The 71743-nt window shown below is 38.7% G+C and overlaps 2 protein-coding genes and 2 long non-coding RNA genes across 12 annotated transcripts; 2 read left to right on the forward strand and 2 right to left on the reverse strand.

Moving 5' to 3' along the window:
• Window positions 1-4070: 4070 nt before the first annotated feature.
• On the reverse strand, window positions 4071-10148 carry THAP5 (THAP domain containing 5). Of its 2 annotated transcripts, XM_064655958.1 has the most exons (4): window positions 9997-10148; window positions 7588-7777; window positions 6489-6533; window positions 4071-5038 (listed from the first exon to the last, which is right to left on the reverse strand). In XM_064655958.1, the coding sequence occupies exons 1-4, from the start codon at window positions 10077-10079 to the stop codon at window positions 4097-4099; spliced, it is 1260 nt and encodes a 419-aa protein (XP_064512028.1). In that variant the 5' UTR covers window positions 10080-10148; the 3' UTR covers window positions 4071-4096. The 2 variants fall into 2 exon arrangements, with proteins under 2 accessions (XP_064512028.1, XP_064512029.1); XM_064655959.1 differs by lacking the exon at window positions 6489-6533.
• Window positions 10149-10219: 71 nt separating this feature from the next.
• DNAJB9 (DnaJ heat shock protein family (Hsp40) member B9) lies at window positions 10220-19584 on the forward strand. 8 transcript variants are annotated; one of them, XM_064655961.1, is made up of 4 exons: window positions 10719-11026; window positions 13409-13542; window positions 13861-14088; window positions 15962-19584. In XM_064655961.1, the coding sequence occupies exons 3-4, from the start codon at window positions 13872-13874 to the stop codon at window positions 16390-16392; spliced, it is 648 nt and encodes a 215-aa protein (XP_064512031.1). In that variant the 5' UTR covers window positions 10719-11026; window positions 13409-13542; window positions 13861-13871; the 3' UTR covers window positions 16393-19584. The 8 variants fall into 8 exon arrangements, with proteins under 8 accessions (XP_064512036.1, XP_064512038.1, XP_064512034.1 ...); XM_064655966.1 differs by lacking the exons at window positions 10719-11026; window positions 13409-13542 and adding an exon at window positions 10220-10327; XM_064655968.1 differs by lacking the exons at window positions 10719-11026; window positions 13409-13542 and adding an exon at window positions 10388-10432.
• A 9240-nt stretch (window positions 19585-28824) lies between these two features.
• LOC135414771 (uncharacterized) lies at window positions 28825-31422 on the forward strand. Its single transcript, XR_010430824.1, has 3 exons — window positions 28825-29553; window positions 30574-30764; window positions 31358-31422. It is a non-coding gene; the product is annotated as an uncharacterized LOC135414771 (long non-coding RNA).
• LOC135414772 (uncharacterized) lies at window positions 30515-33660 on the reverse strand. Its single transcript, XR_010430825.1, has 2 exons — window positions 33178-33660; window positions 30515-30716 (listed from the first exon to the last, which is right to left on the reverse strand). It is a non-coding gene; the product is annotated as an uncharacterized LOC135414772 (long non-coding RNA).
• Window positions 33661-71743: the final 38083 nt, after the last annotated feature.

Consider the following 71743-nt stretch of genomic DNA (forward strand, 5'->3'; position numbering starts at 1 on the left):
GAGAAAGGATTTACAAATGAAAGCATTGTCCAAATCTACGTTAATGTTTAAGTTGTTGATGAGCATATAATTTGTCCTTTTCCCTTTCTGTTTCTCTTCCCTCTTGCCTTGGTGCTGGTGATCCATGCCTTCCAGTGCATTACTTGGTTTTCCCTGTATCTCTGAGCTGTGCCTAGCGTGTGGAAATCCATAGAAGGGACAGCACCTGCAACTGGTGCTGCATTTACATTGCAGAGATGTCCCACAGGAAAGCACTTTTGCCAGTGCAAATGCCTAAGCCCGCTCCTTACTCCCTGTCCCCCGAGCATCTCCCACGCCTTGAGCATCTCTCCTAAGGCCCATGTGTGCAGGTGCCATTTCCCCTCCACCCTTACAACACAGCATGAGGCTTCCTGCTTGTGGACTTTATGGAAAAGGACCAAGTCACTTGCCACTAACCCATGTCAGACTTTTCCTCAAGGCAGGGTGTAGAATTTGTCTAGTTCTTCCTAGGTGGTTAAAATACTGTCTGCTGCTCACAGTGTCTGCTGGGTTTGCCCATCTCTCACAAAAGCAGGCTCTAGGTTTCGTTGCCCTACTGTCATTATGAAGTTTAAAATCTCTAAAGAGAAAAGGAATTTGAGCATTTACCTCAGTCTCTACCACTGTAGTCTCTAACAGAGTCTACCACTGCCATTGACATAATTAACTAATTACGGCTGTAGGGGTCCAGAGCCTGCAGGCAGCCCCTGCCAGCATGAGCTCTCACCTGGCAACATAATGGGGTCCCTGGGTGTTAGACCATCTCACTGCGATATGGAAAGGCTGGAATAGGCTGTGCCTAGCACTTTGCTGAGGCAGTACTGGATACAGGCTGAACTGCAGGAGTGCGGATTTGCACGTATGACTTTAACCTGCAGTGAAGTGGCATTATCCAGTAAAAGCAGGATCGAGTTGTACACAGGGCAGTGGGGACCAAAGTGTGCATTGTGGTTTAACCCCAGTTGGCAACCATAGCTACTTTCTCACTCTGCCATTGTGGGATAAGGGAGAGAATCAGAAAAGTAGAGAGAATTTGTGGGTTGAGATAAAGACAGTTTAATAGGGAAAGAAAAAGCTGTACATGTAAACAAAGCAAAACAAGGAATTCATTCACCACTTCCTATGGGCAGGCAGGTGTTTAGCCATCCCAAGGAAAGCAGGGCTCCATCATGGGTAATGGTGACTGGAGAAGACAAATGCCATCACTCAAAACACACCCCTTTTCCTTCTTCTTTCCCCAGCTTTATATGCTGAGTATGACACCATATGGTCTGGGGTCCCTTTGGTCAGTTGGCGTCAGCTGTTCTGGCTGTGTCCCCTCACAACTCCTTGTGTACCCTCCTTGCTGGTGGGGTGGGATGAGAGGTAGAAAAGGCCTTGTAACCTCTGCTCAGCAGTAGCTAAAACATTCCTGTGTTATCAACACTGTTTCCAGCACAAATCCAAAACACAGCCCCATATCAGCTACTGTGAAGAAAATTAACTGTACCAGCCAAAAGCAGCAGTGTGGTTATGTATGAAGGAAATGTAACCATTACAGAAGATGTTAGGAGATGGAGGGAACTGCAATTTTTAAAATGTGGCATATAGCTTAACTGAAGAGAAGGCAGCCTCTAGCACGAGTCGAACTGTGCCATTAGAGCCCAGCAGCACTGCAGTCCCAGGGGGTCCCTTCACTGGAGGCACAGCAGGTGACTGCCCTGTGGTCGACATGGGCACAGCTGGACCCCACAGCACCCATCCAGAGCACCTATCATGGACTAGCTTGGGCAAAACAGAAAAGAGATAACAATTACCAACCAATAGGGCATTTTGAGTGAGCCCAGGTCTGCTGCTAGCTTTTCTAATGTAGGAGCCAAGACTCAAGAGTAGGAGAGGGTTTAAGTGGAATAATTACAACTTCACTGTGGTAAAAAGACTGAAAAAGGATCGAAGACATCTAATGAGAGATCTAGACAGACTTGTAATGAATGCTTGTGATGCATGCAAGAGTGCAGTCAATATTTGCACCACTGATGAAAGAAAGCACAGAAGTCCTGGATACTTATCAGTCTGACAGAAAGAAAAAATCCCCTGTACCTGTCCCTGCATTCAGAATGAAAGAAATAAAACTTCACACTCCACCTCGTAAAGAAGATGGAAAATCAGGGGAAATGGGCACCAATTTATTCCAGATGGAACTACACTGCTTGTAGGCAAGTTTAATAAAACTGGTGGAATTGAAATGAAGGTATAAGAGAAAGCAAATGCCAAATTCCTACAGTAGCCAGTGGACAGTGGTAAAGAAATACAACTGAACAGTTAAAGGGGTGAATTAATAAAATAGATGCCATCTGTTAAATCTATAAAGTGTTACAATAGTTAATTACATTAGTGGAAATTGAAAGTCAAAAGTTTAAAAAAAGGTGATGCAAATGCAAAATTATTGAAAACGTGAGGACATTTGACTTGGATCAAGATAAGCCCAATACATTACAGAAGGAATGATGATTCAGTGCACTGCTTTGATGCTGGGTTGTGACTGTACAAAAGGAGTTTCCACTGGATCTTAAGGAGTAATACAGCACCTTCAAGTGCCCATCAGGTTTGGTGAAATAAAATTGTGTGCAAAGGCTGTACAGTTTATGATTAGGAAACACTGAAAACAAAATGTACATGTAGCATCTAATTCAGTGGGGTGTGGCCATTTCCAACATGCTACTTTTCCTTCTGTGTAATATTAGCCTGAGTAATTCAGTGTCAGCTTATTACTGAGGCAAATGAATCAGCTGTATCTTCCTGTAAGCAACAATAGCCACCTATAATGTAAATATTTTTAAAGTAATACGTCTACCTTGGGCCCATTGGCCCAAAACAAATTATAGAAGGGAAATTTGTAGACTTGGTGACAGACTTGTAGAGTTACTGAGTTGTTCTAATATAGTCCCAAGAAACTCTGTAAAAAAAAAAAAGGAAAATTGAACATTTGTGGTTTTTTTCCCCAGGTTTAAAGAAATCTATGTGAAAAATAATGTTCTCAATTTTAATACCGGAAGCTATTACTAAAAGCAAAATATATCAGCAATGCAAATACTGTGTTAAAACTCCCACATTTTCTTTGGGAATAAAGCTTTGCTGAGATAATAGCTTGAAGTATAGCAACTCTTTTGCCATGTCCAAGCTCTCATTGCCATCCAAAACCTACAGTGTACTTCTGAAGTGCATGATCAGCCTTCAAATATACAGGGTTAGCAGAGGATTTGTAGTGACATTAATGAAACCTCTAAAATTGCCAAATCATTTAGCAATTTCATACAGCATTTTGTAAATCACTTTGAAAGATCTCTTACTTCGCAAAAATTACAAAATGTGCAGTTCAGAGAAGCCACCTGAAAAATGTTCACAAGATTGGATTCTATATAACAGCAATGTTTCTAGAGGATACAGGACATCCCTTGTGATTTCAGAGCACACAAGGCAGAACAGGAGTGTTCTCTTGTTATAGGGAGTAATAAGACGGAATAAAATGAGATAATAAGAGGGAATAAAAGGCAACACCTTTTATTGCAGAAACAATTTTAGTAAGATCCAAGTGTACAAAAAACTACCAGAACAAATGTTAGATGAACAGAAGACTAAAGAGCAATTTTGGCCTCACTGAAAAATGCATATTACATATCTCTTTACTCATTTGAAAGAGAATTGGGACACTTTTTTTTTTTAAACAATGATTTTATAATTGTCCATCCCATATGCTTATTCTGTCTGTTCTACTGCTGCCTCAAATGCAGGAGCTGCATGTTTTGGAGGAGGCTGCAGCTAGAAAGGGTTAACTTGACTTTATTGATTCAATTCACTCACTTTTTTAGAAAAATTCACCCAATTGAGAGGGTTTTTTTAAGCTTACTTGCAAGTCATGTTTTACAGGCAATAGTCTACCACCTAGCTTTGGCTGATGTAACATTTTAAAGAATATTTGCTCGTCACATAATTTGCATTAGATGTTTAAAACACTGTGACGGAAACAAAAGTTAATTTGTCCAAAAGGACTGTCAAAGAGACTAAAAAGATATTTTAGAACCATCAGTGAAAACCTTTACTGTATTATAGTTACTTCAAGGGTTGTAAAGCAGTTTTCTACTGTCTTCAGTTTCTCTTCAGAAAGCTGGTTTTCTTGCTTCAATTGTCCAATAAGAGCTTCCAAGGACCTGAGTCTCCCCAAAGTTTTTACCTCCTGCATTTCAAGTAAAGTTATCTTAGAGTGGAGTTTTGAAATTTTTTGCCAAAGGTGATCTCTGTCTACGTCTTGTTTGCAGTATGAATGCTCAGTTTGTAACATTTCACTTCCACCATATTTAATCATATCTGTCTCCTCAGTGTCAAGAAACTCTCCCTTAACAGCCAGGAAAGAACTATTTACTATTTCAGGCTGTTCTGGACTCTCAGATGGCACAATAATAGCAATGACAGATTCTTCACTTCCACTGAACTGTTCAATATTTTGTGTGACTGTACTCAGTAAAACCGCATCTTCACTTGTTGGCTGTACTTCACCAGAGCAGACAACGTGAGGGACAGGATTTTCAATTGCATAATCAGGAATTGGCCCTACAGCACTGTTTAGTTTCAGAGATGAATTCATGTAGTCAGGATCTGTAAATTGCAAGACTGTAGCTGTACAGCCTCCTGGATCCTCCACAGAAGTATGAACACTGGTAGCTTCCATGCTGTGGACTGCTGCTGCCATTAAAACGGGATTAGGTTGATGTATATGCTGTGTAGATGAACTATCAAGAACGACACTCTCTGCCTGAAAGTCGTCTTCATTTTGAAGTTGCAGGTTTTGAATATGTAAAGGTTTACTGAATGCAGCTGAGCAAACTACTTCTGCTTCTTCCTCTACGTTTTCTGCAACTACAGGATTTTCCTTTGGTGCACGAGGTTCAAGTGGTACAGATGCTTTCTCTGACACTACATTTCTTTCTTCCAGGTCTTGTCTCTGTATTTCTCGTGGACTCTTCTGAGAACAATCTTTTTCCTGATGGAGAAAAAAAAAATTAAAAAATTAGGAAAATCTCATTCTATAGCATGGTATGGCATAAGGAGTAATATAGACAAGCACTGTTTAAAAATTATACCAGAGGTCCAAAAATTCATGTAAGCATCTTCTGTAACTTTGCTTCAGGTCCTAAATGTTAAAATACTATTTTAAAGCTCTAATGGCAATAACAGTTTTTGGTTTTGTTTTGTTTTTTGGTTGTGGGGTTTTTTTGTTTTGTTGTTTGGGTTTTTTTGAACTCTAAGGAATGTGGACTGTTTTACATAGGACAGTAATTTTAAAAGCACTTGAAGAGAAGCAACTACACAAAAACTGGGTAGCATCTCCTGTTACCACCTAAAATATTGTATTAAATATATTAATATATTAAATGTACACAGTACAAGATTCTTGCATTAAAGATGCATCAAAGTTGTTTTAGAAAGATGTAGCAAACTTTTACTCATGCAGGATATGCCAAACAGATTTTATCAACAAAAAAAAAAGATTATGAACACAGGCTTGCTGAATAATGAAACATATTCATGCACAATCACATAGGCTGATTTTTAAACCAGCAATTCAATTCTGACAATTAAACTTTACAATTCTTAAATTACTTCTTTGATAGATACAAATCTAAGCAGAACAATGCAATGTTAACAGGACTTTAAACAGAAGTTGATACTGAAAGACAGACAATTTGAAGCTTATCCTTTTTCAGACACCTTTTTTCTCCCCTCTTTCCCATTAACTACATCACTACATGATTACATTTAAGATCATTATGCAAATGAGCTCTTTTGTATGTCAGTGAAAAAAAAATAGTGGGTGTCATTTTTTTCTAGTAAAATCATTTAGCATTTCTGGGAAGATATCCTTCACTTCTTGGTAATACATAAAGCAAGTTGGTGGTGAACAATATGCAAATATACAATTCTTCACTCTCATTTTTCCAAATGCAGCTTGGGGCCTTAGCTTCTTGTTCCTCTACATTAAGTCAGGAACACACTAACAAAGGATTCTTCCCCAAAGTAAGGAGAACTCTTTCCCATATCTTTGTGAATATTCAGTCTATGTAGAAAATTAAGGTTTGGGCAAGTATAGAACCAGAGGTCAAGTCAACAGATACTGCTGATTTGCTGAGGTGGTCATCAACAGGATATGACTTGATGTTTAGAAAAGTGCAGTGAGAAAAAAGCGACGCCAGAGAGAGAAGTGAGATCCCAGCAAAACAAGGTCACAGCATCACAGGTATGAAGAACTGGCATCTCTCTTTCTTTGATAGTGGGGAAGTGATTGGATTTATTGAAAGGAAGCATAGGATATTAGTTTTCCAAACTTGATAAATCTATCCGGGCTTTCTCAGATATATATTGCTGATGCAAAAATAATTTAGAGAAGCCATTGGTATGTTCTTGGCAACGGCATTATAAAAAAAGTTTGTTACCTTCGTAACTCCACTGTCCATCTTTGTAGGTGTACTATGACTGGTCTATGGTCACATGCAAATCAAGAAAGAATGAAGACATGGGGAAAACAATGTTTCTTTGGAGTGAAAACACAGCTTATCTGTAATAGCACAGAAGCATGGGGCAGCAAAGTTCAGTTCCAAAGCTCCCTGTTACAACAGCAGGACAGGGAAGTGAGGGATATATTGAAGGAGGTGGGGGGGGTAATAGAAAGATATTTCCTGCTAAGGTTACTACTGCCATAAATTGAAAGATTTTCTGTTTTTCTATTTGAGAGATTTATCAAGATTGCTTTTCATTCTAGAGAGTCAAAAGCAGTCTAGACAACGGTTGCAGCTGTCCAAGAAGATAAAGTACTTCTTGATTAAATATTATTTGTTTTGTAAAATTAATTAGCCACATATTTCAGATTCACCAATTTAGCTTTAATTCCAGTCCTCCCATTTCTCCCATCCCAACGTGATGATACAGAGGAAGACAGTTACACATTAGAAGAGAATTAGCATAGCTTTCACCAAGATCAGGTGCCTGTGTAGTACAGTACTTTTATGTAACCAATATTACAATCCTGTAAAAGACAAGATGGAATAGTCTTTGTAGGATATCTTTGACAGCCTACAGTCCTGAGCTCTTAGGTGTTAGAGAGGTTAGGAACAGGAAAGAGAAATGTGTAGTTTGAAAATAATACAATCCAAAACCAGTATTTCTGTACAGTTAATAAAAGGCCTAAAAAGAACATTAAAATATTAAGATCAATTGCACTGGAAAAAAATTTAGAATCATTCTCATGAAGAATTTAAATTTTTCTATAGTAAATGCTTCTGTAATTTCCAGTTAAAAAAGATATTGAAGCTCCAGTCAGAGTATGGTCAGTCGTTCTTCCTTTATGCTATAGAATCTCACACATATGTTTTGTGTCTGTCCTGTTGACAAACTATTTTAACGGACAGGAATTCTATTTTTAAAATAATTTATGATTATATTATGATTATATTACAGAGAATTAGGTAATCAGAACATCTATATTATAGTTGGTTATCTTTGTACTACAATAAAAAAAAGATAAAATTAGGTTACCTCATCATCTGGGGAAGAGAAGATTGTTGGCACAGCAGTGTGTTTCAAGTATCGGATACCCCATCGCACATCAAGGGAGTCAGGGGTGAAGTGGTCACTGCACAGAAGCTGGTGCTTACTTGGAGTCCACGAATCTCGTTTCATATTCCGCAACCATTTCTCAAGTCGCTCTTTATCATGAAGTGGAAATCTTTTTAAAGCAGTTGAAAAGACAAACAAAAACACGTTAAAAAGAAAAAAAAAACCAAAAAACCCTGTTATTTTTTTCTTTCTTTCTTTTTAAAAAAAAGAATATCTCATCGTCCCTTACAAGGTATTAAAATAATATTTTTTCAAAAATTTTAAATATTAAATGCTAATCAGGATGCCATATACATGTTAATCCAATAATTATCCAAATTATTTGTAGTTGGGTATTTGTTCTGGAGTTCAGCAGCAGAATTTCTGCTGATTTATACTAGCCAAGGTAGTATCTTCTCTGTCCTCTCTGCTGTGCCTGCCTGTAACATCTGTTTTACCTCTCCACATTCCAAGGAACTGCCCACAGAGGCACCTTTTCTCTGGAATGCAAGAGGGAAAGAAACATCCCCTATCTTTGAAAAAGGGGTTTCTTCTTAGGCAGAAAGTCTCCTCAAGCAAATATTTAATTAAGCTCTAATCTCCTCAAAATGAAATCTTCTGAAAAAAGAACACCTATCCCTACACTCTGGTAACACACCACTCCCTGCTTTCCCCAGACTCAGCCAGCTTCAGATAGAAAACAAAATAATCTGTAGCAAGAGACAGGTCTGATAGTTAAAGTTATTATTTTAGCTTAAGGGCACCTTTGCCAAAAGGTGCTCATGCTTCAATACCCTTTACTCATCAACAGAATCTGTTCTCTGGTGTAAACAAGACAAAAAAAAAAAAAAAGGAAAATGGAAAGAGGAAGTGGACAGTATTTATTTAGCAGCTGCCATCACTGCACAAGTCAGAGAGGTGAGGAAATGAAACAAAGAAGGGCCAAGTTAGGAGTTAGGCCAGCTGAGATTAGGTTACAGTTCAAAACATTTGGAAGGGGCTCAGACCCCAAACCACAGAGCAGTAGAGGACTCCTTTGGGGGTGGTAAGGAGCAAGGGAGTAGAACACCATAAATCAAGTCTCAGCATGCCTTCTACGGGAGCATTATACTTGGAACGCAGCACAACTCAATGGCTAGATAAAACATCTGTGTTCTTGCAATCATCTCCATAACATTTCAATATGAACATGACTCAGTGCTCAAACTTGTTTTGATTATCCATGTGGCTCTCACATTCTCTAAAGCATAAGGAAAAATAAATTATTTTCATGATTGTTTTATGATGCATTCTACATTAGAGATGCGCCAGGGAAATGAGCTTTCCTTCAATCTAAACTAAAATGTCTTTGAAGTCGTCTTCCTACACAGCCTTCCTTATCTCGAAATAACTATGACTACTCAGAAACTGAAGCCAAACTTAGTTTGAGGTATAAATTTTACCAAAACAGATTTTGAGGCTAGCTGTGAAATTTATTTTTCAAATTTGTCTTAAATTCCTTCTGTTGGCAAATGTTTCCACACTACTATTTAACACAAATACATTAATACTTAGTTACCTGCACTGTGCTTCTCTCAGGATTGTGAAATGCTGTTTATAACTCACCATTCTGTGAATCGACAGCCACGTAACCACAACAGTCCAGAGGTTACTGCGGGCTGGATGGCAACTGATCCATTCAGTGGCTGGATAGTACAATGCAGCCATCATAAACTGGTTTTTGGCAACAGAGCTAGTTAGCTTCCAGCCAACTCGGCTGCTTCCAAACAAACCAGCAACGCCTCTGTTCACAGTGCAGGCAAGCCAATAATTCTAGTAGGAATATTTAATTTTAAGGAATCAGTATAGGTTTACTTTCCTGCTCCGCCAGTTTTTTTCCTTGGACTGCAATGCCATACACAGGACACACAGGCGAAGGCACTTCCAGCGCCTCCAGAACTGCCTGCCCCGCTAGAACAACCCTTCCACACAGGTAGCAGCGAAGCAGGCTAAAAAGCGCAGATTTTATTTTTTATCTGAATCTCTTGGTCTTAATGGATCCTCTGCACCTACTCCAGAGCCCTTGGAGGCTGGCGTACCATCCATTCCTCGTCCAAGTTCCGTCCCCCTTACGGGGGGCGCGGTGTGCGTGATTACACCCCAGCCTGTCCACTCTTTATTCCCTACACCTTTCCCTTCCTGCAGAAAGTTATTTCCCTCCAGCCTCCCGGGATCAGGAGGGATTCCAAGGCGACCACCAGCCTCCAGAGTTCCGCCTCTCGGCCATTTATATACTTCTTCGGTTATCGGTCACTATCAGCCCCACGGCCAGCCCGTACCCAGACCCCACCCCGCTCCGCGGCCACTCACGGGTAGAAGCTGAGCTTGCGCTGGTCCCTGGCGCTCTGCCCGCCGCGGTTCTTGCAGCGGGTGGCGGCGCAGTACCGGGGCATGGCGGGCACGGCGGGGCGGCGGCGGCTGCACCGCCACCGGGCGGGGCGGGGCGGGCGGGGCGGGCGGGGCGGCACCGCCTCCTCACAGCGCCCCCAGCGGCCGGGGGGGCGCGCGGCAGCCCGCCTGCGCCGGGTCACGCGGGCCCGGGCAGCCAATGGCGGAACGCTTCGTGTAGGAACTGCGGGGGGCGGGACTGCGCGAGCGCCGGCAGCGGGCGGGAACGGCGGCGGGGAAGGGCCGGGCTGAGGTGAGCGAGGGGCGGCGGGGAAGGGCCGGGCTGAGGTGAGCGAGGGGCGGCGGGGAAGGGCCGGGCTGAGGTGAGCGAGGGGCGGCGGGGAAGGGCCGGGCTGAGGTGAGCGAGGGGCGGCGGGGAAGGGCCGGGCTGAGGAGAACGAGGGACTGCGGGGAAGGGCCGGGCTGAGGTGAGCGAGGGGCGGCGGGGAAGGGCCGTGGCCGCTGAGTGAGGGCTCGGGGGAAGCGGAGGGTGGCTGAGGGGGCTGGAGCGAAGACGGGCGCGGAGGGGCCAGGGACGGCTGGAGGTGGGCTCGGGGGCGGTGAGAGAAAGGGGAGGTGACTCTGGGGCTCGGTGCGGGGCGTTTATTGCCCTTCGGGCCCCTCTGGGCCCGCCTGCGGGGGTCTTTCCCGAGCCTGGCCGACGTGGAGGTGGGACCGGCTCGGTCGGGAGGCTGTAACCGCCTGCCCGGCCCCGGCCCGGCGCTGTGTCGCTGCGCTGGCTGTGCCGGCTCCTGCGGGTTCGTCAGAGGTCTGGATAGGCAGGATGATGCCAGCGGCACTCCGTTTCCCTGTGTTCCAGAGCGAAATTCAGGAACCTTCTCCCAGATCTGTTTTCGGGTCAGTATAGGAGAGGCCAAGACAAGTACAAGGCCCTGAGTTTGACAGCTTGCCTGTAGCTGGCTGAGGACTTGGAGACTTGCTTACTCATCGGGTTAGTCGTGATAGGAGAACCAGTGGGAGGCTTTGGTAACTTTATTACTGTAAATAAATTGTTTGCAAAAATAGTTACAGGACATGAACATTCCACAGGATAGTGCATGGCAATTCCTGTAAGCAGAGCAGTCGCAGAGCACTAATGATGCTGTGGGTTCTCTGAGTGTGTGAGACTTTGAATATAAGCATTTATGCAAGATCTTTGTTAATTACTTTCGAAGGTGCAAGTAGCTTCTTATTTTCTGTATGTGACAGACTTTATTCAAGGTACATCATCCTCAATCACCTCATCCCACAAGTATTGATAGATGTTGATAAACTAATAATGAACTGATTGAATGTTATCACCCCTGCAATACTCTGGATAAGTATTAGACAATGCACTTCTTATACTGAGGTGAATAGTAGTTGAGATCTGTAACTACTTACCCAGCAGAGTTAAGTAGGTAATCTGTGGAATAAGATCTTTAGCTTCGTTGGAAGATGTACCTAAATAAAGTGTAGTTCTTCATAATTGTTAGAAGAGACTGTTCTGTGGCATGAACTTAATTTGTAGAGAGCTTAACAAATTCTGGAATGTTCAAAATGCTGCCTATGTTGGAGGTATATTTCATTTGCATTTGATTTTCATTTGAATCTTATTTTATTCTCGAGTCTCACTGATTTGTTCAAAGGCAGTGTTAAATCTCTTACGTTATTTTAAAAAACAGTGAAATTTAAGTACTGTTTTTTAATACAGTTTAGAAATCTAATACAGAAAAGAACTGCATTACAGAAATCCTAATGTAAAACTGTAGAAAAAGACACACTTAGGTGTGTTTCATTATCAAGAATAATAGAAGTTGAGATGGTTAGCCAGAGCAGAATATGTAAAAGGAGTGACTTCATGATCTCAGGCTCTCATGAGTTATAAAAGAGAATTTCACTTTTGAAGAAGAACATGAACTGCCCCTTTTAGCTCTTTTCAGTGTTCAGTAGTAGCAGCAGGATGGTTGGCCTTACGAGAATGCAGCACATGATGATGCAAGCTTGTTGCAGGTGTGGGGAAATGAAGTAAAATAAAAACAATCTCAGGTATGAGATGAACATGTAAATCTGCGTCCATAAAGCACAAAAGGAAGAAAGTCCAAAAAGTGTGGAAGGATGTAATGTGTGTAGTTCTTAGTGCCCAAGGGGTAAAGTTTCAGGTTAGTGAAGTGGTGAGAGATAATACGTGGGAAAGGCTTGTACTAAAAATATGTTTGGTATCGTGCACAAAGAATACTGAAAAGAACTGTCTGTTTGGTATCTAAGTACACTGATCAAAATACAATTTGTTTCAACTGCTGCCCCTTAACACTTGATATCATGCAGGCTGCTGGCCAAATAAATGCTTTAGAGGGCATGGGTACATTAATCTTGCAAGCCTTTTGCTCTCACCTCACACCATTCATTTTAGCCCCCTGACTTGTCTGTTAGAAACAGTATACTTTTTCCATATTTGATGTTTTGGTGTTTATTTTTTTTAGAGAGTATTGATTTTCAGGTAAAGGCTTAATTTGCTTATGTACTCAAAGGTTTTGAACTCTTCATGACAAATATTTGAGTCTTACACTATGTAATAGAAGTATTCTAACTTTAATGGTACTCAGACTGTAATTTGTTTATTCAGCTTATAGGAAAGTAGTACCATTTGTCTCCAAGTTGTTCTTATATTACACTCAAATCAGCGTAAACTGGTGAGGGGGATATGTTACGTCTGGTATGTTCAGGGCTTGGTTGTACATCGTGCTGGTTTGACAAACAGCATTCTGTCTTTGAACATTTGCATATCTGCACTCTCTGTTTTAAATAGAATATGCACAGGCCCTGGAAAATTATCTGGTCTCTCCTTCTGGTATGAAGAGCTCACCCTCTCCTTCATAAATATCATGAAAGATTGTGTGGCTATGGAGAACTAATTTTTTTTTAATGACTTATTTATGTGACAGCTTTTCCCCGAAGTTCTTGCATGTTTGCTTCAAACTGTAACTTTTGGACAGATACGTTGCTGAAAAAAAATTACAACTTCTAATTGTTGTTGAAAGTGCTTGTCTTGTATGGAAGACTTCTTTTTTGTATTTGGTTCCAACACTGAGTGTTGCATATGTAAACCTTTCTTTGCAGTGGTATTTATCAGATGAACTCTTTGATATTGAAGATATAGTAGGTGTTTATACTACAATCTAATATGAAAATAAGCTTAGTCCAGCCCATTGTAAAGTAAAGGAAAATGAGCACTACTTGGCTGAACTCTGTACTCTAAATGAGTGATTTACTCTTTATAGTGTTCACTTTAGGTTAGTTAAATGACTTTCTGAAGCTTAGCACGAGTGTCTAATAGTCTTCCTGCACCTTACAGTTGATCTCAGGCTCCTATTGTTGCACCACCTAATCACCCTCCAGTATTGAGTGAGTTTTTGCAGCTTGGTCTTAATTTAGAGCTGCTGTGTTTAGAAGTCCTAGAACTCAAGGATTAGTATGAAGCTACTTCAGGTATGCCAGCTTAAAATGTTTGATGCAATGCATAATATTGTGTATTTACTTTGGTAACTTTATGGGAGAATGTTCAGTTAAGGATAAGAGTAAAACAAAGATGAGCACTAAAATGTGCTTGAGATGCATGTGAAATGTGAATTGCAGTGTTTTCACTTACATATTCTGTGAATATGAAAACAGCAAAATAGAGTTCGACAGGTGAAGCAAGACTTCTGAAACATACAGGTCCTCCTTTTCCAGCTTGGAGTTGTAACTTTAAATTGTTGTGGAATGTGAAATAACTTGTCCTTCAAGTATATTTCTTTTTCTTTCTAGGAACCGGAGAAATGGCCACTACACAATCTGTCTTCACATTTGCTCTCTGCATTTTAATGATAACTGAATTAATACTGGCTACAGAGAGCTATTATGATATCTTAGGAGTTCCAAAAAATGCGTCTGACCGCCAGATCAAGAAGGCATTTCACAAGCTGGCTATGAAATACCACCCAGACAAAAACAAGAGTCCTGGCGCAGAAGCGAAATTTAGAGAAATTGCCGAAGGTAATATACACCAACTTTTTGTCTTATATCTGGAATTTAAGTGTACTCTGGTTTTACTGAATAAGAGGCAAAAAGATATTTTTTTTTTCTTAATTCTACTTCTGTGCTGTCAAATGTTCAACATCAATTTCTGACTTGTTTCTATGTCCTTACGGATAGGAAGGCCTTTAACACAGTTTTATGCATTTCTGCTAAGCTTTTTGGCTTACACCTCTTCTCAGAAAAAAATACTTGGTGGTAGGACAGCTTTAGCCCTAGGAGGTTAGTTCTTATCTTTTGATCTGTTTTGTAAGATCCAGCTCAGGATCACTACTAGGCTTCAGGGGTACCTAACAGCAACCTTGCAGTAACTATAGGGAGATTAGAAAAACGCGGCAGGGTCCTTCAGTGGTTCATGGTGGCAGCACAACAGTTTCAGAGTGGTTATAAGGAAAAATTTTCTCACCTTGAGGATCGTGATTGGAATTCATGATCTTAGAGAACTTTTCCAGTCTTAGCAATTCTGTGATTCTGTTCTACAGGCCAGTGTTGGAACAGGTAGCTTAGATAGGTTGTGCAGTCTCCGACCTTGGAGTCTTTCCATGGAGACTGGGTAAAGCTCTAACTAACCTAGTCAGACCCTACTTTGAGCAAGAGGTTGGAGTAGTGACCTTCTGAGGTCACTTCTACCCTGAACTATTCTGTGATCCTAGGAATACACCATTCATAAGTATTTTGTGGTAAAACATAATGGTGGAAGTGAATAATCAAGAATAGAAAAAGACTTGCTAAAGAATAAGGTGTACCCACTTCTGTTCCACATGGACTCTTATAACATCCATCTTCTTGTGTAGTTCTCCTAACTAAGCTAGTAAGAGACTTCTGCATTTTACCTTCTTGTCTGCAGAAATTTATTTTGAAAGACAGGCAGTTAGTAATATAATGAGAGGGAGGGACTGTCCTGTTAGATACTTACTGCAGTTGTTAGCACCTACTGAAGGAGGAATTAGGGACTCTTTTAAGTGTTGAATATTATATAATAGTTGAAAGCCTTTGACAGATGAGAAAATGGAAGTGTTTAAAATCCTTAGTTATCAGAATAGGTATATTTTTCAGAGTTTCTGCCCTAGAACACCAGTAACTGTAGTTGTGGACCAAAGATTGGAGCGAAGCCTAGTTAATTTTGGTTACATCCAGTTTAGTAACCATGGTGGTAGTGGATCAAGGATTGGACTTGATGATCTTGGAAGTCCCTTCCAACGGAAGTCCCTTCCAACCCAACTGATTCTAATCACAAAATCCAGATTTATTGTTGAACTTTTGAAAAATTGAGAATTGGAATGTAGGGGAAATTCATTGTCTTTATTTTTATCTACTTGATGTTTATCTTGTGCTTAGTTGTAACTGTGGTGTAGCTAGAATGTGCTGGCTGGCTGGCAGGTAGTTTTGCAGACATTGCACTGTGTTTCTGTGATAGGAATGCAGCAGACAGTTTGTTTTGTTAGGTAGAGCTCCTAACTCATCCTCCTTGCTTCAGTCTTTCTGATCCCCGCATCTCATTGTTTCTTTCAAACATAAACACTAATATTTATTGTAGCTAAACTATGTTATATTATGTGAATTTAAAATTTTGAGGTTATGATCTGTCCTCATATATAGCTGTGTTTATTATTATAAATAACTAGTTTGAGACAACTTATTTTGGTTTGGAGAAAGGTAAACAAATGTTGAGCTTGATTGGGCTTCAGTGTTGAATGAAAGTCTTGCTTGAAATTTGTCCTTTTGAGGGAGTGGGAGGAAGCTGCTGTGCTTTGTATTTGTGTGTCATTTTCTTTTTTTCCTCTTCTTTAAAATGGAAATGAAAATTAACTTTTTTTTTTTTTAATGGTCATAGCATATGAAACATTATCAGATGAGAATAAACGAAGAGAATATGATCAGTTTGGCCGTCATGAAGGACAAGGAAATAAGGGAAACCCATTCCATCAGTCATTTAATTTCAACTTTGATGATCTGTTCAAAGACTTTGACCTATTTAGTCAAAACTCACGATCAAAAAAGCACTTTGAAAATCACTTCCGAAGTCATCGGGAAGCTCACAATCGGCAAAGACGTTCTTTCCAAGAGTTCTCCTTTGGAGGTGGACTGTTTGATGATGTGTTTGAAAATATGGAAAAAATGTTTTCGTTTAGTGACTTTGAAAATGCTCACCGACACGCCGTGAGAACTGATGCCAGGTTTCATGGATCCAGCAAGCACTGCAGGACTGTCACTCAGAGACGAGGAAACATGGTTACTACTTACACTGACTGTTCTGGACAATAATGTTTCCTTTCCTTTAAACTTTTCTTTTTTTCTCAAGATCTTCATAATCTTTCTTGGTTTTGTGCTAACATAGAAAAAAGTCTTTGAACTGTTTGTTCTAAAGAACATTTAACTACAATTTCTTTACAGTAGTTTGAAACTAATCTTCGGAATAGAAACAACGTGCAGTTGGGAAGTAATGTGTCAGTAACTACTTAGAATGGGAGATAAATATTCTCATGTGAAAGAAAAAAATTATGTGTATTTCTGTTTAGTAAACACTTTCCCTAAATTCGAACACAAGATATATATATTTTTCATTTCAGAAATGTAATATAATTTTTTCATATATGCCAATTCAGGACTGTTTGTGTTATTGGTGCATGGATTGCAGCAGAGGAGATACTTTAATTTTTAAGTGCTGCTTTTTTGTTCAGTTGTGTCTTTCCAAGTTTGCACTTGCAGTTTTTACCTGATACGGACTCACTGTGCAAATTCAATAATTTACACAAAATAGCAGCAGAAATATGACTTGCCTGGGTCTTTGCTACTCTCTCCAGCATTGCACAAGTATTAATAAAACACCTTCTTTTTGAAGTTGGAAAATAACAAGAGGGAATAAGATTGTGAGTGATGTAGGAATTAGTTTTATTTCTTAATAGCCTTTCATTGGCCTGAAAAGATCATAGTGTTTGAATGATCCTTGACTTGCTTAATGATATTAATGTATGTAAATTTGTGTGCATACAAGGTCTTTTTTTTTTTCCCCCCTTCCAAATTACAAATATCTCTCTAACAAGGTTTGGAAGAGCACACCCAAAACACTCTTGTTTTATGCTTATTATTATTATTATACCATGTGTGCAATGCAGTTTCCATAATTCAGTTTATTGAACTTAAATACTCCTCAGTGCTCTAGTGAAATTAAATAAGTTAAGCTTGCCTACAGTTTCCTGGTGTTCCTGAAAGGGTCTAAGTAATGTAGGTATTGTAGGTGTTGTTTAGATTGACAGATTTATTACCTGTTTTTCAGCATTGTGATTTGAAAGGTAAATTCTTAGCTTAACCACAGAGAAAAACTGAAACTTCCAATCCTTGTATTCCTTGTGGAGCTGGAAAATGCTAATAAGGACAGTACTAATGGGTATTGATTTCAGCACCGTGGAAACCCACAACCAGTGAAAACTACTTAAAATAAAAAAAAAAAACAACCCCAAAACAACCTCAAAGCCCCAAAACAAACAAACAGAAAAAAAACCCCACAAAAAACCCCCAAATACTTTAGCTGATGTCAACCCAAAAGTTCTACTTTAATTCTTAACTAGTAATACAGGTCTAGTATGTGAAATTGGTTCCCCTTGGTAAGATTACTGTCACCCACATGTTGCTGTCCCTTTAGAACTGTGAGATAAGAATTTACCTTTCAGGTTGATTGCATGAGCAAAATAAGCATTTGAAACAGCAGTGTTCTCAATAGTCTTTGAGTTCTTAAAATCTTTATTAAAAGAGATTTTACCCTTTGCTTCTTGGATGGGTATTGAAAGCTGCCTCTTTGCTAAGTAACCTTCCCCTCAAGTATTATTGCTTGTTCAGTTTTCATTCACTAAGTACTTGGAATGGATTCTTGTGTTATATTAAGTGCTTTTCCTTTTCCATGTTCTTCTTTATTTATTAATAGACTAATACCTCATATATGGTCTTTATAAAAAGCCAGTAATTTGTGCAACATTATCGGAATGTGCAATATTCTTATAGAAGGAAAAGTGCTGAAGTGAGTGTTATTTTCACCCTTTTTCTGTGTAAGTAGAGATTTTTGTTTCTTCTGTATAATTAATATATAATTGAACTGAAAGTTGTTTCTTGTAGATTTCTGCATTTATTTTCTTTAACATACTCCTGTCAGTCCTGTGCATGAATCAAACTATCTGCTTGACTCATATCACATGGGCATCCAAGTGAACAAATTACTAACTTAGAGTTCTGAGTTACTTTCTCTCACAAATATTAAGTATTAAATGTAAGAGAGTATTAGCGAATGTCCTTTGGGGATGATGACTGCTGGAACTTAAGAGGTGAGAGGCAACTCTAAAAGCGGGCTGCAAAGGTAAAATGTTAATGCCTTTCTTAGTCTAATAAATATTTTTCTTAATTAAAAAAAATAAATTGGAAACAGCAGAATGAGCAGTTCACTTGGGTCCCTTCCCTAATCCTGCATTAGAGGAATGAAAGCTAAAATGAGCACTGTAAATTGTAGGAAACACAGCCACCCCCAAAATTCAAGTCTTTTAAGTGACTGTATTAGTTCACCGTCTTTCAGGCTAAGCTTTTAGGTGAAAATAAGGGTCGTTGGCTGATACTAGGCTAGTTTCCCCTCTTTAAGAATCTTCCAAACTTCCTACAAAGTGTACTTGTTTTTCTTTAAAGTCAAAGTACGAAACTGATAAAACCGATAGGGTTGCTAGTTTTCTAGCTGATACACCTTAAAAAGACTTCTGCCTAGTCTTATTTTAATCTGCTTCTGTATTATTTCTCTTAATTACTTGTCATGGCATAACTAACAAATACTTCCTATTAGTCCTGTAGCTTCTCCAAATCACCTTCCTACTTGTTTTGGTGTTGATTCAAGGTAAAATCCAAAGGAAAACTTGTCAGGAGTATTGCAGAAACCAGTGTATGGCTGTCCCTGTGGTTTGCTATGATGGGTGTGCTTTGAACAGACCTTAGCTGGGGAAATCTGGGCAGGCTTTCCTCAGCCAAGAGTCTTCAGTTCCATGGCTCTCAGAACACAAGCTTGCAAAACATGTTGTGCTTCTCACTTATTCGGAGCTCTTGCACATTCTCTTCCTATTTATAGCGTTTGCTTCATGGCAGGCTCTCCAGCGGAAGTCCTGGTATAACCTTATGACACCCCTGACTTCAGAGTTTATTAAGTGCCATCTTTGAGCTCTCTTCGAGCTCTTGTCAAAAGACCCAGCAAAACTAGTTTTTGTTATGTGAGGGTGAAAAATAAAATTAGGAACAATTTTTTGAGAGGCATTTATGCATATGTAACTCCAAATGATTTAGTTTTTAAAACTTTATTTAAAAAGTGGGGTTTTTTTTCATGTTTGGTTTTTTCCCCCATTATACTTTTGAAACACAGTATCTAATGGAGATGAAAGTACTGTAAAGTTAATTAGAGTGCCATTACATTAAACGTGAAAATGAATGGTGTGACTTGTCTTTTTGTCTTTTTTTTTTCTTTCAGGGTGTAGAGGGAAACCTAAATCAAGTGGTTTGTGTGGTGCTGGCATTTTATGGAAGGTTTTGGCCACAGCATTTTCCTTGAATGAGATGGTGGGGTTGGCAGGCAGAAGGGGTGGAAAGAAATTGAGTCAATTTGACCTGTTTTATATTTTCTTGGAGATGTTGGGACTGGGTTGGAGTTTAGGCATTATGCCTGTAAATGATGCAGACAAAAAAGCCTGTGCAAAAGGCCTTTTCTGAGAGGCAGTGGGTGTAAGAGCTGAAAGCCTCTGCCTTGAGCATGTGCTTTGACTGCCCCGCTGAGGTGTGAGAGGGCAGTCCAGTGCTTACTGGCCTGGAATGCCACAGGGAAGTGCAGAATCTGAAGCAGAGGTCAGCGTGCTGTTGTTCTAATTCAATAGTTGACTCTGCTTGAAAGTTCCTGTTTTCTGGGTCTGATCTTTAGAAGGTGGAGTATATGAAAGTTTTGGGATTTGGTAGGGCTCATCTGACCACTTCTTGTTAGAACCATCTTTCCTGGAACCTAAGCCAATCTGTCATCATAATAATGCATATGTAGGTTTTGAGAATTAAATGTGTTGGAAACAATATAAGATCCACATTATATTTTTATGGTGAGCAGTGTGGTTTTTTTTTTTTAATTATTTGTAAATTGAAAAAACATCAGAAGCGTCTGTTGGACTTGCAACAAAAGCCTTGTGTAGAGTACCTTCGCTGTGCCACATACAGGGCTCCTTTCAGAATAAAATGCTGTTTGGAGGACATTTTGGCTCTGGCAGCTGTTGTGGTTGAGCCTGACTGGTCTGCCCTGTGGTAGTGAGTGATTCACACAGCCGTGCTGCTGGCTCCTGTCATGTGGGCACCTGTTTTTTAGAGACAGGGCAGAGACCAGCTTTGTAGCGGCCACTTAGCAGTTGTGATATCCATTGACTGTCAGTCTCTTGGCGTAAGTCTGAATCAATTCTAGGTTAAGTCTGTACTTCATGCTTGATTCCTGTTTGGTTTTAAAAAAAAAAACCCAAAACTCCCCAAAAACAAAAAACCCACAAAAAAAAATAAAAAAACAATAGCAAACCCCAACCAAAGTGCTTTGAAGTGACGTGCTCCAAAACTTAAGCACAGTGGAAAATGATGTTTTATTTGGGTGTGTTACCTATTAAGCAGTGGTGTGTGATTCAACAGTGCTTAGATTTCAAGAAATACAGTAACACTGAAATGAACATTACTGCTTGTGTCATTCCTACTGTGGTTGCAGTCACACCAAAAGGTGCTGTGGAAGAGCTCAGTCCTTAAGGGTCGCTGAAGGATTCTCTCAAGGCTCTGAGACAGTAAGTGTGGATGGTGGACCATCTCGTCCAAGCAGTTGTTCTGGGTCAGACCACCATGGAATGAATGTGCACTTAGTACTAACATATATATATTCACTTTTTTTGTGTATGTGCATGGAGGGTTGTGTTGACTTGTGTTGCTGGCTTTTTCAGAGTCTAAGCTGTGTGTTTCTCTGGGCTGGCAAAAACTGGTGCTCCTCTCAAAGGTATCCATGAGGAGAAAGAGGGAGGTGCCCGACTCATCTTTGCTCACCTGACACCTGCTCTCCAGCCATAGGGAGCTAGGAAGGGGTGCTGGCCTGTTGATCAGCAGCGCTGGTACAGTGGACCTACTGATTGCTGTTGATCAGTAGTGCCTGTGTCTGGCTCCTTCAATAGCTCAATTCATGAACCCGTTGTTTGCGGGGCTGTAATGTCTCAAGTGTTAAACTGAGGAATTCTGGCTAGTGTAGGTCTGGTAGCCATTTGCAGTGACTTCAGGGGTGTTACAAATGTGCTGCAGGATATAGATGAGCTGCATGATGATGTTTTCAGCCTAATCTGGGGTGTGGAGGGAAGGGTATTGTTTCAGAGTCCAGAACACCTGCTGTTTAGGGTGCATGAGGTCAATCTGCTCTAGAACTACAGAGTATCAAGTAGTACACACCAATGGACCCTGGGGCTACCTGTGTTTCTGTCTTCTGAAACTGTAATTTCCAGTTTCACATTGAACCCTCTTGTTAGGCACCACTTGTTACTAAAATTTTTTCTAGACATGAGAAAGAAAATATATTTTAAATGGTTATTTGTTGGATGATATTGCCATAATCTATTCTCATTTCCCATTGTCGTGGAAGTGAATATACTAAATGCAAAATAGGAAAGATTAAGTAAGCCTTGTCTGAGGGGTAGCACTTGACTTTAATCCATTTTACTTTAACACCTAGCACTTGCAAGATTTTTAGCCTTGAATATGCAGGATTTTGGGTAGTGATGTAATGGCAAGTTGTGTATTATGTCCACATGGGAGAACCAACATACCTTTCTCTTCTGTGCAACAATAGGCACTTTAGGGAACTCAAATTAATAAGTGGAGCTGAAGTTCCTGTCCTGTGGCAGCTTATGCCAGACTCCACCTGGCTGAAGTAGGGGAATCCATTGGAATACCATGTAATGCTGAGTATGCAGAGCTCCAGCTGAGAAAGAAGGTACTCTATTTGCCTAAATTCATTAATAAATCCAAAAAATGAATTTGATTCAGTCTTTCTGATTAATTATGTAAATTTGTGCATTGAATGTTGTTTTAAAATAATATGGGTCTGCAGCCTGCCAGGCAGCTAACCCAAGCTTAGGTGGATAGTTCTGTTACCTCTTGGTAGCTCAAACTTGAAGACAGGTGGGGAGGCAGGGCAGAGGAAGGGCTTGGGTGTTGCTGGGATCAGAGTGCAGTTGTTATCACTTGTATACACATGAATGAAATAATCACATCTGCAGATGAAGCATATATACAACTTGCTTCTGCTAGGAGCTGAATGCAGAGCTTGTGGCTTGTCTCACCCTTTTTACACGCTTCTCCCCCCTATTTTCTCCTTTGGATGACTGAAGCTCTACTCTGTTCAATCCCTTCTACTTATCCCATTTAGCAATGGCTATAGTAGTTATGTTTCTACTTGCTTTGCAAATTCTTGTCAATTGATTTTAGTCTGTGCATATGAAACCTATTTTGCAACCCAATGGCTTTTTTTAAAATGGTGCAAACCATTTCAGTGCAATCTAATCTCCTTCTTCCTGTCTTTCCCCAAATCCTGTTGAGTTAGCCACATGCACAGTATGGGATTTGGTACTAGTTTTCTGCTGTTATTGGGATGACACATGATACCCAATCTTTCATAAAGTGAGACAGGTACTGACAGATGTTATCTTACATAAAATATGCTGATATAAATGTAACCTACAAATGTTTTTTGGGAAAAAAGAAATCCCTGACAGAATGAATTTGTGTCTGATCAGCATTTTGCTTGATAACCTTGAAGCTTAAAAATGAAAACAAGCCCGGAATCCCCCCAAAACAAAACAAACAAAACTCCTTACCTTGTTGAGTGTATAGACTAACTTGAGCAAGGTAACTGTTTTACAGAACTTTTAACACGTGATACATAAACAAAGATCTGTAAGAGATACTGGAAGGAAGTGGCTGGAGCACTTAGACCTCCACAGATATATTTATGCTTGCCTAAAAAAAAAGATTTATTTCAATGTGGGCACCTAACAAAATCAATATGGGGCACTTCATGAAGTTATTCTCCTGTCAACTGAATTTTATTAACTGTTTATAAGTGCTATTTTACATCTGCCCAGATTCAAGGTATTTGCATCAGCTTACATGTCCTTCACTGGCTATGGGAATGCAAGTAGTTATCATGAGTTATTGCAGCTTAGGCCCACAGTAACTTATTACATGCTCGTAATTCAGTCCTGTGTTTGAGCCCTGACCTGGGTTACCCACGGTTACATAAATAATCTGAGATAGAGCCACGAGGAGAGGCCAGGTTTCTTGACTCCTGACATTGTACCCTTACCGTGAGGCTATTCTGACTCAATTCAGTCAGGTCCTGCCTCCTGAACCGGTGTTGAATTATCAGACTGCATCAGGTAATGTTTTTGGCTGTGTTACAAAACATGTCTGATGTATGTGGTACTTCTGTTGAAGCATCTTCCTTCTGTTGTGATGAAGGTGGATCAGGAACTACCCCTGTTTTATGTTGGTAGTAATGTATTTTTTCATGTGTGAATCTTTAGTGGAGAAGATATAGGTATTTATTTTTGCTTTTGTGAATTTACCAGTAATTTAACCTGTCTGTGTATTAAAAAGGATGCAGATGGGGAAAACTGCAAGTTCAAAAAGACTTTACATTTGGAAAAGGGTTGATTGTGCCATAAAGAATGGGTAAACATGGAGAATGGGCAGTTTGTCACTACGCATCAATAAATGGTCTTGATTTTCAAAGGAGAGTGCATTTGAAAGGGGGAATATGACATTATTGCATTTGTGTGCTGCAGGAATCATGTGGATGCACATTATTTATGCCTGTATGTACCATTTCCAGTAGGTGGCTGACTGCCACTTCACACTGACTTAAGTACTATAAAATAACAGCTGTCACATCTCATGAGAACCACAATCTGTTCTAACTGTATCATAAATCTGGTTATTTGCTGCCCATGAAGCCTAAGGACCACAGAAATGCTACATGGCACAGCAGTATTCCGCTATGAAATAAGCAACAAGCCATCCTTTAGTGCATTTTTTGTAAGCCATGCAATTATTTTCAAGGCAAATAAATACACAAATTAGGTTCAGAAAATATATTAATCATCTAACACATTCTAAAGTACCTAAATGTTTTACTCTATTTGAAGCCGACATGTACGTGGGAGGTGATTCTGCCCAGAAAGTTGTGGAGTTTCTGGGTGTTGTTTTGGTGTTGGTTTTTGTTTCTTTTTTTTTTTTCTTTTTTTTTTTTAAAAATCCATTGATAAGCTGGTCTTTCTGTAGAGATTGTGTTTCTTCTTTCTGGAACTGTTATAAAGAACTATTATAAACAGGAGAAAAAGTAACCTCTAAAATTTTGTTGCATCAAAAAATGGGAAAGAATGGCTGTAAAGGTGATCTCTTTACGCTTATTTCTTGTGTAAGTACGTTAGCAATATCAGTGAATATTGTTACTTCCAGTGAAGCTTGAATAACTGAACAATAAAGTGGCAAATGGAGAACAAAGTAGATGAATGTAAGATGATGTTCATGGTGTAAAATGAAAAATAATGGGCCTAGATTTGATGATTACCAGTAGCAAGACCTTGTAGTTGTAGGGAACAAGTCCAGGAAAACATCAGCTCTGTGTCTAGGAGCAATGAGCAAAACAAACCAGATTTTAGGAAGGGGTAAACAATGAAGAGAACATAGTTATGCCACCATATAAATCCATGGTTTATCTATCTCTTGACTACTGTGGTCTGTTCTGATCCTCTGATCCTCAAGACACAATGTTAAAACTGGAAGGGATTTGGAAAATGGCAGCAGGGATACTTAGATGGAAGGGCTTGCATAGGAGGTTTGACTGAGCAGGTTAGTGTTCTCCAGCCATGAGAAGCGGCTATGGGTATATGTAGAGGCCTACAGAATCAACAGTGGTAATGAGCTAATGCATAGGGATTGACTGTTCGTGGTCTTTTGAGCTGCAAGGACCAGTCATTTTCATGAAAATAAAGAAAATAAGCAGTTCTTCATGCAAGAGATGATAGACTAACAGAACTTGCAGAAAAATAGGGTGGTGACAAGACTATGAGATAGGTTCAAGGTGGAACTGGGCAAATCTTGGAATAGTTTTCTGTTGTGGTTTAATAAACAAATAAACCTCTTCAAGCTCAGGAATTCCCTGAGTAGAAAAAATTTGGAGCTAAGGGCAGCAGAAGGGAAAAACAGCAAATGTGGTTACCCTGTGGTAACCTTCCAAGTGGTTCACTACTGAAACAGTTGGAGACAGAATATTAGACTTGAAGGACCTTTGGTTTGAGCTAATGCAGCCATTCTGATGTTTTAAGACTCTTAAAATTCTATAATATAGTGTAGTTTGTTAATAATCCTGTTGTTTTTTGTGCTCACCTGCCAGCTTGTTAGTATGTCTTCTAGCAAGTGCAGTTTTGCAGGTACATTCATACTCAGTTTAATGTGATGTTCTCTGTGCAGAGAACAGAGTACTCTCTTCCAGTACTGTGGTTTTTCAGGACAAATTCTGACTACATGCTTAGTGTTATTCATTAGTGTTATTAATATTCTTTATTAGAAGAAAGAATTTTAGTCTTGTTGTCTTTTTCACCCGTGTTGGTAATTTCTTTTGATCTAAGACTACTGTGTCTGGTCTTCTGAGAGACAAATTATAAAATCAATGGATAGCTGCAGATTACACAATCTAAATTCTACAGATCAGAATTAAAGAGAAAATTAAGGAATTAGATCAGGTTAAAAGAAAGGCAGATATATTTAAGCGTACAGTAGAAGAAATTAAATCTTATTTGCATTCCTCATCATATTTTTTACAGTTTGCTATGAAAATGTATATGCAGGAGTATAGAAAATATGAAACAGATCTTTTATATTTCGTGTGCCAATTTGATACCCAATCCTGACTTGGGTGTCAAATTGTGACAATCTGTGAAGTTAGACTGTCATTAAGAAGGTTTGGTCAGTGGATTATTACTTACCTAAAATGACTTCAGCTAATTTTGCAGAGGCCTGCAGTTAGGATTACCTGTAGCTTCCTCGGTTAGTTAATTTATTAGTATGATATTTTCATATGTATCTCTTAGAATTATATATGTGTTGCATTCTCTCTGAAAAGCCAAATATAGGATAAAAAAACTTCTCAGAAAAGGTCACCTGAGTTCCGATCCCCTTTTGTAAATGTATGTCTCTTCTACTTGATTGGTTTTATAAAGCCTGTGGATTATTCAGGGATGTCTGAGATTTCCTCTCTTTTTTTTACTTGCTCTTATACAAACTCATATACACACGTGTACACAGACACAGAGTGCCTTGTGCTGCTGCATGGTGGCTCTCAGGCCTTCTAGTTACTGTGCACCCCTGTGCTCCAAGTCTCTGCCTCTGTGATGCCAGCACAGATGTGCAGATACAGCCATGCACAGCAGTGAGGTACGTGGAGGGCTGTCAGATCGAAAGGTGTCCTGTTCCCTTTGCCATCTGGAATTAGTGTTTGTTTTGACAGAGCAGCAGAGCAACACTGAACCAAGTTCCTAGAGACATGGATATGTCCTAACCTGGGAATACTGGAACATAGATGGAGAAATCCCAGCATGCAGCACAATAATGCCCTGACAGGAAGGATTTCGGACAACAGATTGTTTCCCCTCAAGTTTCAGTTATTTATCACAAGCTGCACCTGTAAGAAGTTAATCCTCCAGGAATAGGAGGGAAGTCAATGTTTACCAACCCTGTAGCTAATGATATTCTAGAAAGGTTAGAATTTTTTTACATAGCACAGAACCACAGCGTCCACCGTATGGACCTGAAAGACAGGCAGCAAACTTTACTTTAGATATGCAGCTAACTCCAAGGGGAGGATTCTTTGGAGGTTTGTTCAGATTTCCTATTGTTTGCTATTAACTATCTGTTTAGAAGACTTAACCTCAAAGTCATCATTTGGACTAGGGGAGGAAAAACATCATCAATGGCTTCTAGAGGGACTCCCTAGCAGGGGTTAGGAAGCTTTGTGAGTCCCCAGAGTGACAGTCAACAGTCTGTGTGGGGTGGGGATAGACATGTAAAAGCTTCAACTGTACTTAACCTTGAGCCTGGAGTTATTTGCAGGGATGAACAAGAGAGATATCTGAGAAACAAAACTAGGCAAGGATCCAATGATACGTGGTCACTGCCAGTTCTGCTGGCAGTTACTCAGAACGTGACTGCTATGATTTAAGCAAAGCCCTGCTCTACAAGTAACTGTGAGATTCTGGAAACACTGCAATCAGAATGAAGAAATGGGTGATAGCTATCTTGACTTATTTTAGTTTAACAAACAGAGGAATCTTTCCATGAAAAGACCTGTATGATCTAATTTTTCTTTCCTTGGACAAAGAGTACATGAATAATTCCATGGACCAGAGTATTTAAATACAATGAGTGACTTATATGAGAGTTTGAGCAGTTCAGGACCTATTCCCAAGGGTGTTGTAAATTTGCCAGAGTTACTTCTGTGTAAAGTATAGTGGAGAACTCTCAGGTCATTGCAGGCTGATGGGACCAGAGGATTTGTGAGTCATGGGGTGCAAGGTCGTGAACTGATAAATCAACTGAATATCATAGACAGTCTCTGTCTCATTGAGAGGAATCTGTACCTTTACAATCCTATTGTCTGGAAATGCAGGTAGGTGATTACAAGTATCTCTTACAGCAAGGTTTTAGGAGAATGCATCTGTTAAAGAAGATGAAAAATGAAGGTGAATGTGGCAGTAAGTGTGATGAGGAGTGGCTAGAACCTAACTTCACATCCCCACTGAATACACAGTGTTCAGGAAGCAGTCTGTGTTCTACCTGCACTTGCTGCTAGCTCTCACGTTGATTAACAGCCACCTTCTTGGCACCATACTTTTGTCCTTGAATGGCAAGGGTAACAATTTTTTCTCTCTATGATTGTTTTTTAATGGAAAAATATACATCCTTTTTAGGTAAAGCAGTTCATGTGGGGTTCATCTAAATAGCAGCAGGGGCAGGGGCCCCTGTCTAGGGGCAGGGTGGCTCCAGTAGCACTGTTTCTGGACTTCTTGAACTGCTCCTGAGCGGAGGAGACAGCTCACAGGTTCTCTCATCTGACTGTTTAAGGTATACAGATGTTTTTTAGTGTCTTCTTCAAAGGACCAGCAGAACCATCCACGTCCCACCTGAGTGCTCTCCTTGATGATGAAGCCTGAGGGTGGTGGTGTGGTGGTGTATGTGGGTGTACAGTTGGCCAGGAAGAGAGACAGAAAAGTCCTAGGGGCTTGAAGAAAATATTTTCAAAAGGTCACGTCTTTTCAAAGAAATACATTATCTATTTTAAAGAAATCTATGTGAAATAAAAAGGAAGATTGTTTAATTCTTAGTTTTATAATAAACTAATGCTTTTCCTGAGGGAGGTAGATTTCCTTCTATAAAAATTAATAGCTTTAAATTAGTGATTTGGCAATGAAAGGAGAACTATCCCAGTACTTCCAGGTTTGCACTTTGACCTAATGGGAGATTAAAACTAGATTCTCAGCATATTTTCATACATAACTTGGTGTGCTAATAACTTGCTGGTCCTGTTCAGTTTAGAAGGACCATTTGAATGAATCAAGTTGTCTGCTGATACTGTTATCTAGGAATTGATGCAAAACAAGGAGGTGGTCCAAACACTCCTGAACTTTCTGGCAAGTCTTATTTCAAAACTTTCTGCAATCAGGAGTATGACCTGGCAGCCGATGGGAATAGCAACTGAGCATTCAGCAGCAGCTCTCCAAATTTCTCAGGCACAGCTTTTCTGACACTTCTTTTTTATCAACTTGAGAGCTATCATGCCTTCAAAAGAGCATGGGCCACACATGGATTTAAAATGCCGAAAGGTAACATTGAAAAAATTGATTTCTTCCCAGTCCCATACTGCAGCTTCAGACACACGCAGAACATACAGTGCATCCGTACAGGCTTCAGCAGCGCCCTCACAATACAAAGACACACAGTCTGAACTGTGCCAGTGCTGCCTTGAGGGTAGTCCAAGGAGATGACTGAGAAATAGAGTTGCACTGTTTTGCAGCTCCTGGTTTCTGGAGACCAGCCAGGCCTTGGCATACTCAAAAGCAGTTAGGGAAAACAAAACAAAACAAAGAGCAGGTCAATGTAACATTGCTGAGAGCCTGGCACAGGCCATTTATTGTCTGAATTAACCTTTCACACCATTTTTTATAAAGTTGTTGTTGCCCTACTGAAACAGCATCATTTTTTCTCTTCTTTTTGAGCAGATTCAGAGACTGAGTGTTTCCTGAGGCCAGGCCAAAAACAAAGAGAAAGGAAAACAAGAATGTTTTCCTGGAGGCCAAGGTAAGAGTCAAGCTGGGGCATCTGGTCTCTGAAAGACTTAAAGCACAAGCTGCTACAGTGGAATAAACCTGGCTTTCCTTTGCGTGCTGCTAGCCAGCTCTGTCTGCGTTTTGTTCTTTTCTGTCTGTGGTAGCTAAAATTAACATTTCATAAGAAAGGCAATGAACCAGGAGCTTAACTAATTACTGAGTCTCTTTTGGCAAAGCCGTGGTAGTTTGTCAAATCCTGCACTCTCTTTAGTGGTGTTCTCCTGCTGCCATGTTTGAAAAATATAAACTGCTAGAAGTGCTTTTTTTACATTAAAAAAGAGGAGGTTATTGATGTAGCTGTATTAAACTGGAGGAGGAAGAGGAAAGGGAGGTAGGTGGGACTCTGCTTTCTTGTGTCCAGATATGGTTATGTAGGCAGAAGAATATCAGCTTTCAAAGAGAAAGCTGAAATCTGAAGGGGGATAAGAATTAAAACCCATGGCATTTGTTGATGAGATTTTTATTATAAAATACCCCATTTTGTTACAGAGGGAATGTGCATTTTTAGGTCTCATATAGGATCTTTCAATGTCATCATCTGATTGCTAGTTGTTCAACTTAAATTCAAGACATCGCGTATTTCATGCTTTGCAAAAAATCTGAAAAACTGAAGCTGTGGGAAAGCAGCATTTTTAATGTTTCACCACTGGATGGAGACAGCACTCTAACTCTTGTGAGTAATTACTAACGGGACTGTAATGAAATCCCTTGTGATAAAGAGATTGAACAGATTAGTAGACTGCACCTATGAACAGTGGAACACCAGCTAGATTTATGGAAGAAAATTTATCGAAGGGACTTCCTTTAGATTTTTGGTTGACCCGTTTTTATGGTGAGAAAAGATGAGATTTAGTTGAAAAAAATTCATTCCACTTCTCTCTCCACATAAAGCAGCAATGACACAGACCAGCAAGAAATACTGGAAGATAATGGGAAGCTTTCTAAGATTCTCTTTATCTTTTACCAGGCCACAGTATATTTTTCTTGACAGGAGAGTCCTTCAGCTTTGTACGTCTGGCCTTGAGGGCTCAATGCTGCTGGTAGCAGCTGAGGTTACTCCAGCAATGGTTGCAGTGAATGTCATGTTTGCAATGGAGATTCTTCCCTTACTTGAAGGCAGCAAAGAGGATGTCACTGGATAGGAAGAAACAACAAAAGGAATTCCCACCAACCTGCGGGCTGGTAGGAAGATTTTTAGAGATCATTTGAATTCAAGGGCAAGTGTACAGATGGGGGACAGCCTGCCCTATCAGGGTTCATTTCTCTCATCAGCTATGTTAAGATATTCTCACACATTTTCTTCCTTCTTTTTGTATGTCTCTCTGTGCATGCATGTGCATGAGAGAAAGGGAAGGAGGGAAGCCCTGTGGTTGATTTTAGCCCAGTTTCTTACTTAATTATAATTTGCTTCTCTGTTGCCAGCAATAACTTTTGAATTTGGTGGATGAATTAAAGGCAAATTAAATGAATCCAAAGATAATTACATTCTTATAAATTTTGTGAAATTAGCAAGCCAGATAGATTGGAAACTCCTGAAGTGCCCTGACTAAAGGCTGAAGAGTGAGCTCATATAGTAGAGAACCCACTCTGGAGAGAGTTCTTATAAGTGCCCCTTCCCTGGGAGAAGCTTTAATCAGAGCTTGCAGTCAACCACAAGATAAAAAAAAAACATAGGCAGCTAGACTTCATCAGTTCAATAAGCACTAGAACTTTTCCTTAAAACCAACAAACAGAAAAGTTGACCTATTCCATTACCATCTCTCCTCTGCCTCCAGGTCACAGAGTCTGTACAGAGTTTAAAAGCAGAGAATTTTCACAAATAAAAACAGCAGCAAAGAAACTTACATCTACTGAGACTAATTTTTCATGTGTCTACTTGTTCTATTCAGGAGATGTATTTCCAGACAGCTCTGACATTGCATAATGGTTAGTAGGGTGAAGCTCTTTGGGGAAAGGGCACAGGGAAGGGAGGTTGAATTTAAGAGTGTGACAGCTGCTAATGTATGCCTGTCACTTTTGTTCCCCGAATACAATATCTGTTGGATCAATTATATGATGATTTACGTGAAAATGTCTCAATTTTTTCTGAAACCAAGGTTTCAGGTGTAATTCCTTTGCCTGTAGCCAAGTCTGATGTTGATTTTCAAGAACAGATTCTTAAAGAAGGTATTTAGGTGTCTTATTCCTGGGTGAAATTCTCTACTGACTTCACCATCCAGGATGCCCAGGAAGATATCTGGTGCTGAGCCAAGAAAGCTGGTCAGCATGAAGAGTGGAGTCCTAAACCACTATAGAGAAAGGCACAATGTTTTGGCATGAGGGGGAGGTGACCTTCTGCAGGTAGGATTTGTTTGCAGTGACAGACAGGTGCTTTGCAAGTATGTGCCTTGTTATTTACTTATTCAACTGCTCAGCTAGTGGATATGTAACCATCTCATCCTTTATTCATCTGGTAGGCTGTTGTTTGCAGAAAGAGGTGAATACAAATAGTCTTGAAAACTAGCTTTCCCTCAGTATGTTGTGGGAACACTGACTTGCAGAAGGCTTGGATTAAAGGGAACAAGACTCCATTTTTCTGCCCACAATACCTTTTGCTGTTTCTGAGGCAAACCCTGATGTGGGAGCTGGTCAGGGAGGGAATATGTTGTTATATGCCCAGTCAGTGTGAAATTATGGACTGTGACTTTCGTCAGTAATAACAAACTGTTTCAGAGGAGAAATTCTCTGAGGAAAGAAATATATCAAAAGCACAACTCTTCTCTAGGTGCTTGATGTAGGACTAGGAAGATGTATTGGATAGAATTAAGAGTCTAGATTTAGACATGAGAAACCCGAGAAGAGGCAGGCCAGGCACATCAGAAGTATGTGCTTATAGCGGTGATGAACATAGGTGTGCTGTAGATACATTAGAAAAATAATGTGCATAATTGATATGCACATACAATGGTGTAGAAATGCTAGTAAATGCTTGAGGAGAAGGAGGAAGTTTTTAGTAGCATTCTAACTCATAATGTGGGATTTCAAATCAATTATATCTGGTTCCTTCTCAGCTTCTTCTTCCTTCAGCCTGGCCTATTTCCATCAATAGTGAAAAGCTTCCCACTCTCACCAAATGACCACTCCACATGATTAATTACTTGGGTCCCAGCCATAAGGAGATCTACCAGATCCATAGTTGTCCCATAGCTTTGAAACTGTCTCAACCAGTCAGCATGTCATACTGAGTAAGAGGCTTGCTATGGCAAACAGAAAAATCTCTGGTATTTAATGCTAGGAAAAAAACCCCCACAAACTAACAAATTTTCACATGAAAAGGTAACCACAGGCTTTCTGAGAGCCTAGGTTGTATTCATGTGTATGAACAGCTAAAATGTCCTGAGTTTGCAGACAGTACTGTAGCATATGACTGCCAGAGTAGTCATACCAAATACCTTTCTGTTTGTGTCCCTGTGGGACATAGCTATGTAAGCTCAGTTCTCCCAGTAGTGAAAAGGGAGAAAGTAACACCAGGTACACCCAGTAATATCTAGTAACTTATTGCTTAAAGCATTCCCAGAAGGGAGAGAGAGGCACCCAGTAATACTTAATAACTTACTGCTTAAGGCATTCCCAATCAGAAAGATAGGTCCTACTGATGACTTCCAGGAATTTTATCTACTTAAATGCCCTCTGGCTTTGCCTTACACTTGGTCTTAATTTCTTAAGCAATGTTGTTACTTCAGCAGTTTTCCGTATGAGGAGCGATGAGAACGTAAGCCTCGCTGTGCCTTGTGTCCTCTGTGACACGGTAACAGCAGGACAAGGTTCTTGAGAACCTCCATGACACAGCAAAAGCGAATCTGAGAGTTCAAAAATAGGGGGCCTATGCAAATATCCCTGAGAATCCAGTTTAATACACAAGGAGTAAATATGTGGTTTTTGTTTCAATTTGAATCAGCAATATAGTTTTGATGCATTTGTCAAATTTGCTCTTCTGACTGGGTTAAGTAAGAAATTACTTAAAGCTTAAGTAACAAAATTTTGTGTTGACCATGAATCTCGAAAATGAGATAGTCATTGTCCTTTAATTAGCCCTAGATACTGGAGAGTCTCAAACTTCCAAAGCATTTTTCCTAAACCCAGTTTTTCTCTGACTTGGAAGATTTGCAAGAAAATATAATTGGATTTTATTGGATTTTTTTGCTAAAAGTTCATCTTAGAATAAGCTGGTATCAAATTATGGGCACAGTTACATTCTGGAAATTTTTTTGTAAGGAGGCAAGTGGCAGTGTTGATTTTCTTTTTTTTTTTTTTTCCCCTGGAGTGGTCACTGGCCTCCCTTTAAAGTAAAGGATTTAAAATTAAAGTGAAGATAAATCTTAAACTGTACCTAGAGAACAACATATATAAAAAGAACCATAAAGATTACTGTACTGTTTCAGTCTGGCTCACGGTGAATTGCCATGTTTTTCATGAACCTATTAAATGTTTCATTAGTTAAATATGCCTCTACTCGTATATAAAATGTTAATCACATGGGAGGGTTCCTCTGCTTTATCTAAAACTATGCAAGGTACAAATGTAGGCATGTTGTCTGGTGTGATGTAGGATTTCTACTGATGATCTGTTTGCTTGCTTTACGTTCTTCCATTTCACTGGTTGTCATTGCTGTTGTTTCACAATGCAAAGAATACAGCAGCCTGTGTGCGGGTCTTGTGCACGGGAACAGACCCATCCACAAAGTTGCTGCAAAGTGTCTTGCCCTTTGATAGTACTTATCTACCAAGCAGTATTTCTTTTCAGTGAAACTGGGTGTTTTGTAGAATACTAAGGAAAGAGGTAAAAGGAGTAGGGTATGCTCAGCACACACAGGCAGCTCTGGGACTGCCAGAAAAGAGATCAGATTGGGCACGACCTTGGCTACCTTAAAGACCCTCTTTGTGTAGGCTCTCTGCTAACAAGAGGTAATGACAGCTGCTCCCAGGGTAAACAGCGAAGAGTATTTCAGGAATGCAACAGCGATTGAACGCTGTTTTCTGATTAGTGCTCTTAAATAACCCAGAGAGATTCGTAACACTATTATAGTTTCTACTTGTCACTCAAAATTATGGTGGTATCATTGCAAAGGAGGACTAGTTCCTGCTGTGTTAGCAACTCATATTTCTGGTACAGGAAAAGGAATGAAACCACCAAGCTCACCAGTTATTCTGCCTTTGTCCAGGCATGTTGGTATTCAAAGACTCCCGGGATGATAAGATGATCTTTACAAAGACATAAAGATCTCATTGGTGACAGAGCCCACCCATCATAAAGCCCACTCAGAAATGAGTCATTGGTTAAAAATTGCTTTTAAGCAATCCTCAGCTGCCAAGTCAAGCACTCCATTCTGCTAATGTTCCAATTAACCAAAGCCAGGTAGATAACAGCAGGGAGCTACACACAGAGAATACAAATACAGGGAAAACTTCCTGATGTGCCATACAGAAAACAGAAGTAGAACAGAATAGTGCTGTAGGGAATGCTGCTTCTTCTTATCTCACCATGCTCTCTTTCTTCTTATCTCACTGTGCTCTCTTTTGCACTCTATTTTCCACACATTATCTTGTGAAACTAATTCCTAAATCATGACAATAACGCAGCTTTTAATTCAGTGATTTTTCTTTACAGAGCAGGAATTAAGATTCCAAATTGCATGTTAGTGCTAATTTTGGAAAACATAAGTACTTTGTTGAGGATTGCAACAAAAGTGGTATCAACAAATTTTCGTTATCTCTCTGGTTCCAATTTAAAAGGCAAATAAATATAATCTCCACTAGTTTTCCTATTGGCAGTATTGGGTTGCCATTCCATAACATATACATTAAAAAATAGTACGTCTTTATAAATGTGAGTGTGTGAAAACAGTATCCATATATACATATGTACATCTCTGTGTGTGTATATACACATTCTGTTGTGCATATATAGCAGCTTTGTCTTAGAGTTCTTTAATGAGCCACAGACACACAGAATGTAATAATTAGGCATGGAAAAAAAATTAGAGAGTTCATTCCCATTGCAACAGGAGGTTATAATCCTCAGTGCAGAATATGTGTGCTATTAGGCTGATACCCAAGAACATACCAGAATGGTTTCCCATATGAAGATGCTGACAGGAATATTTGCTTTTATCATTCTTGTGCAGGATAGGATCTTCCTGAGCCTTCTGCAGGCTGAACAGTCCCAGCTCTGTTAGCCTCTCACGTAGGGCTGCTGTAAGCCCTCTGTCATTTCCTTGCCCATTTGCTGGACTCACTTCAGTATTTTCATTTCTGTCTTGCTCTGGCGAGCCCAGAGTTGGATTCAACACTCAGATGTATCTCACCAATTCTCAACAAAGGGGAAGGATCACTTCAATCAGCTAGCAATGCTTCTCCTAAGGCAGCCTGAGATGATGTTGGCTCTCTTTGCTGCAAGGGTACAGTGCTGGCTGATGTTCAACTTCGTGCCTGCCAGGACTTCCAGCCCCTTTTCTGTAAAGCTGCTTTCCAGCTGGTTGGTCCCCAGTCTGTAATCATGCCTGGGATTTTTTCTTCCCAGGTACAGGACTTTGCACTTCCCTTTGTTGATTCTTGTTTGCCCACTTCAAAGTGAAATCTTCAACCTTCACCCTCCTTTCAATTGGTAAAATTGATAATCAAGGAAAAAAGCCCTCAAACACATGAAAATTTGTTGTTCCTGCCAAAGGAGTATTAAAAAGTAAACAAGGAAATGCAACTCATCTCTTTAGATATAATAGGATTTACCATGTGTACTTTCATTCCTAGTGTTAGACTTTGCTGAAGTAAATGCCATTATACTTAATAACTGTACAGATTAGAGAGCTTTCTAAAAAGGACTGATCAGTATTAAATAGCAAAATTTGGATACCTTATGTGTTTATGCTTAATCTGGAAATTTAATAAATACTAAGCATTCTTTAAAAGGATTTTTCTGTGATCAGCACTGATCGCAGTGTTTCTTGTCTTCTTGTTAAAAAAATACCTTCTTTTTTTACTGGAAGAGAAGTGGGAAAAGAGGTTACCGTCTACATTATTTCAAGACCTGGGAAAGAAAGCTGAATAAATAAACCCTGTGGAGAATCAACTAAGAAGATTATTTTGCTGTATGAAAATCTGGGCTATTATAATTTGCACAATGTCTTAAGAGAAAGAATTAAAAGAGCAGGATAAAGTTGTTAGGTTTAATCACAGGAGACTCTTCTGAGACATGGTTGGAATCAGTGTGAAGGACATGGAAGAAAAAGTAGCTTGAGTGTGTATTTTTGTGTAATAAGTATAGGCCATCACTGCTGATTTGCACTTCTCTTAGTAGCACCCCTACAACTCCAGTGGCTTCAATAACACTTTAGATACCATTTCAGAAATACCAAACCCTTCACCTTTTTTTTTAGCTTTTTCAATTTAACACAAAATTTATTTTTTTTTAACATGTTATGGGGCTGTAAATATTTTTTTTGTTGTTGTTTTTGTTTGGTTTTTTTTGTTTTAGGGTACTGGTAGCAGAATCTGTCACTAGGTATTTTGTACATTTAGTTACCATGTTTAATTTGTAACCACTGCTTATAGAATTTTCCTCGGTATAATGCTGGTTTACTTCAAGTGAAAATCTTACAACTAAAATCTAAAAAGAAAATGTGCAGAGAGGATGATTTTATCAGAAACCACTGGCTTGTCAAAAATTAAACAAAGAGAAGTGAATTAAAATTACATCAGTGTCTTATCCTGCAGGATTGTCTTTTATTCAGTCACTGGTGGACACTAAAGAGACTGCAGGCTAAAGAACATATATCTTAAAGTGCTTATGTCTGACTTCTTGGAAATTGGATACAAAGAAGGCAGTAGTGACCTAGGAAGAGAACATGAACTGGTGTAAATTGTTTTAGCACTGTGAAAATCAGTAAAAAATATAATAAACAGAGCATCAACCCCTCCACCCTAGTCTTTCAATAGTGTGGCTTTTTGTTCAGGAAACTGAATTTAATGCTCTGAGTAACTGCCATATTAAGACAGACATGAAGCCTCTCCTTTTACATAAGCAAAATTCTCTGTTTTTTTTTCTGAGTCTGTGTTCTGTTCTTTAAAGCAAGTACTAAAACCCCTATTGGGCTGACATATATTTAAAATGTATTATAACTGCCACCTTCAATTTTAAATGTAATTTTTTTTGTGCATTTGCTGTGTAATCTTCTCATTCAGGGACATTTATAGGGTTGAAAGGGACCAGCGATTGCATAGTGTACAACTTGATACCCAGGAAAGGGCAATGCAAAAATTTAATAAAAATTGAGAAGCTAAAATATTGAAAAGCTGAAAAGATGCACATGCTCAATACTGTGTCTCTAGGAAGAGCAGGCATAGAAATCTCAGTACATAATTAAAATTATTACTTAATTGGCATAGCAAAGGCTTTAGGGAATAACTCACATGACTGCAATATTGATATACATTGGCTCAAGACATTTGGATTGATAAAAGGAGGAAAACACATTGCTTTATAATTAAGAATATGTAATAGACAAAGGGGAAACAGATGTAAACAAGCACCAGTGAGAGTCTCTGCTATCAATGAAAGGAGGAGAAAATGAGACAGTCCTTACAAGGGTCAACTGTTATGATAATTTTAAAGAGGTAAAGCAGCTGGTCCCATTTTCTCTAAAACTAAAGTTTTTCCAAAAAGTAGAAGTTGCACATCTCTCAGTGAAAGAGCCTACTGGATATGCAGGTTGTTTCTACTCTGCTAGGAAGGAAAGACTTCCAGACTGGGTGAGAGAACAAATTTATCTTGCAACGGGTAGCTTCGAGATGGTACAGCACATACTCTTAGCCTGGAAAGCTTGGAGTATCTTTCTTCCTTCTTTTCAGGTACAGTGCATGTTCTTGCAATGCTATCACGTGATGCAGATCATCAGAGAGGCTATCCTGGGCACAAGGAGCACCACCAAACAGCAACTAAAAAGGCGTTTCTGGCTTTTTCCCCAAGGAAATGCAATGCGATCAAATGCTGTAGGAGCATCAGAAACTATCAGTCAGTTGAGATGTAATTTTAACCAAACCATATGAAAAGCTTTTGCAGTATGCTGAAAGCAATTTCTTGACACTGCACAGAACTTGAAAGAAAGTAATTAAAACTATTTATTCTTGATTATGAATAACAGGTAAAAGTTAAATGGAAATTTAAAGATGAAAAGCATATTTTTTTGGAAAGAAAGGAGAAGCGATAAAAGAATAAAGACAATAGACAGACTTTAAAAAGCCAGGTCATACCCTTTCTGCAGAAGGAAGGTCAAGGAAAAAGGTTTCAAGAGAGTTAGCAGCCTCAGAAAAGAAAGAAACGTATGCAATATCTGTGCAAGGGATGGATAAGGAAAAAACTTCACTACATCGTGAATGCTCACACTAAATCGTGTGAGGCCTAAACAAAATGGGGAACTGATATTGAGGATAAGAAGGCCTTGTGTGCACAGCACCAGGAGTGCTGAGACACAAGTAGAACGGATGTAAGCTGTAACAACAATACATTTTATAAGTACACTACTAGTAACAAGAAGACCAAGAAATAATTACTAAAACCCAAACAGCTAATTGCAGATCATGCTAAGGGGGAAAGAGGTTTTTATTCAGCCTTGTTGTGGCCATCACATTGAGTGTGCATTGATCATATGGCTAATCATTGGCATCAGTGACAGGAAGCCCAGAACAACAGACTAGGAAAGAATATGTTTGAATATTTTGATAGGTTAGTGTCTGTGCACCTAATGGACTTGCACCTTCTTCAAGAGTTCTTCAAGAACAAACAGAAACACTGTCAGTGCCATTAACTATTGTTCTGTAAACTGATTCAGAAATGATGACATTTCAGAAAGGGCAAATGTATTACCTGTCCTTAGACATAGTAAAAAAAGAAAAAGGAAATTACAGACCAGTCAGCTTAACTTTGATGTCTATAATGGTTGCAGAAGAAATAATCAAAAAGCTTGAAAAATACCTAAATGACAAATAAGAGCCAAAATAGATTTTGAAAAAAATGTCATATCAACTAAATTTTTTTCTGTGAAGAATAGTAGGCTTTTCAGATAGAGAAAAAACCCAACTGACTTTAGTAAGCTGGTTTGCTCTCTGTCATATTTTGTTCTCCTAGAAAACCCTAAGAAAAAGTATCTTGATGAAATTACTGTGCTATGAAAAAAGGGACAAGGGAACTGTGCTCACAAAATGAATCAAAAGCTCCTGGTCAAAGTGAGAAAATACATCAAATTATGTTCTAAACACATTTTTCAGTCTCAGTCACTACTTACATCGCTGATGTTATTAAGGAATACATTGATTTCATGTGTGGATTGTAAAATGGAAGCAAGTGGAAGAACTAGGATGGACAGTATTTAGAATTCAGATTAACTGGCAAAACGGATGCATTGCCTGGAAAATAGCAAACATATGACTTGATGTGGATAACTGTAATAAGACAAGGATGGAGAAGTAAGAATAGAAAATCTGGCCTGTGAGAGAAGCGCTGAGAAGAGATGGCAACATGGTAACTCCACAAATATGCAAAGGAGATGCAAAAGAAAAAGGAATTAGTGGCCTACATGCATGTGAGTGTGAAGAAGAAAGGTGCTGGTTTATAAATGGTAGGAGCAGTGTTTCTGGCTGCACATCAGGGTAGAAGACCTCTAATTAGCCCTGTTAAGCAGCGATCCTCTGTACTAAGAAGATATTGGATACTGCAGTCTTTCACTTCAAACACGAGTAAGAAACATTGAGTATTATTATCTTGCTTGGACATGCACTAGACAGCCTCTGGGGTTCTCTTCCACATCTGTTTTGCATTAGAGAGCAATTATTAACTATTACCAAGTTGTAATTTTATTCTGTTGAAGGACCAGTAAAATTTTTTGTAAGACATGTAAGTATTTGTTTTACAAAACGTGCAACATTCTTTTCTGTATCTTTTTTTCCATGACTTTCGCTTTTTACCTGTAGAAAATGAACAAGAGCAAGATGACACCTGACAAGTATTTAAAATATCTCTAAAAATACTTAAATAACTTTCCCTGTATTGATATCAGTCACTCCATCTAAGAAAACAAATGTTGCAGTACTGAAAGGGGAACTGCGTTTTTGATGGTGTAAATTTCCCATATCAACCTGTGTGTTGTGTACTGACCATTAAACCTCTCTGTTGGGGTAGCATGTTTGATCCTCTGTGATCTAAAGCTAGGGGATGGAGAAAGGTGTAGATTGATTTGGAAAAGACAGTGGCTCTGCACAGCTGATGAAAATATGTAGGAAGCACATACACATGGGCAGAGGGTGAAGGACACAAGGGATTGCACATTGCCTCTCAGGGCATGACATTATACAACTGCAGTGGCAGAGATCTGTCTTGTTTAATTTTGGCTATACCCCTGGGTGGGGCTTATAGGCTTACAGGTATTGAAAGGGACACACGCTGCCTTTCCTGGGGTCACGGTGCTGTGGGGTTGCAGAGTGCCACGGAAGCTGTGCTCTAAGGAAGAGGTCAGGTGATAGCTGGGGTGGCTGCAGCACTGCTGAGCAGCTTAGATAATAAGATGTTAGTGCGAATGATGTAGGGAGAAGTTTAGAGAGCAGAGGATAGGCTGGATGACCCAAATTGTCTTCTCTGATGTGATCTTCTGTAAAATACCAAGTAGCAACAACAATAACCAGCCAGCAAAACTTTACCATTATTGTTTGTGGTCAGGATCCTCCTCTGAGGTCTGTGTAGCCAGTTTTGACTGACACTGTTCCTCCTGAATATGTTGAACATCCAGAAACATTCACTTGTTCCAGGTAAATCAGATAGCAGAATTTGCTGTAAACAACTTTGTAGTAAGAAAAGGAAAAGCAAAAGATGACATTTCTAGTTTGCTTTAAGTCAATAAATTGAGCTTCTTTTCAGAGCTAAATTTTCTCAGTGTAAAGTGTGAGAAGACTCCTTCACAGTATTATAAAAGTAAAAAAATAGTACAAACACTACGATTATATTTGCCATGGAACTAATTTACACATAAATTACCTATAATTTTAAGAATCATAGCACTGCAGAAAAAGATATGTTTGCTGTATCTAGGTGGCTGCATTAGAATACAAGGAATATTGTAATCTCTGCTCCTATTTCTGCTAATATCATATAGAAGCTTCTGTTAAGTAATGTCTGTACAAAAATCTTACCCTTTTTTTGTTCTTTACAGATATTTTTCTTGTTTAAAGTGAGCAAATAGTTTCAGAAAGAAATAGGCTTCTCTTTTCTAGTGACTAGGATAAAGGTGTTAAATGAGACTGAGATAAATTAAGATAGAATGCAGAGGTGGCATCTGTGTGCCAGCAATCAGGGAGAATGATTTAGTTACTCTGTTTCTTTGAATCTTTTGATTCTTGTTATTTAGATACACTTTACCACCTTTAGCTGCCATTATAAATAGTAGGCTTCTGTGATGAGCTTCTGTGATAAACACCCTTTAAGCATCTTTGCTTGAAATTGTGCATCAGAACACCTGAACATCTGCTGTAGATGATGAAATAAAATTAACACAAATTCCATTTCATTTCCTGTCCAACTCAACAGCTTTGCCAGAATGAAGGCTTAGCAAAATTCAGAGCAGCTGAGTGTATTTCAGACCTCTGTCATCTGTCACACTACTCATATATTTTGCACCTTAATTCAGTTTCAAAGATCTTAAATTTCACTTGGAGGTTTTTTTGGTGCAAAATTAAAAATATGGATAAAAAATGTTTTACACATTCTACCTGAAAACAAACACTTTGTTTGGTGATGTTTTCTGGTCTAGTCAGCTGCATTAAGAGATGTAGGAGGGTTAAACATCATAAGTGGTCATCAGGCAGAAGAGAAAATTAGAACTCTGCTTGAGATCTCTTGCTATCCTGCCAAGGGTGAAATGAAGTGCCTATTAAGCTGAAGAGAGTGTCAGAAGACTGAGGCTAGCAGGCTCTCAGGCTGCTGGGTATGCACATCCTCCCTGTGCATCAGAAGGAAAGAGAGCAATGCTGTGTTGGCTGTGCAAGCTTTCATCTCTCTGCACATTACCTTGCACACTGGCACCCTGGAAAGGTGAGTGAAGACAAACCAACTGCAGCCAGCAGGGTCACAGTCATCTGGTCACTAAGCACAGACTTGTTTCTGTCAGCTCTGACTGCAGAGTCCTGGCTGATGTTGTGTTAGTTAACATATCCCCTTAAGCCGTGTTCTCCTTTAGCTCATTAGGATCTCACAGCTTTTTGTGTGGACTGAGATTCATAGATCTGCAGTTTGTAACCTTTTTTTTTTTTTTTCCAGATCAACTGTGTGAAAGTTGCTTATGCCATTTCACTGGTTTGTGCAGATATCTCAAAATTACTCCAGTACACAACTTGTACGGCATACCCTCACTTTTTTTTTTAAAGACCATATTTAATTAAAAAAAAACCAAAAAAATGAATATTTTTTCCATAAAATAGGCAGGATGGAATATTTTCCTGGTGCAACAGGGAATTAAAAATAAGTACTGAATTCCTTGACAGATTGCTTTAGGATAACAACTTAATCTCAAGTCAGTATAAGGTGAAATAATTACAAGTATCCAGCCTGGAAGAAATTAAATCCCTGCAGAGCTCATTTGCATCTGGACATTGTGGTTTCATAAAACATTTTTGATAGCAAATGCCCCTTTTGTTGAAAAAAACAGTCTATGAAACCTGTTTTGATCCTGTAATAGCTTTAAAATTATAGAAGTCTATAGGTCCTCACTGTGTTGCTTTCTAGTTGGTATGGTAGAGGCCACCTTCTTCATTATTTGGAAAAACTGGACAAACATCTGGGCACACTTCAGGTCTTAAAGAAAACCAGACTTCAAAATCAAAAGCAATTTTAGAGTATATGTTTGGACTTCAGTTAATTTACTAGTTAAATTACAGAGCAGGTGGACCATCTTGGAAAGAAAGGGTAAAAGAAGAAAGGTGATATTTAAATCTTTGAAAGAGAGAAAATTATCAGGGTGTTGATTGCCTTACTGGAGGCATGGATCATATTATGAGTGGTACAACTGCTAATTCTGCTGAGCCTGTGAGCTGAGCCAGTAGAATTATGATTTTTAGCTCCTATGCTAATTTTTGGCGGGTGTTTTTTGGGTTTTCCCTAAGATACAGAGCTGAGGATTAGAGAGAGAATGATTATTCCGTGAAAAATATTCATCCATTGGCAACTGCCTAATCCTTTGTAGATTGTCGGGATGAGTCCATTCTGCTGTGAAGTGTTTGCTTAGTTTCACTGATGTGATTACCCTGAGAGCATCTGATGTGCTGGCTGAAGAATATAACATGCCTGGTTGTGCAATAACATGTCTGGCAGGATATTTAGTTTGGTATTTGGGTTTGCTTGTGGAAATCAAAATCAAGGCACAGGCATATGTCAGTTTTATGTCCGTCATCATGCAGCCTCTGCCAGCGATGGGCATGACTTAACAGGCTGTAACGGTGTAGTAGCCTCCCTGTGCAAAAGGAGCATGGACTTTCCATGAGGTTTAAGGAAGCCCTTGGACTGAGTTGGCTCATTGAGTGCTGTAGGGCTGACGTTTGGCCCTTGTGGTTTAACAGTATGGAGTTTCACCAGTATGCCTGGGGACAGACAGGGGCTCTTTGTGCCTGCCCAGCTACTTTTGCAGAGAGTATGTGTGGGACTCTCTTCTGAGCATGGCTCTGATTCTTCTCCAGGAAACTCAGTGTCAGTCAGTCGTGAAATAGGAGCAGGCTGTAGGCCCTGATAGCCATGCTGTTTTGATCTGTCTCTTTTTCCCTAAAGGACAGTCAAGGAGAACCATAAAAAGGTGGCACTGACAATCACAGTGAGAGAGCAGAGCCTATCTGTAACCCCAAGACATATTTATACTTAATATAAATGAACAATGATCCATCAGTAAATGGAACTACAACTAATAGCTGCTCTGTTTGAGTTAATTACTCCAAGCTCACACAGTTGTGACCATGCTAGGCAGTTTTTATGTAGAGCATATTTTGGCTAGAATTAGATATTAGTTGTCACAAATGTGAGGAATTAGAAACAAAGATTGTGGGGATTAATTAAGTTTAAATTTATCCTAGACCTAAGCTCCTGATGAGATCTTTGGCACCTGTTAAGCCACTTGATCTCTGAGGGCTCTCACAAGTGCTCTGGTTACATGCATATGTCAGGGCCCATGAGATGCCCTGGCCATGCCAAGGGTTCTAAGGCCCCTTGACTGCTTCTCAACATCATGCTCTGTCCAGTTTGCCTGCATCATGCCTGCTATGCTCCACCATCCTAAATTAGTGGTGATTATCTCTGAGCTCCTCTTTTTCCAGGGAACTGCTGTGGGAGGAAAGGTAGAGGAGAAGAAGAGGACTTAAAGCTCTGTCACTGTGAAATGTGAAAGACCACATTTTCCCACTGCTCATAAAGCACCTCTCTCTTCCTCTGCAAGTAAAATATGCTGGGAAACATCTGCCCTCATCATCTTGGCACTTTTGGTGTCTGAATGGAGTATAGCAGCCCCCATGGATATGGCACTTGGGTGTGGATCCTTAATTTTGTGTGCATAGATGAGTTTGAATCTTTTATATCCCAAGAATGTAGCTTATCAGACACCACAGACTTCATTCTGGCAATTTGTCCCAATTTTTGCTATCCAGAACTTTCCTTCTCTCATTCATGGATATCACAATCAAAAACAAGGCCCTTAAAGGACACCTCCCTGGCTCTTTCTCAGACATGTGCATGCACAACACAGTGGACACCTAATCTGTCATACCTGAACTCTCTCTATAGACTGAAATATGTACAGGCAAAAGTGATGTGTCCCCAAAGCCCTTCTTGTGGAATGTGATACCATTGTCAGTTTGCTTCTGTGGGAGAAATTTCCTTGAAAGTTCCAGAAGAAAACACTTCTCTTTTGCTCTAGTGTATCTCCAGTGACTGGGAGCCTGAGTTGTCCTGGAACTGATGGAGCTGGATTTGTGATCTCTTGAAGAAGAGTAAATGGAAAAACAAGGGATCTGGGGGATGAAGAAAAGGTGTGACAAAACGAGCGCCAAGAAAATTTCCTGGTCCTACATTGAAATCTGTTCCATATGTTTATAGTTTTTCAAAATGTGTGTGGACTTTAGGGAAGTGTTGACTTTAAGGAAGGTTAAGCAGAAATGAGACTTGGTGTACCATGTGAGAACCAGGCTGTCCAACATGTTTGCACTGAAACTTTAAGACAAGCTGTGGTCCCTCCCTGTCTCTAAGCACAGCAGGACTATGTAAGAGTTCACATATGCCCACCACATTGTCTCAGCTGAGATTTGATTCATGGAGAAGGACTGGAAATGGGCTGATGAAGCTGGGAATTCTCTATAGGGGTGGATGACACTAGGGAAGTTATGGATTAAGCTACTGAAGGGCTGAGCTGACCTAAACCCAGGAAGAGCAATTAGCAAGCAGATCAAGAAGCCTTTTCAGAGTGCAGCCATCTGCCTCACTACCTCAAGATGCCTGTGAGCTTCAACTCTTTTTCACTGGGAAAACATGATATGAATAAATAAGGGTATAAGTTGCATGGATACACTGGGCTTGGCTTTTGATCTCCAGTAGTGTAGTAAAGGTTCTACATGGGATTATATGTAGAATATACATCAAAACATAAAAGCAATGGATGGAGTAGATATATTGGATCTGCTCAGTTCTGCAGTGAACTCTGACTTCTGACACACACAGACATGAGAAAATACCATAAGAAGACATTGTTGTGTGATAGAGGAGATGGCATTCTATAGAAGTGCTTGGTACTAGTGCAATGGTTCAAAACGTTCAGAGGATGGAGGAGCTTAGCTGAGTCCAATATTTCTGACAGAATAGTATTCATGAAAGCCCTATACTGTGACTAAGAACTTCAATGTTGAAAAGAATTAATTGATGTTTTATAGGACAAGCAATATTAAAAAAAACAGCAGCAACTGTAGTCATACCTGGGTGTAGGGGCATTCAGAATGTTTGATAAGACATTTTAGGTTGTCCTATATGAATCATTACATGGTTTTCTCTTGGCATACTATGTCCTCTCAACATGACACTATAAAGATGATTCAAGGCCAAAAGTGTGTCAGTGGATACAGAGTGTGATTTTTGGGCATGCTTAAAGGAGGAGTTCTTCCAAGATGGAATACTTCAGTCTTGGCAGACCTGGCATGTGGTTGCATGAGTTAGTTCATCCTGACATAAATTCTTACACTGTGGATGAGATTATTTTTACTTAGAATTGCTTGGGCTTTATTACATCAGTAGTGTTTTAGAACTCTGTTAAAGAAACAATCAAAAGTCTTGAAATAAGAAGTTACTCCAGAGATTAGAAAACAAAAGTCATTGGAATGAATTTGTAGACTATTTATTGGCCAATAAATACATATTAAACACTGAAAGAAAAAAAATCCCAATTATTCTCTTATATTTTATCTTTTTAAATAATAATTTATTCTTATTTTTTTGGTTCCCTTTAAAATTTCTGTCAACCTTCATATGCAGCACTGAGTTTTCTTGCGCATTTTGCCTGATTAGTTTGCAGAGGACTGACAGCTGACATGACTTCCATTAATCAGTTCTGATGCTCTACATTAAATTTTCTTTTGTCATGTGTATTAATTCAATGCTGAGGGCCTGTCAGGGAGTGGTTCAGAATCCCTCTGGGATTGTACATTTGCTTGAAACTGAAGTGTAGGAAGATAATAAATCATGTGAATTTCTGGCACTGCTCCCTGTTTGTCATCACATTTTTGGAGCAATTAAAGCCTGACGGTTCAGCCACACTGATTCACTTGTTTTGCTCAAAAATGAAATGCAAGAACTGTTTTTTAACAAACAGAAAGTTTGTTTTTCTGGATTTTCAGCTGCATTGGTAAACAGCTCATTCCACTGCTTCACTGATTGTATTCTATGTCCTGACAGGTCTTTTAAAGTATATGGATTTTCATTATTTTTTTATTTTAAAGAATAATCAGGAAAATTGATTAACTATAGAAAGATATTAACAATAACAAAATAATAATAATAATAATAATAATAGCTACCATCAGTGAGAATTTGTGTATTATCTTATTTTCATTATATAAAATAGGAATGATTATACTGAAATATCTTTGTGGTAGAATGTCCCATAGAACCTAAGGGAACTGAACACCACCTTCAGTGTGACTTCTTTCAAAAATTTTCTTCTTCATTAAATGCAAGAACTCATAAAATAGAAATATGCCATGACTGTCATGACTGGCTTCTGCCTCAGAGGGCTGATGACAAAGTTTTCCTTTCTTACCTGTTATTAAGGTGTGTTCTCTGGTTTACCTGTATTATATAAAGGTTTCTTGAATTCATAGAAGCACGAACATGTAGGTTCTAGACCTATATCCTGAGAGCTTTCTGCTCTGCCCCTCCTCCCTTGGTTATCTTAACTAAACTACTGGTAACAATGAAGAGATCTTTTTAATGGGATTGAGATCTATGCTCAGACAGGGTACATCACCTTCTCTCTCTCTCAATCTCAATCTCTCTCAAAAATAAAATTTTTATATATTTAAGCAGTTATAAAAACATTTATGTTGTGAATTTATAAAGTCACAAAGATGTGATATTATATATATTATATATTATATATTATATATTATATATTATATATTATATATTATATATTATATATTATATATTATATATTATATATTATATATTATATATTATATATTATATATATTATATCATAATGTATAATGATAATCCATAATATATTTCTAAAAAATAATAGAATATAAAGAGATACATTTGGTAATTGAGTTACACTTGGATGAGAATATCTTTGTGTACACTTAACTCCACTTTCCCACAACTAAACAGCTCATCCCCACTGGCCTTTAGACAGACTTTATATTCTAGCCAGCCTACAATATACATGACTTTTTTGGCAGTTACTGCACTTGGCTTTTTGCAGCTCCAGTGACTGTCACGTTCTTCCTCACGTGTCAGCTGAAAAAAATCTCACATATTTTAATGTCACATAGTTTCCAGTATTGACTGGAAAAGACATGAGGACCACTTAAAATCCTAGGGAATCTGTCATTTGTTGTCCCACTTTACAGAAGGGAGTTTTATTAAGTATTAAAGAAGCATATTTACACAGCAGCACTTTTGACACATACCTATATTTCAAGATAATAAGGTGACCATCCAAAAAGTACCTTACCTGATGTTCCAGGAGAAAGCTCTGTATATGAATCCATAAGGAGCTCAATACAGCCTGATTCAAAATCCAATATTTTGACTAAAAAATCTTATGGTTTTATGATTCAGACGACAAGATAGTTGAAATTATTAAGTCTTGCATGTTAATTTAATTGCAAACAAAATGAAGTACTTATAGTCGTAACCCAAAAAAAGGAATCTTTAAAAATTATCCAGCAAGTTTAACTTTTGATGTTCACAGAATCACAGAACGGATCAGATTAGAAGGGACCACAGTGGGTCATCTGGTCCAACCTTCCTGCTCAAGCAGGATCATCCTAGAGCACATGGCACAGGATTGCATCCAGACAGTTCTTGAATATCTCCTGTGGGGGAGACTCCACAACCTCTCTGGACAACCTATTCCAGCACTTGGTCACTGCACAGGAAAGAAGTTCTTCCTCATATTCAGGTGGAACTTCCTGTGTATCAGTTTCTGCCTGTTGCCTCTTGTCCTGTTTCTTGGCACCACTGGGAAGAGCCTTAAGGACTCTCTGAAAAGTCAGTTGCAAGGCACATTAAACCACGTATTGGAATTAGTTGGATTCATTAGTTAAGAATTTATCAGTTGAGAAGGCTTTCATGAAGTATCACTTGCATCTATAAATATTTTATATGCATCTGAACTGCTAACAATTTATGAGCAACTTGAATAATATATAAAAATCTGCTTATACAATAATATTTAAGGGGAATGGAATGGAACAACACCTCTTTTGTATATATATAATCAAGTAATGAAGTGTGTTTTGTAAAATATAACATGATTAAAAGCTAAGTTTACTAGTTCAATCAGATATTGGGTAAGGATATGCTTGTGGAGGCTCTGCCACTTCCCAGAAGTAACTTCTCACTATGTTAGTGACGTTTTTTTTCTGGATTCATAATGTGTTCGAGTAGGTTCATAACCACAGAGAGCTTTCTGGAAATTCTGCCATTGGGAGGGTTTTAAGTGTTAACCTAAGTGAGGCAGAGTCTTTCACAAAGTTCAATCTATAGCTCAAAAAGTGAAAATAAGAACCATTATTTTTAATTTGTATATTTTTGCATGCACATATTTTTGACAGGAAACACACAAAAAAAAATCACATATTTTAATATTGTTGAAAGAAATGATAGGAAAACCCTCCTGTGGCTACTTCTCGTCCTGATTTGTGTAAATGCGTAGCCTAGTAGATAAAATTAGTCTGTATCACCTGCAAGAATCTTGAATATCAAAAAGCAACTCAAAAAAACTCAGCATGTGAATGAAGAAATAGATGTTAAAAAAACCCTGCAACATTACTTAAGCAAACAAATAGTGAACAGTCATGTGGAAAATAACTCACATAGGTCAGAGCTTTACAGTGATTCATTCCCAGAGCCAATGTTATCAAAGCCCTGTTGATCAGCTGTGTTATGCAAGCCATGCTCTGGCTGTACTCACACAAATCTGATAGGACTAAATCACTAAATGTGATATATTCACACTGGTTTGTAAAGGCAGGGAGCAACAGTTCATCTCACTAAGAAGATAAACCTGCCAATAACATGCTAATAGAATAGATACTAGTTTTTATACCTTTGAGAATTATCTTGAAAAACTAATTTTCAGCATTTGTTGCACACATACAGTCTCCAGTGACTCAAAATAAAGCATTTGGTTCTCTCATCAGGTTGAGACATTTCTGAAATCAGATACCCAAAAGTGAAAGCATCTCCCAGACACAGCCAGAGAGATCTTGCTGCAACAGGGAGTCCGAGGACCTGAGTTTATGTGCTTTTTGAAAATGGAAATCTCAGTGTAAATATTTGGCAGTGATACAGAGATGAATTGATAGCATTGCAGGATTGAGGGCTAGCAAATGCAATTTGGACCTAATGTGATTACCTTTCTATGGGGGGAGTGAGGCTGCAGGGGAACTTAGATTGACAGCATATCAATTTTTTAAAGGAAAAACATAAACATTAAGACGGCACTGTTTTTTATCAGATAAATGGATGTATTAAATATGTAATTGGAAAGTTTCAGCAACATTTGTTTCAGACCTCTACGGGGCCTTCAAAACAAAATTTTAGCTTGTTAATAAGTTATTAGTAATAATTCCAGCTACTGCAATTCTAAGAAGCTTTTTCCTTCAGATCCTTGGAATTGCTTTGTATGTCTAGGCAGCCAGAATGATACTAACTCTTCAAGTTGATAGCATAGAGCTGAGTGTAGTGCCCAAGACAAGCTCTGTTGACTTCACTGGGGCTGTGGGCTTTCTGTGGTAGGAATTTTACTGTAGAATTGGGAGCTGATGAAGTGAAACAGCATCTCCAGGGGAGCTAAAATCACTGAGACAAGAAGAATTGAAAAGCACAAATTCCCTCCATGGAGAAATAGTTATGGTGTTTGCTGCCCTTTCAATGCCTGCTCTAATTTTTACTGTTGTGACTGGTTATCTATTTTTTCAAATTTATTTTCCACTTTATGTCTTTGAATTGTAAATTCTAAATGTAATATTTTATTGAAATTGTAATCATTTACAGAACCATTAAATGTAAAATTGTAGTGGCACTAAATTATGCCTGCAGATTTAGAAATGTAGATTATACACACGGTTCCTAGGGAAAACAAAATCATAGAATTATTTTCCTTTTAAATGTATACATTACTGACTGAGTTAATGTTCATTTGAGTTCTAATCTACTTCAGAAAATCTGAATCCTGGAAGAGAGGTCAATTCTGATCAAACCTGATTAAGTCTTTCCGTCAGCTTCTTCAGCCTACAGAAGAGAATTCTCAGTGCCTAGAGAGACTGAACTTCTCTTCAAAAGCTTTTGGAGCATAATTTGATTCAGTCAGAGCCACGTCCGTAATCCTCTACAAAAATAATAAAAACTCCAAAGTGTTTGAAAAAGAGCGAAGTCCAACTTTGCTGCACAGTCAACTGTGGACGTGTAGGCAAGTTATACTTTTCAAGTAAGTATTGTAAAGCGCAGAATGGTGAGATTTATAGTTTTTCCACAGAACTAAAACAACACTTCTTCAAAAAAGTTAATGTAAAAGTTGAAATAATGTAATGATGTCTGAAAGTATATATTATTTTTTTACCAGGTACTCTCAAGAATGTGTGTATAACTGGTCATTTGGGTTAGTTGAAAAAAAATATTGTAATGGTTTTGAGTCTTAGGCCTTCCATCCTGGTAACCAAGGAAGTATTCCACCCTATCCCTTTACATAAACAGAGGTATAAATAAGACAGAGAGAGAGACCTCTTCCTCTTCCTCTCTTCCGGCGAACTTGGGGACAGCAGGTCCCTGTGGTTGGTCTCACTTATGTGGGAGTTGAGGCTTGCTAAGGCTTGTTGTTTGCCATGTGGGAGGTGGAGAGTGCGATCCTGCTTTTCTCAAGGGAAGTAGTGAGATTTCATTTTGCTAGTTCTTTATTTTTGCTAGTTCCCGGGTTTCGATTGTGCATATGTGTTTTGCTTTTGTCCCTTTTTGTCCCTTTTCCCTCTTCCCTTTTCCCTTTCCCTTTTTGGGGGTTGTACATAGTATTCTCACTGTATATAACTGTGATATATGTAAATATATATATATATATATTTTGGTATAATTTGGTTGGGTTTGGTTTCTTTCAGTTTCTATAGTTTTTTTTCCTTTGCCCAAAGGGGAAGGGAGGGAAAAGGCTTTCGCTGGGTTTCGGAGACTTGGGGGAAGCCAGCTCCAAACTTACACAAATATTTTGAAAGAGTTTCTTAAACACTGGCTGTTTCCTAAATGCATGTATTTTCTGTAAGTTGACAAACTGATTATGCTTTTTTTATTAGCACTTTAATGTACTCAAAGGTGATCACTCCAGAACAGAATCTAAAAACAAAGTTGTGTGTACTTAAGCATACTTTTTCTTACTATCATTTAGCTTGTGACACCTTTAAAGACTTTCAGCAAGAGTGGCGTACGGAGGCTTTGCATATATGAGATATAAATAAACACACGTTGGAATATATGGCATGAGGAATCATCTCCTAGAACCTACAAATATGTTATTCCTCTAAAATGACCAACAGGTTTTTCTAGCTCCTCGGATGTGGTAAATGAGAAAATGTTTACAGTGATAGGGGTAGATAGCTGTCAAAAGAAGGATTATCCTATTGCAAACTTGGGTACAGTAACTATGAACTATTACCACGTATAAAGTTTTTCTAAATGTGTTTGTGATTTACTGTGATAACACAACAGCCATCAAATTTCAGACTTTTAAAGTTCCTTATTCTCACAAGCTGTTGAGTACAGTTTATTACAGCTCTTCAGTTCAGCTTTGAAAAAAAGAAAGAGGTAAACCAGGAGGGACAGGGATTTTCTGCCAAGGATGAGGAATCATAGAATGGTTAAGGTTGAACAGGACTTTTGAAAGTCCCTTGGCCCAACCTCCAAGCTCAAAGAAGGGCCACCTAGGGTTGGTTGCCCAGGACCTTGTCCAGACACCTTTTGAGTGTTTCCAAGGATGGAGACTCCACAAATTCCCTGATCAATCTGTGCTGCTGCTCAGTCACCCTCACAGTAAAAGAAGTGTTTTCTCATGTTTAGAGGGAACTTCCTGTGTTTTAGTTTCTGCCCATTGCCTCTGGTCCTGTCATGAGGCACCACTGAAAGGAGCCTGGCTCTGTCCTCTTTGCAACCACCCTTCAGATATTTGCACCCACTGGTGAAATTCACCCTGAGCCTTCTATTCTCCAGGATAAAAAGAAGGTGAAGGAAGAACTGTGGTTAACCACAGTACTGCGAGAACTCTTCCTTGGAAGAGGAAAACAAAGCATGGAGTTAGAAGACATTTCAGAATAGACTTTGGCTTACATTAGGGTTGTACTTGTGGCCAAGTAAAGGGAATTAAAGAGCTGTGAATTACATGTACAGCCACATTAGACATTATATTGCCTTGGCAGTATAACTGCTGAGGTTACAAGGATGTAATGAAAATGGACAAATTTGTACAGTATAAGAAAATACTGCTCAATACCTGAACCACAGAAAACTGAAAGGAGTGTGTGAGATCTTAACCCTTCACTTCATGAAGAAGGCAACCTAGCTTACACCATCTCTGACTTGCAGCTTCCTCTTTTCAGTTCCAAAATCTCTACTGTGTAGCCTCAGATAGAGAATAATCGGTTTGTCTGAGGAGATAGGGGAAAAATAATTAGAAAAGGCTTGACTTCTTTCTTTGTATCTGTAATTAACAGTTTTAGAATGAAAAAAAAAAGTCAGAAGTAGTAAATGGACCTGCTCTTTGCCAGGCAGGTGGTTAAGGAGGTGAGAGGGAGAAATATTATAGAGGCTTCTGTTTGGACCTCAACAAGAAAGGCTCAGTAACAAATGGCTTAATAAAATAACTGTTTAGACAGAATAGGAAGAATAATATGGTTAGTGGATATATCTTATATCTCTTCAGCTACTGGGAACTCCATGTTCATGCAGCATTGGGTGGACCCTGGATTGATTTTCCCGTGTCAAACTGTGCAGATTTACCCATGGAATGAAGTATCTCCTTTTTGGTTATTTGAGCTTTCATAAAATTATCTTACAAGAGAACAACTCCATTCGTAAAGGATGTTTCAACTTCTTGCTGCACTTTTAGGTGAAGGTAATGTGACACAGATGGTGTAATCACTGTTGGAAAGTGGGAGCTGCCTGCAGGTTCCTCCATTGCAGTGAGCTGGCTGATCTCATCCTGTGGCCGAGGATTTGTGCAGCATAACACAATGTGAAGGCTGTGCTGGGCACAGCACAGCACCACATAGACCTGTGCCTACTCAGGTGAACTGTTATGTGGGTCTTTAGGTCCTTGATGTGCAGTGGTCTCCCATAGGAGAGACCAAGACAGGACTTTTCCTACTGTACTAGGCCTCACAAAGACAATGAATAGGAGAATGTATAGAAAATACAACTTAGAGCTGTGTATCACAACAATACATGAGGCTGAATTTATGCTAGTGTAGGAAAGCTAGTGAAAATTTGAAATCCAATAAAAAACATGATGTCTTTGTAAGAAGATATTAAAATATTTATATAATATAAAAGTTATATTGTGTTCACATTATTCCTATGTCTATGTGTTCTCTGAAAGGATGAAATAATGATAGAAACAGTGGTGAAAAAATAGCTGGAACTACCTTGAAAGAAGACTAATGCTAACTGCCCATTAAAAGCTGGTTTCCTTTGTAGTCTCCTTCAATTAGCATGAAACCATCATGGAGATACAATTATACTTTATTAGTGATCCATGAATCCAGGAAATAAAACAGTCCATTCTCCTTAGACTCTACAGACAGTGACAAGATATGTGCTTTGTGGATCTAATCTGTTTTTCTTATGTCCCTGCCACGGATTGCAGCAATTGTTACAAAGCTTGTCTGATGGTTTGGTTTAGCTATATCTTCTACTTACAGGAAAATGATTCCACTACTAATAGTTTCTGTTGTGGTTTTTTTTTCTAAAAAATTAAGTATTTCATAGGAAGATGAGAGACAATTCATGTTACAGAAAGTCAGCATGCTACAGTGGCAAATGCCATCAACAAAGTTGTGAGTTATGAACTCCTCAGGATAAAAAGCAAAAGATAGTGACGTATGCTTAGCTTTCAGCAGATTGAGAAAGCCACAGACTAAGTGGCAGCAAGCAAAGCTTAAAAATTGCTCACAAAATCTGAAGAGATTGTTCTAAACCTTTTGCTTTTCTGCATCCATGAAGGTCTAGTGCTTTGTTTGAAAAGAAACAAACTCGTTCTCAGAAGCTGAGTCATTTAACTGAATTTTCATTGGCGTATTCAGGCACTAGTGCTTCAGAATAATGTCCTTAATTAATGATTTCTGGAAGGAAGACAAAGCAGAATGAAATTAGAGACATTCAAGGCTCTGACAGTAATAGTTTGCCTGCCTTTGAAAGTCAACTGCTACAAGATTTCTAAATCACAGAGAAAACAAAGCTTCTGTAGAAAGTGTCACTTTCAAAAAAACTTTGAACATTCCTGTGAAAAGTAAGATACATGTTTGCACATGACTGTATAAAGAAATGAAGGGTAGGTTGTTTAGCCTGTGACATACCCATATTTGTGGAATTTATAGGCACTGGTTGAATGTTCAGGCTGGAGATGCGAGGCAAGCAGTAGATATTGCTAATTGGGAGTTTTCAGGAGTGAAAATCAGGCAACAAAAGTCAAAGAAAGAAACATTTCATTGCCACCATATGCAGATATTGGAAGGGATGGATAGGATTTCTAGTCACACTGAAGACCTGCATAACCAGTGTAACCAGTAACACAACACCAGAGTGTGATACAAGGAATCAGGATGTGGGAAAACAAATTCAGGCTGTTTTTCTCTCAGATTCAGACTGATTTCTCAAACTTGTGCTTCTTGAGTGAGAGACCTCACTGTGGCAGTTAAGCTAATATATTGATCTCAGTATCACTGCACATTGCTTTGCAATATTAATTAGGGAAGCTAGACACAGGATAGCTACTCATCCAGCATTGATGTTCATGTTGGTGTTGGCTACACAGAGCCAGGTCTTGCATCTTGGTATTCTCTCTTCCAGACAACTAATTTGGCAAGCAGTTCTTCTGTGATGAGCAGGCTGTCTTCCATTTCAAAATACTTTGGCTTTGCTAACTTCTAGAAAGAATATTTTTTTTGAATCCTGAAATTCACATTGAACTAGGAACCACCTGCTTCTCCAGGTGCAGTGGTTGTGTCTCAGAATAGAATCTTGCCAAGAGACAGCTGCTACGGCTCTGGTTGAAACCTGTGGGTAGATACTTAGCACATGCACGTAAGGAAAGGAGCTAGAAGAAAAAAAAAATATATCTGAGAGAAATTTGATGTGGCACCATGTTGCAGAGCTGAGAATTTTTTAAAATTTCTCTGCTTGGAAAAATTGTACTGGTTCCCCTCCCCCCTCGCCCTCCACTGGAAAAAAAATACAAGGCAAAACTTAGGACTTTTCTTTCATGCTGATGTGACTATTAATGGACCTATAATGTCTCTCTCTTTCTGTCTCCCTCTTTTCCCTCCATTTCTCCACTGCTCTCCATCCCAACCCCCAGCTTCAGTTCCAGAGTACATGTAAATGTGCATGTCTCTATTGAACAGAACAGTTTAGGCTAATATTTGGATCCCAATGACTGTTGTATAACAGTATGCTTAAACAGGTGGAGCATGCTGAATAGCTATTCTACATAGCTATTTTGGGATTTTTTTTTTCTAACCTTTCAATAAAGAGAAATGGTGGAGTCAATGAAGTAACACTGGTATCAGTGAGATAAAAAAATGGATAATGGAATTAACCTCTAAGAAAAAATACACTCCATCATTTTCCTCAGACTGCTGTTTGAGCAGACTCATTCCAGCCTCTTTCTCCTTAGTTTTCTTTAGTTTTCATTCGATTTTCATTAGTTTTATTTTGTAAAAGGTTGTTACCAAACATCCTGATGCTGACTCATTTCTACATGAGTAGACTTTTAAAACAGCAATGTATGTGTTTGTGTTCCCTGAAAAGAAGAAAATAAGAATGAAAGTGAACCTGACATCTGCTTCACAGCAGAGCAACGCAGCTCTGTTTTGTGTGGTGTCTTTTCATTACACCCCCACTGCACAACATGAGCTGGGATGAGTTTTGCAGTCAACCTTTGAGTTTTATGTCTTGACACACAGAGCAGAAAATAGTAATTGCTTATGGGGAAAATGATGGTGTGGTGATTCATCTTCTAGAAACTCATGATTGATAAAGCTGAAGTCTCCATGTAAACATAGGAGGAATTAGTGATGTTTTGTGTTCAGAGTGAACATTTAAGGTCCAGGGCTGGCTGTACTTTGAAGATACATAGGACAGAACAGAAAGGAACAGATGGGAGGACTCAGTCTGAACTTTGAGTAGAGATTTATGATTAATTTGCGCAAAGACTTTTTGGCTGAGCGATTACAATTGCTTTGACTTGCACTGTGTGGCTTCCTTTCATTCAAATATCATTTGAATCGTGAAAATAAAAAATCTGTTTTCTCTGAACTATGAATTACTTTCGGAGGAACTAAAGAACACTTCCAAGTCAACAGCCATTTTCCTTATGGGGGACTTCAACTTGCCAGGAAAACCACTTAACTGGGAACACCACGCAGCTGGCACAAACAGATTCAGAAGATTCCTAAAACACCTGGGTGATATCTCCATGGTATAGATACTAAAGAAGCTGACTAGAAAGGATGCCCTTGATTTGCTGATCATTAACAGAGAGGGTCTTGTGAGTGAAGTGGAGACTGGTGGCTGTCTTGGCCACAGTGATTGCTAAGCAATCAAGTTTAAATCTCTATTGACAGGACGAAAAGTGCCAGCAAAACTTCAACCCTGGACATGAGGAGAGCAGACTTCAGGCTGCTCAGGGCACTAGGGAGTAAGATCCCCTGGGGAAATGCTTTTGAGGGTGCTGGGGTCCTTCAGTATTGGTCACTTTTTAAGCACCACCTCCTAAGAGCACAGGAGCAGACAATTCCAAAATTTCAGAAGTCAAGCAAATGAGTCAGAAGGATGGCTTGGATGAACAGGGAGTTAAAGCAAAAAGAGTCTTCTTTTGGAGTTAAAGCAAAAAGTTGTATGCCCAGTGGAAGCAAGGTCTGGTGACATGGGAGGAATACAGAGATGCTGCTTGCCAGAACATTTATGTGGCCAGAGTTGGAGTCGAAGGTGGCCAGAACTGTAGGGACAATAAAAAGAGGGTTTTTAGGATAAGTTAAAGCAAAAGGCAGTGCAGAAATAACTTCGGCCCATTACAGGATGAGGGTGGTCACCCCAAAACAAGGACAAAGAAGAGGTGTTTAATGCTTTCTTTTCCTGTCTTCAACACCAATGATGGACTAAGGGGTCTCAGTGCCCTGAGATGGAGGACCGTGGCTGTGAGAATTAAAAAATCCTAGTCAACTCTGAACTTGTGTGGGATCTGCCGCTCCAGCTGGATCCCTATAAGTCTAAGAGGCCTGATGGGATACCTCTAAGAATACTTAAAGAGCTGCCCAATGTCATCATGAGGCTTCTCTCGATGATTTTTGAATGGACTTCGGAATCTGGAGAGGTCCCAGCTGACTGGAAGCTTGCTAATATTATCCCAGTTTTCAAGAAGGGCAAGAAGGACAACCATGCAAACTACAGGCCTGTCAGTCTCACTTCAGTAACTAGTTAAATTATGGAGAGGATTATTCTAGGAGTTATTGAGAAACACCTGAAAGACACGGCTGTCATTGGTCACAACCAGCAAGGCTTCATGAGAGGAAGGTTCTGTTTGTCAAATTTAATTTCCTTTTACGACAAGGTAATCCACCTAGTTGGTCAAGGGAAGCCAGTTGATGTAATCTTTTTGGATTTCAGTAAAGCTTTTGATACTATCTCTTAAAGTATCCTTCTGGACAAAATGTTCAACATACAGGTGGATAAACATGTCATGCAAAGGGTGAACAACTGGCTCACAGATTGGGTACAAGGGTTTATAGTAAGTGAGGATACATCAGACTGGTGAAATGTCACTAGTGGGGTTCCACAGGGCTCCATCTTGGGCCCTGTGCTCTTCAAAATCTTCCTAAATTATTTAGATGCAGGACTGGAAGGGATACTAAGCATTTTTGCAGACAATACAAAACTGGGAGCAGCTGTTGACTCCCTTGAAGGCAGGGAGGCCCTGCAGAGAGACCTGGCCAAATCAGAGGACTGGGCAATCACCAACCATATGAAGTTCCACAAGGGAAAGTGCTGGATTCTGCACCTCGGATGGGACAACCCTGGATGTATCTGCAGACTGGGGGACGAGATGCTGGAAAGCAGTGCCATGAAAAGGGACCTGGGGGTCCTGGTGGATGGGAAGTTGAATATGAGTCAGCAGTGCCCTGGCAGCCAGGAGGGCCAACTGTGTCCTGAGGGGCAACAGGCAAAGCATCACCAGCCAGTCAAGGGAGGGGATTGTCCCGCTCTGCTCTGCACTGGGGCAGCCTCATCTTGAATATTGTGTGCAGTTTTGGGCACTGCAATGTAAGAAGGATATTAAGCTGTTAGAGAGCATCCAAAGGAGAGCAATGAAGATGATGAAGGGCCTTGAGGGGAAGCTGTATGAGGAGTGGCTGAGGTCACCTGGCTTTTTCAACCTGGAGAAGAGGAGATTGAGGGGAGACCTCATCACAGTCTACAAATTCCTCCTGAGGGGAAGAGGGGGGGCAGACACTGATCTCTTCTCTGTGGTGACAGGACCTGAACGAATGGCCTGAAGTTGTGTCAAGGGAAATTTAAGTTGGATATTAGGAAAAGGGTTGTTTAGCACTGGAACAGGCTCCCCAGGGAAGTGATCATAGCACCAAGCCTGTCTGAGTTCAAGTAGTGTTTGGAAAATGCTCTCGGGCACATGGTGGGATTTTTAGGGTTGCCCTGTGCTAGGCCAGGAGTTGGACTTTGATGATCCTTGTGGGTTCCTTCCAAGTCAGAATATTCTGTGGTTCTATAAACTGGTAATTTTCATGTTTCTAATTGTTTGTGTTTTCGTGGTTTTTTAGATGACTGCATTTTTTGGTAAACATTTCCACTCTGATATTAAACTCCCACTTTCACTTTAAAGAGGGCTCTCGAAAGTGAATGTGGCTAAGTGGCATCCTTAGTAAAGGAAAGTAGTAAAGAACACTGAATGAAATATGCTTTTAAAACTAATTAATCACTTTTTATTAAGGACTCTATCAGGTGGCACATTTCTGCCTTTATCTCAGAGTTCTTAAAAACTTTTGTGTTTTGCTTCTTAGTAGTAGTACTAACATGGAAGAATCTGGTATGTGCACTTCATCACACATCAATAAAAGTATTTGAAGGGAAGGTTTTGTGTAGTGATGCCGCTGAGAATTTAGTCTGCTCAGGTATATGCCTTGCTTTCAGGAGAAAAAATCACAAAGAGACTTCTCAAAAATCAGACAAACATTTCAAAGGGAAGCCAGTATTTTTGAAAGGATAATGCGTATTTTTATTAATCTGCCAAACACACTGTTCAGGTTACATTTTGAAGTCAGATTGTAGCAAGATTTTCAGCTAATGAACCTCTCTGATGCTCAATATGTCAATCAAAACCAAGTATAGTTTAAGCTGAAAGTGAGAAACAATCATAGGCACCTTAATTTTTTCTGAGTTTAACCAGCAAAGATGAATGTTGATCCACGTCTTTCTATCTGGTACTTTGACAGCACAGCAATGAAAAAAAATTGAATTTATTTAACTGACATCAAGACATATTTTACATTATCATAAGGAAATACTTATTCTTCTGATGACTGGATCAAAGGTAGAAGACGATGACTGAATGATAGTACCACAAAATGGAGCTGTTATAGACAGATGAGTGTGTCTTGGAAGAATAGAGATTACCTACATAAAAAAAAATAAATCTTGAAGTCCTAAACATTTAAAGATTAACACTATTTTTGATTGTTCTAAGTAATATGACTTGTACACTTTGATAGATGAAAATATTGCCCTTACTGTCAAACACTTGACCTGAATCAAGATTTTAATATGTGGTATGGCATGATTTCAACAAGCAGAATATCTATAAAAATAAAGTCTTTTGAAAACATATAAGAAACTCTTAGCATGACTAAAGTGCCTGTTGCGGAAAGAGCTGGAGGAATAGCATACCTGTACTCTAAAGCAAATCACAACATACAGTTTTCCCAATCATAAAAGCAAGGAAATTTTTTATGCTATTACTTATTTCTACTTAAGTTGTTTTCTTCTCCTAGAGGATAAATAATTTTTATAAATTCTTTTGTTGGGTTTAAGATAGCCCACCTATGCTGTTTTTAGTTTTGCTTTTGTTTAGGATAAATCAGTTCTTAGATCAGTGCATAGCACAAAGAAATCACAATGTCTGATGGGAATTTTCTTTGATAAATCTGTTAATAAGGTAAACAAGACTGTCATTGGAGGGAAGAAAATATTTCTAATTTTCTGACATTTTATAACGCCAGTTGCTCAGTGGGTTGTGAACTTGACGTAATTTTGTATGTTTAATGTGCATTTATGACAGTCAAATAGCTGGAACCCATGTTAAGTACATCAGTAGGGTGATTTCTAAAAGTTATAGTAGACAGAAGTAAAAACCAAGACAGATTAGACAATGTGTATGTACCCTTTGGTTTATTTGTGTGTCTGGAAAGTTAAAAGAAGCATTAACACTGTTTCTAATCTCAGATGGTTGTGAATTTTAGATTTTCTAATCTCTGATGTTAGTGAAACTGGAAATTCTTCGCTGTTGAATTTTAGAAATATTTCAAGATATTTCACTTGTTATGACTCTGTGGAAAAAAGCTCCCTATCAAAGAAAATCTTTCTTTTCTGAACTGCTAGATCTTGGTTCTGTGGTGTATTGCATTGCTGAGATATAGGCAGAGTCAAGTGTTCATGAGAAAGCTCATGATTTTCACATTAAAAAACACCTCAGTGAAGCAGGAGTGTAGTCTGAAAAAGAGGTGAAATACATTGTTAATTATAACTGATAATAAGTACTAAGCAGACCATGAAAATACTGACAGGGCTTATATGACTGGAATTTGGGAATTATATTCCCAAAATAAAAAGAATAAAGAATATACCTGGTAAACTAGACTGGAATCATTCAACTGGTAAGAAATATTCTATAACTATTGAAAGGCTGGAACATCCCTGTCAAAATAAAGATTTTTACAAGGACTAAATAAACATAAATGTTATACTGAACTGTTGCAAAAAACCTATTTGTGTCATGGTGGTGAAAAATGCCTGAACATAATATTGTCCAAGCCAGTCAAATAGCAGCTTTCTTAGTTATACTTACTTATTTTGTTTTAAAAGACAGATGAGGATAGTAGGCGCATTCTAATCCAGAATAGTTCACAGTGAAAATTAAAAGCAATAGCTACCCAAACCTTGATCTTGTATGTTCACAATTGTCTTTTTTTTTTTTTGTATTGTTATGTAGATTTTCAGATTCTTGTGAAATTTTTTAGACAAGAAATTATTCTTAGTTCAAGTACAGGGGAATATCCAAATTATATTTGAAAGCTATGGATTTTATTGACTAATCTGTGTAATCTGATTCAACTTCAAGGGCTGATTTATTATGACTTATTCTAGGACTGATTTATCCTATAAATCAAATAATCGGGAAAATAAGTTACCTCTGTCCATAGGAGTAGTCAGTTTGAACACTTAGTAGCATAGTTAGAGTTAAAACACTGGGAATCAAAATGTTCAGGCTTTGCAGAGACAAAGGGTAATGAATATACTTTATACTTTCTTAGAGAATAAAAGTATTATGTGTGAATTTTCAAAAATATTTTAAAAGCAATACAGATTATCAAAAGGCTAAATGATTTTCAGGTGAAGCAGTGATAAAGGGTAGTGTTTTTAAAAAGTTCCCCATCTGTAAAAAACCAAACTACCCACAAAAAAGAAAACAGCCCAGAATCCATGGACTATCTGACTATCTTTTCAGTCCTGGTATTCAAATATAAGATGATATATTACAGATAAATCAATAAATTACACAACAGGTTAGAATGTTTGAGATTAACTGGATTTATGACAAATCAGTAAAGCAGAACAAACTCTAAGATAAATATAACAAAGTACTCCAAAAAGCAACAAGGCAGATAAATCTCTAGCTGAAAACCTTGAGAGAAAACGGGTATTTTAGAAACCCCACTAGCCAGGAATAGAAAATGACAAAAGACAGCTAATTCAGAAGAAATATGAGAGTTTCAGACCATTTTATAGAGCATTACATACTACAGATAATAGACTTATTCAACAGGATCCTGTGAAAAGGAGAAATTTCTTTTTCTTGGAAGGTTATTGTGCCTAAAGAGACTGAATGAACTGCTGATTATGGAGACCCATTACAGTGATAAGCATTGCTGCAGAGGTCCTTACCAGAGTTCTGGTAGTCTACGGAGTCTATTTAGATGAGAACATCTGACTTCATGAGGATTTATTATTCACTAACAAAGCTAAGATCTGTGACACTCCTAAAATATGCTTGTGGTCTAACAACCTTCGATGTAACCAGTGCCTAAAGCAGAATAAGGGTTAATCAGAAACCTCTTGTAAAAGCTGAGTGTTTGCACCCTACTCCTTACAAGGTGCCTTGGCTTTTGACAAGATGGAAAGGTGCTTTCCTGTGTTTCTGGAATCCAAGGAGAGATGTTTCTTGTTGCTGCCACTGCCGGCTGTGACCAGGGCACCTCTGACCACATAGAAGCCCTCAAAACAAAAGAATAATGGTCAGAGCAGGCACAGAACTTTTAAAAACTCTCTGATGAGCTGATTTTTGTACACTTTGCCTATGAAAAATGACTGTATTCCAAGCATGTGGATTTTGTACTGCCCTGGGAAATAAATAGCTACATGTCACTTGTTGGGAATCCTAATATCTGAAAAAGTCCTGTTGGTCTATGAAACATACTATTAGCTTAAATGGCTTAAAAGTGAAATAAATTTTTTTAAAACAGGATATTAATCCCTCAGAATATTGTAGGTTTTAAAGCAATTTTCGAATTAGTCTAGTGTAAAAAACAAAAGCTCTTAAATTAGGCAGTACAGAGACTTTTACTTGGGTAGAAAGGCTACTATTAAAGTGTATACACTCAAAAAATTTGTTATTTCCATTTTCATGTGCATTTTTATCCCAGACAACACTATAGAGACTCAGCATGGTACTTGCTTGAAAACAGTACCAGGATTTGCATATTAGTATTAAGTAGGCTTTCCAAGATAGATGGTCTTGCAACTTAACATACAGTGTGTATTATCATGCAATTTGGGTGAAAGTTGTTACAAAACAGTATGAAAGCTTATTCTGATATGTGGATTAAAATGAGAAAAAAAATAGTGTGAGGAAATGGATTTCCTAAATGGCTTCTGAAAAAGACATAAATACAAACCAATAAATTCCTTTACTGAAGTTATCTTAGGATTCCTAGACAAATATGAAAAATTACAACTCTCTCTATTTACCACTGTAGTTGAAAACAAGGAATTTCTCCATAAATACCCTCTAATATTTATTTTTGATTGGGTAACTGAGCTAGCCACCCAATTTGATCAACTTTTTGGAGAGGGGAAGTACTTGATATTTCAGCAGGAAAATTGTAATAACTCTAGCATTGTATGCATCATTTGAGAAAAACAAAAGCAAACAGGAAATCAGTTCAGCTGAACGAGTGAAGTGATATGTAGTACCAGGGGTTGTAATCCTCTTAATATTCCAATTACATCTTTAAAGAAATATTTATTTTTCTTAATATCCTTGTATATGGTAGCCTTTGGTGCAGTGGATCCAAATATACCACTTGGGCATAAGCCCTCCCGTGTGTGGCAATGTCCTATTAGAGCTTTCACCATTCAGCCACAGACATGCCTGGTAAGTGCTTTTCTAAAGTAAGAGTATCCTTATGGTAGCTGTGACTGTCAAAAATACAAGGTAGTAGGTTTGTTTTACTGCTATTATGTTCCTCTTTGTCTAATAAAAGTTTTCTTCATCTCACAAGCACTGCCCATTCAGAGATTTTGTTTTCGTGCATTGCAATACTAATATACTACAATTTTTAGCTGCTAGACTCTGAAGTGCTCAAATATGAAAGAATTTATTTTTTCCTTATACCCAGTGTATTCTTTTCTCTAGAAGAATGTGTTATATTAAATATATGACACTTCTGTACAGAGAAGGAGTGGACACAGTAATTTAATTACCTAGAATATTGATTTCTGATTTATAAGGCGGGCAAAAGTTCAATGCAGTAACACTGAGACTCTCGGAGGAGTTTTGTTTGGTTTATCCAACAATATTACACAACTTCAAGCTTTTCCTTTACAATATTTTAGTGGTAGATTAGTAGTGATAGATTAGGTCTTTTAGGTAAGGTAGATAGTGGATGACACTCCTGAGAAATAGTTGAGGTTGTTTGTTTGTAAAAATGTTTTAACTTTGGCCTTAAGGAGTGCCTGTATGTTTCACACGTCTTTTGCTTGGTATTCAGTTGTCCAGAGAAAACAGCTAAGCTACCCAGCTGCCCTTGCCGTTTTGAACCAGTCTGTTTGCAATGCTCTTCCCTGTCAGTTTCTTTTCCCTGGCTCTGGAAATACTGTCTTTCTGGACACTTCTTTGAATAAAATAAAAGAAAAATTATATTAGCTTTTTCTGTAAAAAGCTGCTCTCAAGAATATTTTTAAATTGGATTTTACTGATGTAAAGTGGTAATGGTTTTAGATATTTTCTTTTTATTTTTTTGTTATAATTTGCCTTTATTTTGTTTCTTGATGTATAGTGCTAGTTAATTGTGGGAACATGCAACTAATCACAAGCCATCTAATTAAAAAGATGACAGGAGTTGTCTTTATAAATGTCATTTTGACTATTACATAAAGAAGCATTAATATTTTGAAGAATATCTAACATCTTCTTTTCCTTAATAAAAATTAGAATAAAAAGTGAAGATGTCCTCATTATTCTGCTCAAATGCCAGTAACTGTAGCTTCAGTATCAAAAACTGACAGCATGAGATGTTCGTGTGACACAGAGTTTGCATAGTATTATTAGATTTGCAACACACAGAAATCAGTTTGCATCCCTTAAAATGCTCTGTGAACTGTTTAGCTGCGTTCACTGTTTCGCTAGAATCCTTGAAGAAAAGCTGGGTCAGTGGTCAGAGCTGACCATGAACACTGATGGCTCAGTCTCTTGGAAGGGAGAAGTGATTGCAGAGCCAGTGGGTGCCCTTAGGGCCCTGACACCTTAGCAGACACTTACAGCACTCACTGTATCCTTGAGCTCACCTGCCCTCTCTGATCCTAGGCCAGCGTCTACGTAATAAGCCCAGTGGCTGTGTACTGGCTCTTGGTATTCCCCAGTGGCCCTGCAGATCTGTATGAGGCACCTCACGTTAACCAGGCTTCATACATGTGAATGCCTACAGAAAAAGCCAACCTCTTTTGTTCAAGACTGCGTGTCTAGATCTGACCTAGGAACATCCCTCTGCCATGCTCTTGTTGGGTGATGAGAGCAGTCTGATCCACCTTCTCCCTGGAAGAGTCACATTTGCCTGATCAAAAGTACCCAGCTGTATATCACAGGCCAACACATCTGGAAAAGGACACGAGCTAAAGATTAATAGATTTAGGTGAGGCCATTTGCTAGGAGAGTCAGTCAGTAAGCAAGAGAATAGCTGTCATTCAGGGTTTTTTTACCTTACCTGGGTCTGGCTAAGATGGAGTTCATTTTCCCACAGCAGCCCTCACCATGCTGTGCTTTGCATTGGTAGTTAGAAAGGTGTTGATAACAGACCAGTGTTTTGGCTGCTGCTGGGCAGAGCCAGCACAGCATCAGCACTGTCTCTCCAACTTTCTGCCTCCAGTCAGTAGGCTGGGGGTGGGCAAGAACCTGTGAGGGAACACAACCAGGACAGCTGACCCAAATTAACCAAAGGGTATTCCATATCATATGACATTGGCTTAGATATAAAAGCCAAGAAAAGGAGTAGAAAGGGGGGGAATTAATTATTTATAATGTTTGCCTTCCATAGCAACCATTATGTGTACTGAAGCTCTGCTTTCTGGGAATCGAATGGACAATGTGTGCTGATGGGAAGTCAAGAACAAAACCTTTTTTCCCCCTTTGCTTGTGCATGCACAACCTTTTGATTTTGATTTAGTAAACTGTCTTTTCTCAATCTATGAGTTATTTGCCATCTTATTTTCTCTCCCCTGTCCAGCTGGGAAGGGGAGTGAGAGATACCAGCTTGGTGGGCACGTGGTATCCAGCCAGGGTCAACCCAGCACATATTTTTACAAACCAATTGTGTTTGCTCCATTCATTTGCAGAGCACATTTAGCAAATAATTTGGGCAAACAATTTAGGCAAACCCAATTCCTCATTCAAAGCACAGAACTCTCATGACCCCAGTGCCTTGCTGTTATCCAGAAGCTGTGCAAACTACTTAACAGAGAGATATTTGTCTTTTTTTATGCTGTTCAGAGCATTCATGGCAGGAAGCAAACCACAGCAATCTCAAACAAATAGTGCTGAGTGTTTCTTGCCTTCAAATGGCTTTGGGAATTACCTTCCCAAGGACATCTCTCAAAACTTCTTCAGTTCTCTCTCATTGGAAGGAATTGTCTACAAGTCTCAAAATAGTGGAATATGGAGAAGATCCCCTCTCTCTGTATTTCCCACACGACAATCATCAGGTGATGGTGAAACCAAAAAGTCGAAGAGGGGAAGGTTAAGAAAGACTCTGACACTGAATCTGGAAGATATCCTGGCTGTTGTATTATGAAAAAGAAGAAACTGGCAAAGAGAGCAGAATGTGGTAGTTGTGCTCGATTCATGGTCTGCTGCATACACATCTAGGACTTCCTGAAGAAATCCTCCTGTTCTGAAACTTCCAGATGTAAAATGTGTTATGGATGCTTTCTTCTATCAAATCAGAGATATTTTTGTTCAAAGCAAGCTTGAGCCACTCTGTTTTCCACAATACCATGCAGATAGATATTAATTGTGTTGTTTTCTCTGAACCCCCTATTGCTTGCATCTTTTGTTAGAAGTCATTACTAGCCATGAGGGCGGCAACTGTGGATTAATTTATTATCTGCCTTGTTTACTTTTCTCAAGTATTACTGCAAAAATTGCCATTTCTATGTTCACAAGAATATTCTTGGCATTCAAAGGGGTTTAAAAATATCAATAGAGATTCAGCTTTGAGACCTTTTTTAGTACCTTTGATTCTTCATTTAGCTGATCCTTCAGATTAACTACTTTTTAGTAGGTTTTTTGTTAATAACAAATTAGAATTTATTAATTCAATTTAATTCAATAACTGTAACTAATGAGCTAAAGATACATCATTATTTTAAGGCTGCAACAGAGTTTTTTCATGAAATACCTAGCAAATAATTTTCCCCTATTTTGCTGCATTGAGATGATGCCCTCTGTACAGAACATTGAATCTACATAAAGTTTGTTTTCTAAATTATTTTAATAGATTATTTAAATGATTACTTATTATTTTAGCTTAAAAATATTAACTAATGGGAAAGCTTTTTTTTTCTTTGTTTGGCGTCATTACTTTCTAAGTCGAGGTCTGCCTAAAACTGTCCTGTAGGTTAATTCACATTCCCAGCCTACTGGTACATTCCAGTCTATCTTTGTATGGAATAAACGTCTTTTGAAAAGGCAACTGGGGAAAATAATAGCTCTCTGAAAAAAAGATTACTAATGATTATCATGAGATAATCTTTTAAGCCTAAATAAGGTGATTTATTTCTCAGAACAGGGAGAACTTTTAATGCTTTTTGAATCAGGATATATTGTTGCCATTTACATAGAGGAGGCAGAAAAATGCATTTCCAAGAATTCCATCTTTGAGAATTAGAAGTAATAAAGTACACTACAAATTGCACTATTGCAATTTAAGTTTTCATGTAAGTAGTTCTCTTCTTTAACTGTAATTCATCAGTTTCACATTACATTATTTTAGACAAATATATAAGATATAAATTTGTTATGGAATGTTTCAGTGATTACCTAGCTTTGTCTTAGTTATGCAGTTGGGTAGGATGCAATGAATGCACTTTTTTTTGGTATTACCTCATCTGAGGGTATTTCAAGGACTGTTCCTCAGTCATTCTGGAAAACAAAGACTTCTCTTCAACTGTGATGGAGAACCAGGTCTGCTCTGGCTCTCTTGGTTCTTGGTTCTGTGACTATCTGGCAGAGGATAAGAAAGAGGTATTTCTGCTGTATTCTTGGATATGAGGTGCTCATAGAATGTGTAGCACCCATTCTTGGCATCTTGTCCCAGTTTTAAAAAAACATGTTTGACAATATACAGACCCTAAAGGAAAAGGTGATTTGAGACCCATAACCATGTGTTACTATGGGAAAAAAAATCTCTGCTCTGCCCTTGCCATTGCTAATTAAAATATGAGAATGCGTTTGGGCTACAGGAATGTTTCAGTTACCTCTCCTCAAGGTGTGGACTCTGACTTGTGTACTTGGGGTCTAGCTGGGTGTTCAAGTTATATTTTTTCTCTCCTGCTCTGTTGGTCAGCCTTGAAAAGAGTTGCCCCTTAGGTTCAGAATGAATGAACCGAACCCCCATCTAGATTCAAATGAACAAACTAAGTCAACATAACCTCTGTGTTTATATATTTCTTTTTTTTTAATGTGAAAACTTGCAATCAGAACATTAACGTTGCGATTAAAATCACAGTGTTAAACTTAATTGTGTTTCTCTGTGTCACATTTTTAAATCTCCTGGGATTGTATAGAAGAGTAAAATACTAGTTACTAATGGAATAATGAAAGCTAGTATTTTTCTTATTTTAGAGGTTTCAGTTATAGATTTCTGGGTAATCCAGAAAGAATGATAGCACCAAAACATCAAATATAATGTAAAATAATAACAATAACAACTACAACAACAACAACAATAATAATAATAAATAATTATCATTTAAGCTGTAGCAGTTGGCAGGTACTACACTTTCAGCAAGAATTTTTTGCTCAGCATCATCTCCCAGAAACCATGGGAGATGGTTTGGTCCAGTGAGACATGGCCCAGAGAGCCCTTTTTCCTCCTAAGACAGACATAAGTTGATGCAGTTCATTGCTTGAATACTGACACCCCACTCTCCCTGATTAGGCCAGTGAAAGATGGAAAGCCAGTGTTCCCTGGGGACAGCAGGCCAGACTTTTAGAAGAACCCCAATGTGTGGTGGCACAGCCACTGAGCCCTTAGCATGGCATGAATGGTTATCTACCACGTGCTTATTTCTGAGAGAAATCATGTGGATGCATTGTGCTACCTTGAGTTTTTCTTTTAACATCTCATAATTATACTATTCTCTTCTCTGTGGACTGGGCTCTCAGGTCAACCCTGCTGTCCGTGACAGATAGTGATGTGGCAATTTCACTGCAGGTCAAGGAATACACCAGTACCCTGTTATCTGTATACATCCAGATGAAGATCTTTGCTTTTTATGAAAGAATGAAATAATGGCAAAGTGAAAATGCTATTGCCCTGAAGTATCACAGCAGATTAGAAAAGAGGTGATTGAAGATAGAGGAAATCCAAAATTCAACATTTTTAATACATCAGAATGATGAATTGGTGCAAATCAAATTATATCATTAGGATTTCTCACACTGAATACTGGTTTCAGGTAGGAATAGGAAATCAGTGAGAACATCTGAATGCAGTGGAAAATGCACTTATAAAGAGTAATTTGGATAGAGATTTTCCATCAGAACTGGCTTTTAGTAGCTAAATTTCTAATGGTACCAATGTTTATGATTGTTGCTCCTTAATTTGCATGTATCTTTTAACATGTAAAAAATTTGTTCCTAAAACTCTATCCAAACAGTTACAGTGAGGCTTACTACTTTAGAAATATCATAGAACTATCATAATTTTGATGTTTATCTAAATGTTGACGTTTTCAGCGGTGGAGTTATAGTCTGAATTTAGAGGACTCATCCCTGTGCAAAATGGCTTGGATTGAATTAAAAGCTCTCTTCCCATGCCAATATGATTGACCTCATTAACACTGTACTGTTGATTTCTTGTCATTGCACAGGTGTAGAGTTGAAAATCACATTGAGTTTCAGAACATCTGCTGTATGGGCTCAACAAGCCATGATGACATGCTTTTTTTGCTCCTTGATGCTTTTACATTCATAGAAATCAGCTTAGTTTCTGACTTTTATTTTGTTTCTGCATGAATGCAACTCTAATCTTGAAAGTAGAGATTTACAATGATTGTATCCAAAAACCTTTATGTGCATT

This window comes from Pseudopipra pipra, chromosome 5 (genome assembly GCF_036250125.1).
Source record: "Pseudopipra pipra isolate bDixPip1 chromosome 5, bDixPip1.hap1, whole genome shotgun sequence".
Taxonomy (NCBI): Eukaryota; Metazoa; Chordata; class Aves; order Passeriformes; family Pipridae; genus Pseudopipra; species Pseudopipra pipra.

Bases quoted from the DNA above. Each gene is read 5' to 3' on its own strand.
- DNAJB9 (XM_064655966.1), top strand. From the start codon at position 13,872: ATGGCCACTACACAATCTGTCTTCACATTTGCTCTCTGCATTTTAATG. The intron at 14,089-15,961 runs GTAATATACACC...TAATGGTCATAG, and splicing joins ATTTAGAGAAATTGCCGAAG to CATATGAAACATTATCAGAT.
- THAP5 (XM_064655958.1), bottom strand. From the start codon at position 10,079: ATGCCCCGGTACTGCGCCGCCACCCGCTGCAAGAACCGCGGCGGGCAG. The intron at 6,534-7,587 runs GTAACCTAATTT...ATGTGACCATAG, and splicing joins TCTCTTCCCCAGATGATGAG to ACCAGTCATAGTACACCTAC. The intron at 5,039-6,488 runs GTAACAAACTTT...TTTCTCCATCAG, and splicing joins TGGACAGTGGAGTTACGAAG to GAAAAAGATTGTTCTCAGAA.